The 69,932-nt window shown below is 49.5% G+C and overlaps 4 protein-coding genes across 11 annotated transcripts in view; 1 reads left to right on the forward strand and 3 right to left on the reverse strand.

Annotated features, from left to right (window-relative positions):
• Nucleotides 1-1,068, forward strand: part of CTSB (cathepsin B) — a 13,125-nt gene extending 12,057 nt beyond the window's left edge. For all 6 annotated transcript variants that reach the window (XM_086631443.1, XM_086631444.1, XM_086631442.1 and 3 more), the window contains exon 10: nucleotides 1-1,068. This exon is cut by the window's left edge and continues 323 nt beyond it. The gene's annotated coding sequence lies outside the window, so the exon portion shown is untranslated.
• Nucleotides 1,069-3,275: 2,207 nt separating this feature from the next.
• On the reverse strand, nucleotides 3,276-16,448 carry FDFT1 (farnesyl-diphosphate farnesyltransferase 1). The gene is made up of 8 exons (XM_086624102.1): nucleotides 16,338-16,448; nucleotides 15,349-15,446; nucleotides 9,620-9,803; nucleotides 7,370-7,498; nucleotides 6,648-6,839; nucleotides 5,427-5,603; nucleotides 5,005-5,157; nucleotides 3,276-3,516 (listed from the first exon to the last, which is right to left on the reverse strand). The coding sequence occupies exons 1-8, from the start codon at nucleotides 16,437-16,439 to the stop codon at nucleotides 3,295-3,297; spliced, it is 1,257 nt and encodes a 418-aa protein (XP_086480228.1). The 5' UTR covers nucleotides 16,440-16,448; the 3' UTR covers nucleotides 3,276-3,294.
• Nucleotides 16,449-18,550: 2,102 nt separating this feature from the next.
• Nucleotides 18,551-23,430, reverse strand: NEIL2 (nei like DNA glycosylase 2). The gene is made up of 4 exons (XM_009988521.2): nucleotides 23,213-23,430; nucleotides 21,014-21,345; nucleotides 19,302-19,498; nucleotides 18,551-18,867 (listed from the first exon to the last, which is right to left on the reverse strand). Exons 1-4 carry the CDS (start codon nucleotides 23,348-23,350, stop codon nucleotides 18,551-18,553), a joined length of 984 nt encoding a protein of 327 aa, XP_009986823.2. The 5' UTR covers nucleotides 23,351-23,430.
• Nucleotides 23,431-31,684: 8,254 nt separating this feature from the next.
• Nucleotides 31,685-58,249, reverse strand: GATA4 (GATA binding protein 4). Of its 3 annotated transcripts, XM_086624121.1 has the most exons (7): nucleotides 57,724-58,249; nucleotides 38,543-38,712; nucleotides 36,380-36,460; nucleotides 35,769-35,894; nucleotides 34,538-34,625; nucleotides 33,466-33,605; nucleotides 31,685-31,864 (listed from the first exon to the last, which is right to left on the reverse strand). In XM_086624121.1, exons 1-7 carry the CDS (start codon nucleotides 58,247-58,249, stop codon nucleotides 31,685-31,687), a joined length of 1,311 nt encoding a protein of 436 aa, XP_086480247.1. The 3 variants fall into 3 exon arrangements, with proteins under 3 accessions (XP_086480247.1, XP_086480259.1, XP_009979285.2); XM_086624133.1 differs by lacking the exon at nucleotides 36,380-36,460 and having other exon boundaries at nucleotides 38,543-38,709; XM_009980983.2 differs by lacking the exon at nucleotides 36,380-36,460.
• Nucleotides 58,250-69,932: the final 11,683 nt, after the last annotated feature.

Genomic DNA, 69,932 nt, shown 5'->3' on the forward strand with positions numbered 1-69,932 from the left:
GCTCGAAGGACTGCTGAGGACTCACCGGCCTCTTGCACCATGATATTTGGTTAGCCTGGACCCCTTCCAGCCCAGTCTGTTCCTGGGATGGTAGGAAGCAGTAGCTTTGTGCTGGGAATAGGGACTTGGTGGGGCAGTGGAGATGGATCCTGCTGGGAAGCCACAACCAGGGGTGATTTGCACACCCCTGGCTGGGTTGGTCTGACTGTTAGTACCTGAAACAAGTGGAGTTATGTTAGCATGTGCCTTGAATTGGCTAAACTTAGACCTAATTAATGACAAAATACTGATGAACTCCATGTGGGGCTGGCTCTGGCCTGAGCTGTGTTAAGACCTGTCCTGCCTGCAACGAGTCCTTTGCACATCACTTGCTCTGCTCCATCCTTTCGGCTGCTTTTGAAAAACCACTTGTTCCTCAGCTGTTTATCTGGTGTGTTTTGGGGTTTATTTCTGCTGTAGTCTGGGGTTATTGATCCTAGGGAAAGGCCTGGGCTGGAGCTCCACGAGCCTTCGATCAAATATCCTCCACAAGCATCTAGGAGCATGTTGGAAAGAGCAAACCACTTCCCACCCAGTGCAGCAGGTGGATGCCTCAGCAAGGGTGCCGCATCCCAAATCGGTGTGGTGCTTTGGGATTGCAGGTGCTGAAGGCTGAGCAGAGAGAAGGGATGGTCCCCAGGTCTGCTGCAGGGAGGTCATCCAGGTGCTTGGAGGTGTCTTGCTAACTTGCACACAACTGAAGCTTCTTTTTTTTTAAGCTACAGGCATTAAGGAAGAAGAAAAACCTTATTTTTGTTACTGGGGGGAAGTGTAGTAGCTGCGTAGGAGGAATCATGTGATTTGCCAACACTAATATAGTTAGCTGCTTTTTTGGGTTTTTTTTTTAAATATTTTAAAGCACGAAGTCTATTGCTGAGCTGAGGTTGCAGGTCTGAAACGTGTGAAGCAGGCTCTCCCTTGCACTGTAAAATAGCCCCTTACCTCTGCTTACTCGGACACCAGTGAGACAGAGCTGTGGTGTACACGATTGGAACAATGTGCCAATAAACGATTTCTCCAGTGTCTCATCTCCTGGGCCTTGGTTGCTTCTGCTCGACTTCAAACCACCTCAAACTATTTGAAAGGGTGTGTAGTGCCAGGACAAGGGGCAATGGCTTTAAACTGAAAGAGGGGAGATTTAGATTAGATATAAGGAAGAAATTTTTTACAATGAGGGCGGTGAGGCACTGGAACAGCTTACTCAAAGAATTTGTGGCTGCCCCATCCCTGGAAGTGTTCAAGGCCAGGTTGGATGAGGCTTTGAGCAACCTGATGTAGTGGAAGGTGTCCCTGCCTATGGCAGAGGGGTTGGAACGAGATTATCTTTAAGGTTCCTTCCAACCCAAACCATTCTATGAGTCTATTCTCCTGTGCATTGTGGAAGCCAGGTGAGACCCTTCTGTCTTCATGCAAGCATGGACAGTCCCAGCCCTGTCCTCTGGCCATGCTGGCGACAGCATGACTTATGCTGACTCCTGGGCAGCCCCTGGGTATTGCCTACTCCTGGTGATGGGGAAGGTGCTTCAACACAGACCAAAGGGGAGCCAGGACCAGCCCCAGCATCTCCACAGGCTGGCACAGAGGGTATGTGGGGAGGAGGATGCACCAAGACACTGGAGAGCATGGCTCCAGCCCAGGGCTGTGCCACCACTGCTTCTGCCTGCAGTGCAAGGTCCATTGAAAGTTAATTTCCTGACCTTTAGCTGTCTCTCAGCCTGGTTAAAATTCTTCCTCCAGGTTTGGTACACAAGGATTTATTGTGATGCCCTGAGCAGAAGCAGCTACGTTTCATCTGAGTTGAGAGCTTGTAACTTGTGGCATGATGGGGAATCACCAGTGTCAGCTCAAAGAAATAATCAAATACATTTTTTTTTCTTTTTCCCAAAGAAAACTTTAATTTCAACAAGACAGGAAGCTGCACAAAGGGAGCTACCACATGTTTCTTTTGAACAACGGCTTAAAACTACCTACATTGGTACTTGTGGAGTAGGGGTTCTCCTTCTGAGTAACAGTCTGGGCACAGGGGCTTGGCCTTGCCAAGGCCACCCAACAGCTCTGTCCTGCAGCAGGACAGGGGCTGTCTTTCCCTTCACAAAAGCAAACTTAACATTTGAGTGAGGGGGTGATAGGACCCCTGAAAACAAAAAGATCCACCCCAGGAAAACAGGATTTGCCTTTAAAGTGTTTCCTCTCCAAGTGTTTGAAAACAGCAGTGGAAGCCTCTTCCAGCTTGCATGTCAGTCTAACCCAAAGCAGCATCCCACGTGGGCCAGGAAAACCTGCCCTGGCTCCCCCTCAGCGTGGGGTGATCACTGCTGCCTTTCAAGGTCGTCAATGCACCCAAGGTCCCCCGAAAAAGCATCCCACGAGGGACAGCACAGTGCAAACCTTGCAGCTGCTGTGATGGTCCCGCTCTGCCACGGCCACCCATCCCTTGGGCTGAAGAAGGGGTTCAGAGCCCGGACCCCCACTGTGGACCCCCTCTTCCCTGTTTCACCACCTCTTCAGCTGCTAAAATAAGGGAGCTTTGCCATCTGCTAGAGGGCAGGGAGCTGCAACAGGTGACTTTCAGCTGGGGGACATTAAAGTGGATAGAGCATTCCACCTCCTACACCTCTTTAACTTCAAAGGGCTCATTTTAAGTCCTTCAGCACAACAACAGGAAATTTAAAGATTGCCTCTGCCTGTTTCCAGGCTGCAGGACATCAACCAGCAGAAGGTGGCCAGAGCTTTTTTTTTCCCCCTGGATACAGAAGCATATTCCTCTCCCGGCTGAAGCAGCGTCCTTCCAGCATGGAGCAGGCACCGAAGGCAAAGGGAAAGAGGCTGTCTAAGAAAACGGGCAAAACCCAGAAGGCTTTGCTCAGCTCTAAGCTGGGAAGATGTCTCAGATCTCAAGCAAGAAAAGAGGCAACTGGAGTTTCTATTTAAAACCATCCTAACCAAAAAACAAAAAATGCAAAAATTCAGGTAACCATCCAACAGGAAAGAAGGGGAAAAAAAATATTCAACCCCAAACAATAAGACTCTGATTAGTGTCTGCTTGGATGGTTAGAGATAGCAAGGGCAGTGAGGAGCAGAGCCCAGCCATGCCGCACAGTCACCCCAGGGATGCAGCTCACCGGCATCCCATCCTCATCACCATCCCAGACCCTGCGCACTGCCCGGACGTCCCCGCTGGCAGGGTACCAGCAGCCTCCTTCCTCTGCTGCCCATTCGCCGACCAGCTCTTCCCCCCCGCCCGCTCACTGCCCATCAGTTCTCGCCCGCCTGGACATACTCCTCAGTGGCCTTGGAGATGGTGCTCAGGTACTGCCAGCTCAGAGCAGCCAGGAGCATGGCGCATGACAGGTAGATGGGGGAGTAGTGGTGACGTGATGCCATGGGGCTGCCGGGCAAGCTCATGGCACGGATGGAGGCGATGATCTGCTGCGTCTTGTTGGATGATGGGTCCGTGCTTGGGATCTTCTGGTAGATCTGGGGAGGGAGGAAGGAGGAGTTATGGTTCCCAGACAAGGCTGAGGAGACAAATGGGACCACCAGGTGGAAGAGGAAGCCTGAAGAGCCACCGTGGCCTCAAGGGCAACCTCAGTGGTGGATTGCCATGGAGCAGGGACCAGCTGCAAGGGATGCCAGCTGATGGTTCAGCCTGGAGAAGAGAAGGCTCCAGGGAGACCTTCTAGCAGCCTTCTAATACTTAAAGGGGACCTACAAGAAAGCTGGAGAGGGACTTTTTACAAAGTATGTAGTGATAGGGCAAGGAGCAATGGATTTAAACTGAAAGAGGGAAGATTTCAATTAGATCTAAGGAAGAAATTTTTCCTTCTGAGGGTGGTGAGACACTGGAACAGGTTCCCCAAAGAAGCTGTAGCTGCCCCATCCCTGGAAGTGTTCAAGGCCAGGCTGGATGAGGCTTTGAGCAACCTGGTGTAGTGGAAGTTGTCCTTGCCCTTGGCAGGGGGTTGGAACTCCCTGCCTCCCTTGGCAGGGAGTTGGATCTCGAAGGTCCCTTCCAACCCCAACCATCCCATGATTCTGTGGGGCCAGGACCCATTTCCCTTGAGAGGTGCACTAAGCCAAGCAGCCTCTTGAGGGCACCCCATGACGGGAGATGGACCACATGGCCTCAGACACAGTCCCTCGACCACACGTGGAGCTGCTGGGGGTTCTTGCCCCGCAATTCTCACTCACTGCTGGTGTGCTGCAGCTCACCCCAAACCAGTGAGGACACCCCAGTGTGACCAGCAGCCGGTGAGACTGCCAGGAAACGGCCATCTCCATCAGATAACCCCATGGTCTTGAGGGTTTTCTCTTTGTGGTCTGCAAACCCCACGGCCTTTGAGATGCTCAGTCTGCATGAGTCCCGGGGAGCTGTGCACAAGCAGAGACCCTTCTGGGCTAAGGTGCTGAGGTGTCACTGTCCCTAGCCATAGGGTTGGCCAGCCCACAAAGGGAGCTCTAATAACCCATGGTTTGGGGTCTGCCTGGTAATGTCTTTGTATTTAACAGCCCTCACCAGATTCTGTTTTTTGAAACCATCCACGATCCTCATAATGCTGCTAGCTGCAACTACTGACATGGAGAAAACAAGACTGTTCACTGGAGCAGCCCATGGGGAGAGGATGCAATCTGTCCAGAAGCGTGTTGTAGGAAAGGTCCTCTGTGCCTGCTCAGCCCAGGTGAAGCCCTGCACTGTGACAGCTAACTCTTCTGGTTCTCCACCAGAAATATGGCAGGACTTCTGTTTGTACCTCTCAAGGCAGCCACAGACCAAGGATACATTCAAAGCAATACATCGAGGACCCAGTTTGGTCCAGGCCAACACCACATCAAGGTCACTATGCCCTGCCACTGCTGAACTGACTTACATCTCCTAAGGAAAGGATTCACATGTCTTCCCAGTTCCACACCAGGAATGAAGATGGGAACAGCCAAAAATTACTTGAAGCAAGTTGCTCAACCTACCTCTTCCACATACTGGTACATGATGGCTTTGACAGCTTGTATGTTTGTGGCATCCATCATAAGCGTGACGGCTTGTCCCTTCCGGATCTTCACTACACCCCTGAACACCTGCTTGTTGTTATAGCAGGCGGCCAACGTGGCAATAGCCATCACCTAAGGAGAAACATCAAGAGCCCTTACTGCATTGCGAGGAGCTTGCCCAGGGAGTAACCCTGGCCCTGGGGAAATCGATAGCAAGAGGCTCTGGAGTGGAGCCACAATCTCATCCACAGCAGAAACAGTGGGTATCAGGAAAGAAGGAAGAGATAGAAGAGATGGAGAATAAAACAGGCTAATACTGACATGAGACATAACCTCCTTCAGCTCCAAGTTATCAGCCAGGCTGCAGATGATGAAGAATCACTTGAAAATGAGTAACTCACCTGGGGGATAGCGCAGAAGTTGAAGACACTTTGGTTTTTCAGGCGGGATAAGTATGTAAGGACATCAGGGACATGGTGGAGGGCATTGGTGATGAGCTCATTCAGACACTGGACAGCCATTTCAATGTTCTCTGGTTTGGCAAGATCTGAGAGCTTCTTTGCGTATCTGCTCCAAACCTAAACATCAAGATAAGGACTCATGAGTTGGAGGGTACATTCATGCCGTAAAAGAGACGTCAATAACAGCCTGACATCTGGGAGAGCAACATGAACCACCAGAGACCTACGAAAGCCTTGAAGGATTGGGGCTTACTAGGCTAAAGAAAAGAAGGAAGAGCAGGCTGCAGAGACATGACAGTGGCCTTCATATACACAAAGGGATCGTAGAGAAGGAGGATGAAACTCATCTCCACATCTTCTCTAGGCAGGGCAAGCAAAAGACTTGTCACGCATCAGGCTGACATCAAGAAATGCTCTATAAGACAGCTGAGCCACATGGAAAAAGGCGGGAAAAATTCTTGGAGGGCCTCAAGAAGAGCAGATGAGCGTCTGTCAGGCAGAGCTGATCCTGCCTTTGGGAACAGGCTAGGTACCCTCTCCAGATCTCACCTAGTCTTATCCTCCCTCCTTCCTAGAACCAACGTAACAGAGGGGAAAAAGCTGCCCAACAAGTTCTCGGCAGTGTGGGAAGACATCACCTCGTCCCCACATCTGTACCCAGCCAGCTGTAGACAGGTGTGGAACTTGTCAGCCAGCTGCCCTTAGAACTGTTATTATCAAGAAGATGTACAACTGACAGTAGCAATCTAAAGCAGCACAGATTTACTGTGGGGTCTTAATAAAATTCAAGCAGACCATCCAAGTCTCTCCTGTTAACTTTGATTTAAAAGGACATGAGAGACAATATGATTTTAGTTGTGCCCCTTCCGCTATGCACCCTGTCATGCATTCCCGAGACAGGTGTCCTGGGGATAGCACGGACGGTTGGCTCCATCCATTACAGGTCTTGGGCAGAAGGATGAAAGACTGTCAAGGGACACCAACAAACGGTGGGAAAAACCTTAGCTTTGGGGATTTCAAAGGAAATTCCAGCAGGAAGCCATCTAACAAGAAGATGCAACCTCACTGTATCGGAGCAGCAACAACAGCACCTTCAGTCTTACAGGGTTTCCCAAAGAGGCACAGCAGAAACACTCACCCCAAGGCAGCGTTTTCCCTCACCTCTCTGGGCCAGAACTCCCTTCCCTCCAGCTGGTCCTCTAGGTAGTCACGGATGATGTTGGTTTTCTGCAGGAAGAGGCCCATGGAGTTCGCCAGCTCCGTGTCTTGCCCGACGATGGGATCTTCCAGCTCTGATGCAGAGAAGAGACGGGAAAGGCCAATCCCCACCAGCCCAGCAACGTAGTGACAATACTGTGAGGCACCAAGAGGGGAAGGGGCAGGAAAAAAACAAGATGAAGGAGCAGTTACAAAGAGCTGCCTGTTTGTCACAGCAAGTTTTACAAAAACGACGCTCAAAAATGACTGACAGTAGGTCTTCTGCAAGTTCTCATGGCCCAGCCTGGGACATCTCAGCTTTCCCATGCCCTGCAAACACCTCGGCGAGGATGTCCCACCAAGGTGTCACTCTGCCTCCAGCAATCGAATGAACCACTCACATGGGAGCAGCTGATGTGATGGTCACCAGCTGTGACGGCCTGACATGATGTGATCCCCAGCTGATGTGACAACTCCCAAACATGTACTGGTGGGTGACATCAACAATCCACGCCATCCTCCTGTCCCATATGGATCCAGCAGTCTCTCAAAAGCCTTCCCAAGCCCACACAACCTCCCTCAAACAGCTGAACTCTCTTCCCATGAGGATGCTCTGTCTCCTCTTTCCCAGACACAAGGTGGACCCTACTCAAGTTCAGTCCACTCCTCTGATTGTGCTGACTCACCTTATCCCATTCATGCTGAGAGTCCACCTTCTTCTCCAAGAACTCAGCCATGCCGACACCCATCTTGTGGCAGATATCCGAAATCACGTCCTGGTAGACCTTTGACAGGTTCCTGAACTCCATGGAGATCTGCAGCACAAACCACCATGAGGGGAGAGAAGAAAAAAAAAAAAGACAGCGTCAGGAAAAAATAGCAGAGCTCAACATTTATTAAGAAAACAGCAAAAGACTGTTTACCAGGCTCTTATCCTGCCCTGGCTGGAGATCTAGGACAACTCCCACAACCAGAATTATTTCAAGGCCCGTAAAGCACAGGCTCAGTCTGTCCTCGGACTAAACGGAACGGTCTCTGGCCATAGATCAGACACAGCAATATTTCTGGGAAGGCGCTGTGGCCTTGGACTGGTATCATCTGGGAGTTGCAGGACAAAACTAGCTACGCTTGGTGCACAGAGCTGGTTTTTGGTGGTTTTTTTTTTTTATAATTTGTGAGAGCATCCCATCGCACCAACCATGGGAAAAGACAAGGGAGGTTTCTGGTGCTCTGTTCTCCTGAGCCATCTCCAGCTCTGGCTCCTCAGGGCACATTTTGCACAACTGGAAAGGCACCAATCAACAGAGAAAGTGTCAAATTCTTCTTCTACATGTCAAATAACACAATTCAGTGACTCAATTGCTCTCACGCTGAAAAAAAAATAATTACAAAGTGCATCCTCCCCTTCCCAAAACTGTGGAGCATCATGTTTTATTGTGCTGCGCTTTATTCTCCATCAGCGGGTAACTACAGCCAGCCCAGGGTGTGTGTCGAGGGACCGCGGTCTGAATGACTCTAGCAGACCCCACCACAGACCCACGCTCTCCTCCTGCCTCTGTCCACGGCTGCTGGCACGTCCTTGCCCTCTGCCTCAGTCTGTCTGTAAAAATAAGTGTTATCAACTCTGCATCTGTCTCAGTAGCTCCAATCCACTACACAGAGAAGCACGACCTGCGAGAACACCTCTACCAAATATTATTAAAATCATACCCAAATATCAACTCGGATTGCCCGAGTAACATGTACACACCAAGACAGAAAAACAAAGTGCCACTAAAAACCTTCTCAAAAGCTTTCCTAAAGTACCAAGCCATTGGCATACCTCCTGTATCACTACACATCAAGAATCCCCCAGCATACCCATCTCCTATAGCACGTGTCTCTCCCAGGTAGGGCACAGGCACCGTTATCTCAAGGCTAAGCATCAAAATTTACAACATACTTCAGTTTTCCAAACAATTATCCCATTGCCACTGCTAGGGAAAGCCTGAAAAGGGTCAAATAAATTCAGAATGGTAAAAAAACCTGAACAAAACAGAACCTCCTCAGAAAATGAAACACTCCTCACTGTAACTGTTACACTTTTTTCTTAAACAGAGCTTCAGCAAAGCCTAAAGCTTAAGAAAAGCATGGACTCGATCACCTGCATAGCTACCCCATTAGTGTGGCCACCCCCACATGCTTCTGACTCCAAGCAATCCCCAAGCAGGGCTTGGGAAGTAGCATGGACCAGAAAACACTTCTTAAGGACAGTCTGGGTTGTAACCACGTTGTTCTAGGATGCTGAGAGAGTGTAACAGCTTGGACAGGGACAGACTTTCCCAACTGGCCTCCAGGCCAGGGAACAGGCTCCAATACTGCTTAGCTTGCTTGTGGAGATGCAGGTTCTCTGTAGCTTCCTTTCAGAAGGATCCTTAGAGCAGTAAGACTTAGGGCAATATTATTACTAACAGCAAGGGTGCTTTTTATCTTATATGTGTGTCAAAGACATGCAGACAGACTCCTGTAGCTCTAGAGGAGATCCTGCAGGACTGCTGCAAACGCTGGTCTGTCCACAAGCCAGATGCCAGACACGCTTTCCTCCTCTCCCTGTCTCTTAGGGGTCACGGCACCCCCAACCCATGCAACGCACAGCGTTGGGCAACAAATCCAAATCGCTCTCTCCAAGGAGACAGTCATTTACTCTTCCAATAAGGGAGGCAAAAAGCCACTTTTTAGAGCTGGCACCAGGTTATCTCTGGCTCGTGTAGACAAGCTGCACAACATTTGGGTTTCTCACTCCAGCTCTGCATCCAGCCCCACCAAGCAGGTGATGTTGTGCTTCTGAAGAGCTAGGGGCTCACCAGGGACCAAACGAGCTCAGGTGTCACAGAGAGAGGCAACCGTGCACCCAAAGGTGACACAAAGCAGCCGAAGCAAGGAGGTGGACAACTTACTGTCGGGAAGTCCTCGAGCACCTGCCGGTCCTTCTCCTTGCTCTCCATGTATTTCCACTCTGGTTGATAGAGATAGGAGTGAAACTCGTGCAGCATCGGGACCTTTACATCTAAGCTGATGGTCATGTCATCCTCTATAGTGTCCAGGGCACGGAGAACCAGGTAGAATATACAGACAGCATGCCTGGAGAGGGGAGGAAAAAACAATCATCCTTTACTTGGCATTGCCTGTTAGGCAGGACAAACAGCTTAGATTAACCACACAGATTTCGGCAGAGGTGCTTCCAGCTCAACACGACACGCACCAGCACCACCAGGTCATTGATGCCTTTGGAAGAGCGTAAGATGGTACAAGCACTTCCAGCATGATTTGCTTTCACATTTCAAGCAATACGGTACTTCCGCCACCAAGCAGAAGGGCAAGTGATGATGTGAAAACCTTCCTGGCCCCCACTGTTGTTTCCCAGTGTCTCCTACAGCTTAGAAGCTGGCTTTGGTCAAGGGATGCCCATGTCCAATCCCTCCTCCATCAAATCGTAGAATCGTTAAGAATGGTTTGAGTTGGAAGGGACCTTTAAAGGTCATCGAGTCCTACTGCCCCTGCAACTAGATCCAGGGTATCGGCTTCCTCAGCTCTCATCTGGGGACAGTGGCTGTCCCCTGAAGTACAAGAATGTAAAATATATGCATTAGAAACATGCTGCTCAAATCCCAGGGTCACGGGAGCCAGTCAGGGATGGAAAGCACCAACAGCAGTGCTTCCCACCTAACTTGCTCATCATCTCCTTGAACCTCCACTCTGAGGAAGACGTGACAACACATAAACTGCCCATGGGCTGACCCCTGTGAAAGCTGCAGCATGCCTGAGCTGGGTTAGGAAACCCACGTTTTTTCCTTCATGAAGAAAATTACAGCATGGCTTTCAGCCATCCAACCCTGCAAGCAAGACCAGTGCCCACTGTGACCCAGAGGGCAGAGCCTGAGGTCAATTTATTGGAAAAAGCAAATGGAAAATAAGGAAGGGGAAAAAAGCAGGTGTACTTTTCCTATCGCTTCCCCTTCTCTGCACCCAGCACCCTTTTATCCTGTTTGGGGGTGTGAAATAAGGAGGTCCTGTGCAACAGGAACATTACGACTGGCAGATAGAGCCAAAAACACCCTGTATTTTATATCTCCATACATGAGACACTGGAGCCAGCCCACGTGTTCCAGCACCCCAGTGGAAAGCTGCTGGAGAGCCGCTTCCCCTCGCCGTCCCACTGCCCCTGCCTTCCCCATTCAGGCTCCATGTTTCTGCAGCTGAAGACACAAAAAAAAGTCCCGATGGTGAGAAATACTGGCTCCGACTCCAGGATTTCTATAAAATAATCCCTTAGCTCTAAATGAGCACAGCGATACTTCAAGGAGATGATGCGTTTATTAATTGTTTGACAAATGGAAACTACCTTGGACCGCTTAAGCGCTAATTATTAGGTGAAAGCGTTGCTCTCCTGGGACAACAATGTGCAAGTGGTGATTAAGCAGCCAGGGAAAATTGACTGGTTCTTAGAGCCAATACTGTTGAATTTGGCATTTTTTTCCTTAATTTAAGGGTATTTAATACCTCCATCAAACCGCACATCTGAGCAGCTCAGAGCAGCTCCCTTGTGCCCTCCTGTTCCTTTGCACGACCAAGTTATTCCATTTCAACCAGGCTGCAAAGGTTCATCCGACACAATGCCAGTACCCAGGACTCCTACCCTCCTCTAGCAGCAACTTCCACTGGCAGCAACCAAGAAAGGCAGAGCAGAAGCCGAAACACCATCCCAGAAGCACCTCTCACATCTACATCACACCAAGGGAAGAGCTAGCAATAACTCCAGAGCCCAGCATAGTTAAAACACTTATTGAACCCCTCTTCTGCATCCAAACCTTCACTGCATCCCCAGCTTCCGTCACATATCGACTTTAGCTCAGTGGTGATTTGGGCAAATCAAATCTAAGATCATAAAAGCAACTATGCAGTAAGCATGGTCTGCCTGCTGCTCCTCGTTTCTCTGCAGGGTTTCCAGGCACCATGGTCCCAGCTAGGCTCCAGCCTGAGATCCCTGGGGACAACAGAGGCCAAGCAAAGCCAACCAAGCAGCACGGTCCTTCGCCAGCAAACATGCACAACGGTGCTGGGAAGAGCACACTGGACAACTGGAAGCACCCACTTCCAAAGAGCAAGGCTGGTTTCATCTCAGGGCTCAAGCTCCAGCCCTGTCCTAGGCGCAGCTCACCCCTTCTCAGGTGAGGAGGTCTCCTTTCTCCTTGCCACTACGTTCACCATCAGCCAGCACAACACTGGTCCTCTCCACAAAGCAGCTGAACCTGCAAGAATTGTTCCTGAAGGGTCCAAGAGACAGGCAGGACCATGAGGGAAGGCAGGAACATCCCATCCCTCTCCTCTCCACCACGAGGAGTTACGATGTTGGTTCAGCTGCCAATGAAGCTGCAGGTTTGAGCCTCCCACCTTCCAAGAAAACGTCCTAACCACGGAGCAATGGGCTGGACAGCAAAAACCACCGTTTATGGGGCCAAAAAACATAAGCAAGAAGAAAACAAACATTTTAGCTCAATTACTAATACCCTGGCCTGGGAAGTACTGCTCCAATCACTCATCCAGAAGTTCTCCATTTTCCAGCAGTTCTTGGGTGACACATGGAAACTCTCCTGGGAGCAGGGATGTGAACCAGGGCGCAAGAGCTTCATGCTTCCCCAGCCTTCAAACAAGAAGACTTCACTCCAAAGAAGTTGCAAACGAAGTTGAGGCAGGGGAGGGGACCGGACTGCGGCACAGGACATCACACTTGGGAGCAGACCCTGGGCAGCGCTGACTTTCTCAGCATGACATGCTTGTTTTAACGCTTGAATCCTACACCACCAGCTCCTTCAACCAGCAAGCACAGAGGCAAACATTAAGCGGTCTGTATCCACAGGGGTCCAGTTTAACCCCCCATGACAACAGCACTTCTGTGACACGATCCAGCCAAACCGATTCCCTCGGTAAGCTTGCTGCTCTACCTATTTCTGTATTCTGCCTATTTTGCATTTCCCTCTTTTATCATAGAACCATAGAATTATTTGGGTTGGAAAGGACCTTCACGATCATCTAGTTCCAACCCCCCTGCCATGGGCAGCGACACCTTCCACTACATCACATTGCTCAAAGCCTCATCCAACCTGGCCTTGAACACTTCCAGGGATGGGGCAGCCACAGCTTCTCTGGGCAACCTGTGCCAGTGCCTCATCACTCTCAGAAGGAAGAATTTCTTCCTTAGATCTCATTGAAATCTCCCCTCTTTCAGTTCAAAGCCATTGCCCCTTGTCCTTATCACTACACGCCCTTGTCAAAAGCCCCTCTCCAGCTTTCCTGTAGCCCCTTTAGGCACTGGAAGGCTGCTAGAAGGTCTCCCCAGAGCCTTCTCTTCTCGAGGCTGAACAACCCCAACTCTCTCAGCCTGTCTTCATAGCAGAGGTGCTTCGGCACTTGGATCATCTTCATGGCCTCCTCTGGTCCCACTCCAACAGCCCCATGTCCTTCTTATGTTGGGGGACCCAGAGCTGAACACAATACTGCAGTTACTTTTGTCCCTAAACTCTTCAGCGGAGCTACTGTGCTTTTAAAATGAGTTTCTCCTGATCCACCGCAGATCCGGCTGCAATTCAGCAGCAATCCCTGCGCAGCCGGAGGTTGCAAAGATCTGGCAAGAGCATTTTTTAGGATGCCAGGCAGAAGTTTCTGTGGCCTGAGGGTAGGGAGCCTTCCTGAACGTGGAGGAGGCTGCAATGCAAGGATTAAAGAACAGAAAAGACAGACAAGAAAGATAAATGCAGGAAGATCAAGGCAACCACACTGCATACTGACATCACTAACAGGTTTCAAGGTGTTCTATTAATTGCTTTTTTTTTTCTTAATTTCTACATTAGCTAATACACCAAGTATGGAAAAAAGAAAAAAACGTTTAATTCTTGGCCCCACTCGTACCTTTCCACGCAACCCCAGCCAAACTGCTGAGTTTCTTTGCATTTCCTGTAAAACAGGCTCCAGACGACCTGTTTCATAAACGCTGGATGACAGCTGTGGGGCACCATCCAAAACACCAAAATTGGGCTCAGAAACCCAACAGATAACTCAGTGTCCAGGCTGGCACCTGCAACCACTCAGCGCAGTCGCAACCGCAGTATTAGACGTGTCTAGTGCAACTTATAGTAAACCCTTAATTTTGATGATTAACCCATCCAGGGATTAACTGGAGAGAGATCTACACGCTGAAATTAGTTATTTCTGTATGAATATAATATATGAAGCATATACACACATGCACGAGGCTTGGGGCCAGCTGAGCTTTGCATACCCTGTTACTGTTACCATCTGTAGCTTTCCTGCACGGGTCAGCAAAATTTGTACAGAAAAAAAAAAAAAAAAAAGAGCGCACAGCAAGCCCCCTCCAATTATTTTTGAGGCAGCTGTTTCCAAATGCACCTTTCGAGCAAGATCCGGACCCTCAGTAGCCCCAGGGTTTTGCTCATCTCCTCCCTCCAGCCAGCCCAAAAGGGCCAGCGCCAGCCTTGGCACTGCCAGGACACATTCCCAGGGTGTCACAAACAGCACACGGCCAGGCGCCGTGTTTAACCATCTGCTGGCCGTGGTGCCAGTGTCCCCAGGCAGGCCTGCTCAGACGAGGAACCCAGCTGAGGAGTGGATGCATTACAGCCAGCCAGCTCGGACGTGAAAAAACCCACGTCCAGCTGCCTGGGGTGGAGCTGCATGGAGCGTCTCCCAGCCAGCTCAGCCCAGTACCCTGGTCATCTGCTGCAGGGAGGGAAAGAGGGAGCGTTTCCCAGCAGCTCAGCTAAAAAAACATGGCATGGGGGGGCATTGCATGGACCACCTCCTGGCCACCTCTGCCTGGGAGCCCTGGTGTCAGCGGGGCACACTGCACCCACCACCTCCCAGGAACTCCTAGTGTCATGGGGGATTGCACCCAGCACCTCCAGATAGGCCTTGATGTCGGAGGGGCATTGCACCCACCACCTCCCAAGGAGCCCTGATGTTGGGGGAGCATTGCATCCACCACCTCCTAAGGACCGCTGGTGTCATGGGGGCATTGCATGTACCACCACCCAGCCAGCTCAGTCCAGGAGCCCGTGCCAGGGGCTCACTGCACCCAACACCTCTCAAGAAGCCCTGGTGTCAGGGGACCATTGCACCCACCAACCTCCTGGGGACCCCTGGTGTCATGGGGCATTGTATGTACCGCCTTCCAGGCAGCTCAGCCCAGGAGCCCGTGCCGGGAACCCACTGCACCCACCACCTCCCAAGGAATCCTGGTCTTGGGATACCATTGCACCCACCACCTCCTGGGGACCTGCAGTGTCATGGGGTCATTGCACCCACCACCTCCTGGGGACCCACAGTGTCATGGAGGCATTGCACCCACCACCTCTTGGGGACCCCTAGTGTCATGGAGGCATTGCACCCACCACCTCTTGGGGACCCCTAGTGTCATGGGGGCATTGCACCCACCACCTTCTGGGGACCCCTAGTGTCATGGGGGCATTGCACCCACCACCTTCTGGGGACCCTTAGTGTCATGGGGGCATTGCACCCACCACCTCCTAGGGACCCGCAGTGTCATGGGGGCCATTGCAACCCCCACCTCCCGGCCACCCTATCCAGGGACCCCGGCCCCACCCCCGCTCACCGCAACTCTCCGTCCAGGGCCTGGATGACGGCGGCGAAGCTGCGGCTGGTCTGGTTGAGGTAGCGGTAGCAGGTGCGGAGGCCGCGTCCCAGCGAGTCCTGCGGGCAGAGCGGCGGGCAGGGGGGCGGCTGAAGGCGGGCGGCGGCCGGCGGCGGGGCCGGGGGGGGCGCGGCGGTACCGCGCGGCTGCACTCTCCGCCCGCCGCCCCGCAGCCGCCCCAGCGCCCGGGGGGGACCCCGCGGCGGGGAGAGGGCCAGCGTCCGCTTGAAGAGGGACACGGCTTTGGTGCTGGCCGCCATGGGGGCGCGGCGGCGGCGGGGGGGGGCGCTGAGGGCCACTCCGCCCCCCCGGCCCGCCCGCCGCCCGCCCCCTTAACCCGCTCTGCGCCCGCCCCGGCCGAGCAATGCACGGGAAGCATAAAGCCGGTGCAAAGCACGCGGGCCGTGCAATACTCTGCGTCGGTGTGATGCAGGCGAAGCGTCAGGACCGTGCGATGCTCGGAGCCGGCGCGGCGCACGGAAAGCATCCAGCCGGTGGCACCGGGTTCGAGCAGCGGCCGGAGCCGGCGCGATGCGCGCCAACAGGCGGAGAAAAGCGCCGGTCCTGTGCAACGCGTGGAAAACCTGAAGCCGGTGCAAAGCACCGGGCCCGTGCATCGCTCGGAGCCGGTGCAACGCGCGCGGGGTACCGGGCGCGAGCGACGCACGGCGAGGCCAGACCCGCCGCAACGCACGGAAAGCCGGCAGCCGGTGCGATGCCCGGAGCCGGTGCAACGCCGAGACCGTGCACATCACACCAAGTCGGTCCGGTGCTGCGCACGGCGGCCATGCAACGCTCACCCATGGCAACGCCGCAGCCGCGCAGGGAGACAACAGCCTCCTCCTCCTTCCCCTGCCCCCCCTCGAGTACCGCGCACCGCCCGATCCCGATCGACGGAGACAGCGAAGCGCATCCCCCCATCCCCCGTCATCGCATCCCGTCCCGCTCACCGGGTCAATCCTCGGCATGACGGTCCGGTAGCCGCCCATCTTGAACCGCAGCAGGTTGTAGATGTCCTCGGGGTGGCCCAGCCATTTCCTCAGCAGCTCCATAGGGGCCGCGCTCACTCCCCCCGCCGCTGTCGCGCGCTCCCGCCGCCCCCCCGCCCCCCTTCTTCACCGGAGTGCTTCACCGGACTCGGGCGGGGCCGCTACTGCCCCGCCCCTCCGCCAATCAGCTCGCTCGTCCCATCGCTCGGTGGGCCGGCGAGGCGCCTATTGGCCGAGGCGCGCTCGCACCAGGGTTACGCCAGCCAATGGGAAGGCGGCGTAGCTGGTGTGACGGCCGCCGGCCGGCGCTGACTGGACAGCGGCTTCCGTCGCCACACGCGGGGAGCGGGGAGGCGGCGGGAGGAACCAGGCGGCCCACGCGCGGCCCCGTCGCCACGGAGCCCCTCCCGCTCAAGCCCGTGGGGTCCTCGGGAAGAAACCAGCGTTCCGAGGCCACCAACCCCGCTCCACAGCCGCTTTCCCGCCCCGCCGTCCTCAGGCGGCCCCCGAGGTGCAGCCGGGCCTTCCCTGCAGCGGGCGTGAGGCGGGTTTTTATCTGTTCGGTGTATGTCACCTTCTGTCTGCAGTGGCACTGCTGCTCTGGAGTCCCCCTTCGCTCGGCAGGACCATCCCAGCCCGGGATGGTTGAGGACATGGGACCTCCTTCCCTGTGACCTCTGGTAGCTCAACCAAACTGCAATGCAGCTGCAATCTCATCCTCCAAGGTCTGAGGTTCAGGTTTTGGTGGGTCTGGAGTTCTTTTCAAACAGCACTGATAATACTGTGCCTCATTTCCAGACCTTTACTAACACTCTTCAGGACATGCTCTGACATGACATGAACCATCTCCTTCGGCACCATAACCCCATTAATTGGCTTATTCAGCAATCTCATAACCTGCAACTGCTCCAGGGTGTTGTAGTTTCCAGGGAAGAGGCTGTGCAAGTCTGATTTGGGAAGCAGCCTACCACTGAGGTGTTTTAAATCCAACATTCCCAGTTGACTTGCAACCCACCTTTAGATCCAGTTCTCATGGAAAGAGTTCTCCTGCTGAGCCACAGCTGAGGAAAGCTGCTGGTACCATCCTCTGTAGGGCAGCACCAAACACTAGAGTTTCCCTGTACACCTCAGTTTCCAAACAAGAAACTACCGGAAAAGACACACTGAATTTAAGCTGAACATCACTAATTTTAACTCCAGGTTTTATTTTTCACTCAAGTCAACAGTCTATTGTTAAAATAAACCCAGATCCAAAGAGAAAGGACAGCAGCAGCTTCTGCCTACTGCATAGAGACACACAGCTCAACAAAAGAAGGACAAGAAGGACCACATTATGCCTATTTCTAAATCTTTCTGCTTTCAAGTTACCTTGCAGATTATAAATTTTACGCAATCCCTGTCACAAACAGTGTTAGACACCCTCCAGATCTGTCAGGCTTGTGACCCCACTTGTAACCCCTATAACCTGTTAAAGTAGAATTTTTTTTTTTTCCTTTACACAGAGATCTAGAATTGGCATTTTGCCTCAAATCCAACTTGCAGGGGCAGACACTATGCCAGGCAGGCAGGCAGAGACTAGCTCCACCAAGTACTGCTGAGGTTTATTTTCACCCCTTGGAAGGAGGCAGCCCTTTCTGTAAGAGATGACAGAGGGAATGGCCACTCACTCTTAACCACACCTAATCACAGCCCAGCACACAAGTACTCAGCTACAAGCAGAGGCAGGATTATCCAATATTGAATTAACCAAGCTGTTTAGATATAGGGATACACTCCTTTCTGTTAACTCTACCATAAGCCATTGCACTCGCACCAGGGTCAAGGGACAGGGTCACTGCAGACCACAGCAGTCACCTGCTCAACAGCCCTATGCTTTGCATTCACTATAGCATGAACAGGGTGACCAAGATACCTCAGAACTGGTCAAACTATTTACACTGTGACAAAAAAAATGATAGATGTGTACAACCACTTTGATTTTTTGCATCCAGAGGCACACAGTACTGCAGTGATTCTTGTAACCTCCACTGAGCACTTAATTTGTCCAACTCACTGTCCTTAAGGAGCAAATTCAACAGGCTCAAAGGAACCATGAAGACCTTCTCAGGACAACTAAGATCATGGTTCAGAGACCACCTGGACACCCTCCAGAAGAGGAGGAACACAAAGCCAGGTCACTCAGTGACTGGGGAAGGATCCTCATCCCCTGACAGCACCACAGGCTGGCACTGAGGACACCACCACGTAAGTCTCTGAAAGCCACCTGAGGGTCCAAGAGTTCCCTTCATCACTGCGTGCCCAAGGGGACACTGCTCCTTCTGGTAGATCTGGGGGTGCAGCCCTTTGCCATGCAGCTTGCTGTGCAGCCAGTCAGAGCTGAACTGAATGGCACAGTCAAGCAGACGCTCCAGATCCGAGAGCGCCAAGACAGAGCCTTCTGTTAAAGGATGGATCTTGGCCAGGTACAAGATCTCATTCTTAATGATGTTCCCTGGAAAGAATCAGAAATAAAGAGACAATAAGGATATTTCTTGTCAAGATGATGCAGACCTATGGCTCCAATCACTGTGACTTCTGCATCTGATCACAACGAGCAATGCTGTAGGCTGGAAGATGTTCTCTTCCTGCTACCCTTGAAGGGCACCTTCCTTTCTTCCCCGAGAACAAGCCAATCCATAGTCACCCACACCAAGACAGTTCACTGGGCACTGCACCATTGGCCTCACATGATACACTTAAGTATCTGAAGCCTGTGGCTACAGGCTGCAAGCCTTGTCCTCAGCAAGATGACCACATACCCTCAGTTAGATCAACTGGAATCCTTAAGGCTATGGAATAAAAGGCTCAGACATGCAACTCTGGATCTGTAGACATCCCACCCACCTTCCTCCAATTCTTGCTCTGCCACTATGCCCTGGAACTCACCCAGTCCTGAAAAATATCTTTGGTCTAAGAGAGTGTAGCAGACAGGATCGGGTGTGCGGAGGGCGTCCAGTGCCCGGCCACGGTGGAACTCCACAGACAGGATGTCAGAAGCAGGATCAGCCCTCGGAGATGAGCACCAGTGCATTCGGCAGTTATAGAAAACAAGAAAGCCTCCACTCTCAAAGTGCAAAACCAGCCTGAGAGGAGCAAAGTTAAAAAGTCTCTCACCAGAAACATCCCTGAACCATTTGTTATAGTCTGCTCCAGCTGAAGAGACTTGCAAAGAAGGGGGAAAAAGCAGGAAGAGACAGCAGCATAGCAATGGAGTTGGGGGGGGGGGGGCGGGGGGGGAAGTGGAAATCACTGGAAGGTGAGAAACAGCCTGTACATGATGCAGGCTTAGAGAGAAGCACACAGCAAGGCATCAGCCCATCGAAAGCACATACCTACTCATTCTCATGAGAGCGGGGGGAGACATCTCAAAGTACCAGGCCCCCAACTCTGTACCCTAGTCCAGCTGTTCCTTCCCTGCAACTTATCACTGCACATGCTGGTGTGCACAGGGTCACAGCAGGCACTTCAACACACGAGGCCACCATCTGAATACAAGGTAGCCTCTTTAATGATTTCAGCCAAGAAATTTGGTTGTGGACCCACACAAGTTGTAGACAATTGTTCCTTCTGCTGCACTGTGGTGCCTAGCTGAGAGACATCAGGAGACAGGGAGATGCATCAGCATCTTAGCAGTAGGGCCCACAGTCAGGGAAACTGATGCTCAAAGTAGCACACAAAAGTCACTATGTCTGAAACGATTTATGTAGAAATAAAGCAATCCTTCAAAAGATCTCAGGATGAGGAGCAGGGAGTGTGTCCCTACCAAGTACACCACATATGCAAGGGCCAGGCACTCACCTTGTACATTATTACCGCTCAGGTTAAACAGCTCATGAGAGCAGTGTCCACACTATCTTTGGTACTTACCCCTTCCTTGTTCAGTATGCTTCCAGTGGGCCTTGGGATACAGACTGTTGCCTGCGTTTTCAACAAACTGCTGCCTTTAACAGCATCACTCCAGCCTGTGATTCCAACTGCCCTAGATGTATGCTATTAATCCAAGGCCTTTTTAAAAATATGTAATTGGGAGAAACTGGCATTTTCAGGGCATGATTCAGTCAGGTATCCTAAAAATTTTCTCTCTGAATAAAAATCTTAACTGAGCTGGTACTATGATCCCCAAGCTGGCAAGCAGCACGCATCCCACAAGCGGAATCACATAATTCTCTGATCATGTAAAATAAACGAGATGAAACACACAGAGAGCAGAAAAAGAAAAGCATTAGAGAGGATATGGCTGGGAGGAGGAAGGCAGCAACAGAGGGCAGAAAACCCAATTTCTTACTAAAGGTAGAAGAACATGCAGTACTACAATAAGGCATGTCCAAGGAAAAGCATGAGCAACTGATATTGTTGGGAGACCTGCAAGACACCTACAACATCAGAACACCCAGACAACAGCCTACTGTGGATTCCCAGGTTGAACACACCTCACACTCACTCATGCCATCCCTCATGCCTACTTATCTGAAGAATTATCAGAGGGAAAAAAAAAAATACAAGACTAAGAGTGTTCCCACACAAGTTTAGTAGGAGATAGAGGAATGCATCTCCACAACAAGAGGTGGGGAGAAAGAGTTTGTGAGGACTCCAGATACCTGGGTATAGGGTCCTTCCAGTCACCCCTTTTATTGGCTTTGTTTGCTCTTGAGAACTCATTTGCCCGAATGCTGCCAAACAAGCCGAAGTGGAAGCGCAACCAGCTGCCCGGACTCCCTGCTGTGTCTGGGACTTCAGATCTTGAGTGGTGGAGTTCCTGCAGCTCCTCTTCCAGGGGATGCATCTGTGGAGCATGAACCTGTTCTTGCCTGCTCTGGACAGGAGAACTTGCCCCACTAGCAGCCTCACTTTGCAGCACTGTCTTTTCTGCAGTTGGTCCTAAGGGACCTTCAGCTGCCACAAATGCCAGGTACAAGTTCTTCCCATGAACCTGAGGGGAAAAAAATGAAGGTGAGATGTACTGAGGATCCATATAACCTCTGACTGTTTCCATACAAGTGACTATTTTCTACAACCTCTTTTAGATAGAGGGCACATCACTCTACCCTGAACATAGGGTTCATTAGCATCTGAGCCATTCCCATCAGAGCTGCAGTCATCCTCTCAGCACCCATTCTTTGTCTACATGAAACACAAGGTGTTCAGATGCTGCTCCTGTGTGAAGCCGTCTCAGAGGCTCCTGTCAGGCCGAAGAGACTTAAGACAGACACTCAAGGTTTTGAAGTCTGTCTTCACTGCTTCTCATTCACCTCCCCATATTGTGCTGGCCTAAAGTATCTCAGGCTAGGGTGACCTAACTCAAGGTGGCTCTGAATCATAGAAGGGTTTGGGTTGGAAAGGATCTTCAAGATCATCTAGTTCCAACTCCACTGCCATGGGCAGGGACACCTTCCACTACATCACATTGCTCAGAGACTCATCCAACCTGGCCTTGAACACTTCCCTAGGGATGAGGCAGCCACAACTTCTCCAGGCAACCTGTTCCAGTGCCTCACCACCCTCAGAGGGAAGAATTTCTTCCTTAGAGCTCATAGAAATCTATCCTCTTTCAGTTTAAAGCCATTACCTCTTGTCCTATCACTACACACTCTTGCAAAAACTCCCTCTCCAGCTTTCTTGTAGGCATCCTTGAAGTACTGGAAGGCTGCTCAAAGGTGTCCCTGGAGCCTTCTCTTCTCCAGGCTGAACAGCCCCAATTCTCTCAGCCTGTCTTCATAGCAGAGGTGCTCCAGCCCTCAGATCATTTTTGTGGCCTCCTCTGGACCCACTCCAGCAGCTCCATGTCCTTCTTATGTTGGGGACCACAGAGCTGAATGCAGTATTCCAGGTGGGGTCTGTCGTGGTTTTAGGCTGATCTAGCAACTAAAACTCACACAGTCCAGTAAACTCGATGTGGAGGGGGGGGTGGTTCAGGTCGCAGGGAGCAAAATCCCTCTCCTGCCACCAGAACCACCCCCCCCCCACATCAAACCATGACAGGTCTCAGGAGAGCAGAGGGGCAGAATCAACCTGCTGCCCACACTGCTTTTGGTGCGGCCCAGGACACAGTTGGCTTTCTGGACTGCAAGCGCACACTGCCAGCTCATGTTGAGCTTCTCAACCAACACCTCAAGGCCAATGCTAGCTGCAAATGATTGTTGAGCAGCTCACATCTGTGTCCCCAGCTGAGGATATCATGTAAGCAGAGGTGAGGCTGCACTGGCATTTGGTCAGTCAAGTCCAAATCATCATCTGAAGGAGGTCAGGCAAGTGAAGCCCCAGCAGGACTGACCCAGGGTGACTCTCTCTCAAGTGCCCACAGCATAGACACTTCAACCCAGCCAGGTGAAACCCTGCCCTCTGGTATAAGGGAAGCAACTGTGCAAGTTGACAGCTGAGGGAAACAAGGCTGCTGCTCCTGACATCCACATACTGAGGAAATCAACTCTCGTCTTCTACAAACAGCCCTTGCCAACATCAACTCCTCATCCACTTGAGAGGCAGATAATCGGTGCATTAGCATGACCGACCCAAAACTGCAAATAATTCTGGGTAGCTCCGTGTCTAATCACATCACTGCAACAGCCTCTCTCTCAGTAGCCTTGATCCCAAAGTCTGCAGCACAGAGCAATACTCCAAAATGGGCATTCACATCTCTTTGGCCACGTGCACCTGTTTTGTGGCTATAATCAAAGCCAACAGTCCTCCTCAAACACAAGCTCGGTGTCCTTCTCACCTTGCGTGACTCAGATGCAGGACAATGGTGGTTTGCCTCAAATTTGCCATGGGCCAATAAGTTCATCTTTAGTACAGCTCACCTGAGAGTCCTGGAGCCTCAGGGCATTCAGGTCATTCACATTGATCTTCCGGCTGCTTCCCCCCACCTTGGCCACCACTTGTCCCACAAAAGGGGAGGTCAGCAGCTGGAACTTCCTCACTGATGGGCCCTCCGGCATCTCCAGCAGCTGTTGAGGGAGTAGCAGGTCCTTCTCACACTTGGTGCCCTAGACTTGAAGGGAAGTTGCAACTCAGACATACATAAAAACGTTCTGAGGCTGAGCTCCCCACAATCTCCTTATCCCCATTTTCCTCCTGAAGTCCCTGTGGCAAAGTTCATGGAGAGAAACAGCTTCCTTTCAGGCCCAGGGAGCTGGGTGAAATTCCATCCTTCAAGATAGTGATAATTCAATCAATCAAGGCCCTGAGCAACCTACTCTAGTGTTAGTTTTCACCCCAGAGGCAGGAATTTGGCCTGGGGAATCTCCAGAAGTCCTTTCCTACTGCAAGTTCTCCAGGAGTCACCAAGGACCTTAAATTAGACTGTTTAGCATCTCTCTCCTCACCAGTGACTAGAGCTCACCTAACTCCAACCATTCCCTCAGTCACGGCCTTGATGTCCCAGTACAAGAGGAACACAACCTTACATAGGCATTAATGAACTAGAATCAGCTCAGGCCATGGTGAGCCAACCTTTCCCTCAGAGGGAGATGAAGCAGCACCATCCTACAGCATCTTGCAGCTCCCTCTAGGAAGTCACACCAGTACATAAGGTGTTATTTATGGCATGAAATCCCATTCACATGTCACTTGCAGTTCTTCTGAAGACTTCTGCCAGAACTGGGTATACAAGAAAACAGGATCCAAGACAAGGAAAGTACAGTTTGGCTTTCATCTCACAGTACCAGTTCCCCTTGCAGACTAATCCCAGAGACCAGCACTGACCAGAAGCTCAGCTCCAAACTCCACAGCACTTGGTACAAGGTTCTGAGCTACCTGGTACAGCTCTGAGATTGCTGCTGATTTGCACATCGAACTATCTTGCTCATAGTCCCCCACCAGAAGAGGCATTCCCACTTCATGCTGGCATCTCAGCTTCTCCACCATCTGGGCTAGCTCAGCTACAGCAGCCCACGCTCACGTCAGCTCAAAGGGAAAGTGAAACCAAAGCCTTCAGTGCCACATGCTCTTGCCACAGCAAGGGGACATCCTTGTCCACTGAAGCTCTTAGCCCAGAAGAGGCATATAAGCCAGCAGCCACCTCCACTGGGCTGTGAACAGCAGTGAGGTGTGGACATACCCTCAACAGGAACAGGCTAGGCAGCATGGCTGTAAAATCCTTCATGTGCTGCAGCACAAACCAATGCCCTTTGGAAGGGGTCAAGAGGAAAACTTATCAGGGAACGTTACCTGGATCCCAGACATGAAATTAAAGATATTAATTGGTCATACAAACGAGCTTTACCAGGAGTAAAAGACTGAGCTTTATTCCTGTCTCTCTTCGGGCATGGAATAATTATTCACAGTCCTACTCCAGTTTCCCCCAAGAAACCTTCATATTGTGTTCAGACTTTAGTCTGAACTAACAGCAGATCAAGAGTCAACTAAACAGATGCTCCTGCTGCCAAAGGCACCAGCAGCAACCTGGATCCCTGGAAGCAGCCTTTGGCCACTGGACACAGGTCATCCAAGGGGTCTGCCCATGCCCCATGGGTCTTCCCTCCTGACTATCCAGGCTCTGGCTCCACAGCAGGCAGCACGGAATGAGCCCCAGGACAGCTCATGCAGCCCAGAGCTCAGACCCCAAGGAAGCTCATCACCTGCAGAGCTGCACAGCTCCAGTTGCTGCTGATTCAGTTCATAACAGGCTCGTTGTGGGAGACTACAAGTGCTGAGAACTTTGTAAGGTTTTAATGCACACACTCCTCCAGCTGGAATCACTGTGGACAGCAGAGTAATGCTCCTCTTCAAGAGGAGAGCCTGCCCTTTCCCCCAGGTCATCAGAAGAACCAGCATCTGCTGTTTCTGGTCTCCTCCTCTCCATGGACCTCCCTACATCACCTTTTTACTCCAGATCTAGTTCAGTTTCTTCCAAAACACTCCCTCCTCCAAGGAGGAAGAGAATGATAACAAGCCTCAGCTCTCTGCAGTGCATGACACCATCTCTCCAAGAACATGACCACTGCACCCCAGAGCCTGTCCCAGCAAGCTGCTTGAGCTGGTACCACTACAGGTCTGGGGCAAGGAGTCAAGCCTCCAAAAGAAACTCTTCCCATATATGAGCTCATTTCCAGTCCTTGTGCTCAGACAGAAGCCAAGCACCCACACCGGACATAATGAGGACAGGGATGCTAGGTTCATCCACCTCAACCCAGCTTTACCTGCACAGCCACACCATGTGGGGCCCCACACCGTGTTGCAGAGGAAGCACTGCCATAGCTTCACACCCCCACCCCAGGCTCCTGCAGGGATTTCAAGGCACAGCCCTGGCCCTCCATGTGCATTTACAGGGGATCAGAGCTCACCATCTTCTCATGCTCATCCAAGCATCAACTTGTAGCTCTCCAAAACAACTAAGCCCAAAGTTTCCACCACCCCACCATGTCTCCCCAGGACAGTGGAGGCAGTCTGCCTGCACCAGAGAGCTAGGGAAGGAGGAAACACCCCCAACACCTTCATGTGCTCAGTGCAAAGCCACAAAGCAGGCACCTATACCATACCCTCTGAGCCCCACATTCCTGCATCCAGCCCTCAAGCCACAGCCCCTCCCAGGCCCACCCTGTGCTTGCATCTGGAGAGCAGACTATACAGCCTTTTACCCCTTCTACTCCCCTGTGCTCCAGAGCCCTTCCCCTGCCCCCAGCCTCCCCTTCCAACACCCCCTGCCACCTCCCACAGCATCCTCACCCTCTCCATGACCAACCTACCCATCCTCAATACCACCTTCTGTACCCAAAACCCTTCCACTCACCTACTTTTATAGGGGAGGAGGACCCTCCCCACCCCCAATAGCAGAGGAGCTCTCCAAATGGCTGATGGGGGAGGAGTGGGTGGGGTTTCAAGTGCTGGTTCCACTCACCCCAGCAGTTACATGGGTGTCCAGGGACAGGTTGGGCCGGGAAGGAAGCAAGGCACCTCGGGAGGGAGGTAGGGTGCTTGTAGGAGGGCTGCGCTTCTGCAGAGGGTGAAGGTGGCTGAGCACCTCCACCCTCTGCAGAAGCGCAGCCGTTGCTGGCAACATAATTTTGCGTTAAGGGTGGTGCCCCTGCATTCAGCTGGGAGTATTTAGGCTGAATAACAGCCTAGTATACAAAGCCATGCTAGTGAGCAGATGGAAGAGGTATGTCTACATATTAAGGTACCCCGTGGAGCTTTTCCTCTCTCTGCTGTGCTAGGAGGGTTACCTGCTGTTTGAAAAATGTATTAGGTGCTTCCCCCCTCCCCCCCCCCTCCCTTTTGTATTAAAAATCACAGAATGGTTTGGGTTGGAAGGGACCTTAAAGATCATCTAGTTCCAACCTCCCTGCCATGGGCAGGAACACCAGGTTGCTCAAAGCCTGATCCAGCCTGGGCTTTGAATTGCTCCATTGCTGGGTTTGTCACTTCTGGTGTTTGTCATCCTGCGCTGGCCACCCCAGTTCCTACCTAGGAGGAGGGGCTCAGTGTGATCCTGGGCTTGGAGCCAGCATTCAGTCTCCTGCAATGACTCATCTTTTGGGAGTCCCCAAGTCTGAGCAATTAATTTACCAATGATTTTGCCTCTTGTCTCATTAGCATCTAATATTTGGAAAAACATGTCCACCATAAAGGTTGCCAAACACTGGAACAGGAAACCGGAGAGGCTGTAATATTTCTATCCCTGATGGTATTCAACACTTGATTGAACAGGGCCCTGAGAAACCTGATCTAGTCCCTTCTGATTTAAATTACTCTGTAATTTCATCATTATGAGCTCCCTAGGACAGGACCCATTGCTTCTCCAGGTGCACTTCATATGTAATCACTTACACCCAGCCCTGTCCAAGAAGCTCACGAAGGTAGTCAGAGTCAAGCAGCAGTCTTCTGGTTTTATTATCATTGTTTTATTTTCATTAGTTCTAAAGGTGTAGAAGTTACATGGATTGGTAGCCATACTACTTCATAATATATATATTTTTACGTCTTTAAATAATTACAGCTTGTTCAGTTGGTTGGTTTCTCTCTCCCCCTTACAAATAAGTGTCTGTTTCTATGAGACCTTCCCAGATGACCTGGAAAGCTTCAAGCCTTTTACATGGGGAGAAAAAAAAGCAGAACAAACCACCACCCCTGACATAGTCACAGCTTCATTGTTGTATTAAGAGTCGTTGGTCGGTTTTAAAGCTCCCTTACAATATTCCTAAGCTTCTCCTGATTGCACCCTCACCACCCAGCTCATAAGATTGCAAGTGAAATGTGAATCTTTTCTGATCAATTTACAAAAGGATAACTGAAGTGATTCAAGATATTGCACTTCCACAAAGAAGAAAGACATTTAGAAATGGTTAAATGACCTTTCTACCCCTCTGGCTCCCCATCCTGGTTCTCATTTGCCCATCTCACTCTGGTGACCGCTGAGCCATTGCAAAGATCTGGTTTGGCACAACCAGACATTGTGCTGCAAACTCTTCAACATCAAAATTTGTATGTGTAATTAGTGATGACCTCTAAGGGAACAAGTCTCACAAATGCATTTATATATGTGCTTAAGTTTTTTTCAGGACTCAGCCCTTCCCTCTTGCTCCTCAGGGCAAGGAGAGTTCTAAGTCCTGCGTTTGTATAGGACTTGGCCTGGTGTTGTCCTCACTAGATTCTCCAGCAATCATAGCAATAGTAATAGCAATAATTATCTTGCCTTAATGTGTCTTTAATAATTGTATCTAATTTCATTACCAAAGCAAGCTCTAAAAGCCTCCCTCATTGTGGGAAGGAAAGCAGAGCTCAGATGGAACCCAGAGTTTTTTAAGTTGTCCCTTCTGCTAGAATGAGCTCAGTATCCTGAAACTGGTAGCACTTTTATCCTCTTGTCCTGTGAGTATCCCTTCATCTGTCGCTTCTGGTGTTGGTCATCCTGCGTTGGCCATCCCAGTGCCTACCTACTAGAAGGGGTTCTATGTGATTCCTGGGCTTGGAGACAACCTTTGGTGTCTTGCAACGACTTACTGCTTGGGAGTCCCCAAGTCTGAGCAATTAATTTACCAATGATTTTGCCTCTCATTAGAATCTAATGTTTATTTGGAAAAACATGTCCACCATGAGGGTGGTGAAACACTGGAGCAGGATCCCAGAGAGGCTGTAGGATTTCTATCCCTGAGGATATTCAAAACTTGACTGAACAGGGCCCTGAGAAACCTGATCTAGTCCCTTCTACTTTAAATTAGTCTCTAGTTCTATTGTTACACATGCCATAGAACAGGACCCATCTATTATGGTGTGTTTGTACAGCACCTAGCTTGATGGTGCTCCACCTGAGGTCAGCATCTCACCATCTTGTTATCAGTGTTGGCCGGAATATGGCAAATGCTCCTGAACCAACAGTAGCTCTACAACAGTTTTGAGTGATTGAAAACAACAGAACCAGGCACATCTGGACTTCTACTGCTTGTGGTGCACAAGGGAGGACAAAAGAGCAAATTTCTACTGCTAAAGAGAGTCAAGTTGTCCTCACATCCCCCAGAGCTTCACCTTCTTAATACAGTCATCTTGTTCTGTTATCAGGGTCCTTGTAAATGCTCCTCACTGTGTTTCAAGAATTATTTTTAAGGCTTTGAGGAAGACATAGAACCAGTTAACAAATCTCTGCCATGGTCATTTACCTAACCTGAGGGAGCATAAGGCAGGGAACTACCAGGATTATGTCCTGCAGGGGTTTTCCTGCTTGTATTGTAAGCAGACTCCTTTCTGGCATCTTGGAGTGTGTTTTAAGGGCAGGAAAAATAATCAGCCAAGGAGTTTGGCTTTGAGGGCAGTAGGAGGAGCACAGTAATAAGGCAAGGTGGACAGAGCCTCTGGGAGCATCCATATGGAAAGAGAAATGCTGCTGGTGTGTGGTCTGGACTTTAGTTAATTTCCAGGAGGCCACTTGCTCCACTCCCTCTCAGGTTCTACAGGGTATCCCAAACATGTGCGTTAGCCAAGTGGCATCTTTGTGGTGCATGCTTCTCCCTAGCAGACAGGAATTCACAGGCAGATCCCAAGGGAGCTCAACTACGATTTACAAAAGAATATTGTTCAAGGAGGAGGTTGGGTAAAAACCTGCACATCTGGGGAGAAACGCCTTTTTGTTTTCACCCCAAATTTGTATTTTTAGGCGCTATTTTTGGCCTCTTCTCTGCAGCTTACCAAGCCTGAGCAGAATCACAGAATTTAATTTATTTTTATTCATGTTTCATGAATGTCTTTTTTCCTTGTCTGTAATTAACAGTAATGAGGCTAGACCCTGCATTAGCTCAGACAGACAAAGTGGAAACTCTGGTACAAACACCATCCAGCCATCCCCATGGCATCACTGCCATGGTGTTTTTCTCTGGGAGTGCAGAGGCTCTGGCACCCCTTTAAAACCCTGCAAATCTGAGTTACCCAGAGCACAGGGAATGTGGAAAGGTCCAGGTCTCTACTGTGACTCGAGTCCCAGTCTTTGTCACGACCAGTCCAGTTGAATCCTTCTCCTTAAAGAAGCTTTTCTCCCATCGGGAGGAAAATGGTGTGTTGAAACTAAGACAATACAATGCCATTCTTTTTCTTCAGAAATGTTATGTGGCTTTCCTCTTCGCCAAGCCATATATCTTGGTGTTTGGGTGGAAACACTCTTTGTGGGAATGTTAAACAGTGGGAGACAGAGGATTGCATATTTGAGGGGGATGCGCAATCCCTCTTGTAGATTTTTTCACTTGGTAGTTCCGTACTGGAGTTCTGGATGCAGGGAGGAAAGAGAGGAGCTGGGAAGGCAAGAAGAGTAACAGAGTTTGGGATTGGACAGAAACAAAGGTGGGGAATCTTGTAGGATGAGGTGTCCCAGAAATTCTCTGCCGGTCCCTCCTCGGAAATGTTGATGAAAACGTCATGGCAAGCATCTGGTGAAGCATTTGGACTGCACAGGGGAGCTGTGGCATCTGTGATGCTGGAGTTTGTTAAGCACATGCTAGAGAAAGAGCAATCAGGGTTAGGCTAGGTAGAATTGATCCCTTTGGGAAAAGGGAATGAGTCAGTGAGCTCTCGGCATTTCTTCCAACACCATTTGCTAGGATTCCCTGGTTACTGAGAGCTTTATGGGCAAGAAAAAACACAAATCCTGTTTAATACTTGTGCATGAATGGAGTTATGCTTCTCTTGCAGGCAAGCGAGTCTATGCACATGCTTGGTAAAGAAAACGGCCCCTGCCTACCCCCGTTAGAGGCTGAAGCCTTTACTTGTTGCAAAAGGTGGAATCCTAAAGGATTAGACGTGCGAAATGGTCATGAGCGAGCTGTTAGGGGGGAAAGTGGACACTCACAGTACAGCCAAAAATAAATGACAATCAGATTTCATCAATGACATCAAAACCAACAGCAAAATTATTAAATTAGTTGTCTCAAAAGTGATGGCACAGCAGTGTTAGAAGAGCATCTCTCGCTTGCTGTGCTCTTGAATAATTTCTAAGCCTGGCTTGTAGCTATCCATAGGAGAAGAGCCCAGCAATCTCCTCCAGGATTTGATGACCAATGTGGATCTCATCTACCTGCTTCCAGAAGGTTCCTCCTTCCAAAGTCCCCCTTTGACTTTGGACAGACCTTCTCCAGGCTCAGCCAACAACCTTTTGGAAACACGGTCCCATGATTTTGTAATGATAAATAGGAAAGGAGTTACTATTAAATACAGACATTCATTAGGTTTTCAGACCATCTAGGAAAATAAAGACAAGGCTCTAGATGTGTAAGCTGAGGATGCATGTGTGGGAGGGTCTCTTTTTTTCTCTGCCCTAGATCATATCAAATCCACTAAAGCCACCACAGCGTGTCTAGTGAAGTCTGTTCAACAAACTGTTCTGGAACCAGCTCCACTTGGTAGAAGATTGCTGAATTTGGGTAATGAGAAGATGGTGGCATTTTCTCCTGGTCAGGAAAAGAATGGATAGTGACAGAAGAAAAAGGTGTCTCTGCTCCATCATTGTCTGAGTTTTAAATGCCAGATGTTTTTAAATAAAGAGAACTCAAGAACTGTGTCCGTCTTCGTGTTTCTGGCTATTTCATAGAAGATGGTGACAATCAGAGAGGCTCATTTAAAGTGGGGAAAAAAGGGCTTCAAATCCATTAGTTACTTTGAGATTTGAGTCTTCTCTGTTAATTTCATAAGAGCTCTCCTACACCTCAGATAAGTCCTCTTTACCTCTTCGCTGAAACATCTCACAAGGGGAGAGAAGGCAGGGGAGGTGGGAAACAGCATTGACTTAATGATTACATGGCATCTTCTTCATCTCTCAAGCGGATCAACATGAAGTCCATGGGTGGAAGACCAGCTTACGCAGTTATGATGTCCCCATGGTTTTCAGCTAATACCAGGCTGTTCCAGGAGTCCTGTTTGGAGCTCGTTTGTGGAGACTGGCTGACAGCTGACTGGTAAGCCTGCGGGGAAAGCTTCAGAGCTGAAATCGCAGGGTGAATAGATCCATGTCCGGACATGGCAGAGACTGAGAACGCCTATGGAAAAAGGAAAATCCTGTGAACAAAGCTTCAAACCGTAGAGGATTGTACGGATCCCTTTATGGGGGGCTGGTGCTAATGCAAGAACATGTCTGTGGATTTGCTGTAGAGATCAAGATTGCAGCTCATGCATGATACTTTGGACAGGCTCTTTCCTTCTTGTTCCAGACCCTGTTCCTTCCTATTACTGCATATAGGGCATCTTGTTCTCTTCTAAATGTCAGAAAAAAAACATTTTACCTTCCAAAGCTTGAGATTTCATGGGCCTTGGGCTCTCCTAGCTTACAAATAGCCTCCTGTGGATTGCAGGGCACATAACAGTGCTGCAAAGTGCTGCAGGTGCAGGATCAGTCCAGCAAACACTCAACCACATATTTTTTCTCCAGAGAGAAAACTGGAGTTCCCTGTATGAACCCAAAAAGAGAGCAACTATCATATACCACTGTCTCTTAATTGCTGTGGAACGGAGATCATTAACTAAGGCACAGTTATTAAACCTGCACACAGATCAGCTTCTAGATCAGGTGTTGCTCAGCAGGATACGCGTCTTGTGTGAATGCAGTGCTGATCCCCAGACAAGTGGTGGATATGGCACAGAGCACACTGCTTTACCCTGCAGCTCTCTGCCTTCATGCTGGCTTGCTTTACCTTTGCATGGTCTCGACTCAGATTTGGGCTGTGTGACTTTGTTCTCCTCATGCTGCATTTCTCATATTGCTCAGCACACAGCCAGCCAGGGCAGAGAAAGTACGGTAATATTGCCAAGTTTTTCCTTGCTCAAGACAAATCAAATCAAATTATAAAAAGGGAACAGACATTTTCTTACTATGGGCACTATGTAGTTACTCAGCTAGAAGGAATTTCACATTTTCAGCAAAGCTGCTACTTCTTGTTTCCCTTTCAGAACCGCCACATATCATTAAAAAGTACCTCTTCTCTTCTCCAGGCTGAGAGATTTGGGGCTCTTCAGCCTGGAGAAGAGAAGGCTCCGGGGAGACCTTCTAGCAGCCTTCCAGTATTTAAAGGAACCTACAAGAAAATTGGAGAGGGACTTTTTGCAAGGGTATGTAGTGATAAGGCAACTGGCAATGGCTTTAAACTGAAAGATGGAAGATTTTGATGAGATCTAAGGGAGAAATTCTTCCCTCTGAGAGTGGTGAGGCACTGGAACAGGTTGTCCAGAGAAGTTGTGGATGCCCTATCCCTGGAAGTGTTCAAGGCCAGGTTGGATGAGGCTTTGAGCAACCTGATGAAGTGGAAGATGTCCCTGCCCTTGGCAGGGGGTTGGAACTAGATGATCTTTAAGGTCCCTTCCAACCCTAACCATTCTATGATTCTATGATTCTATGATTCTATGATCTTTGAGGTCCCTTCCAACCCAAACCATTCTATGATTCTATGATATTGTGCTGTAGACAAGATGACAAGAATGTGGGCTTTTGCCCCATCCCAGAGGATACATCTCTGTTGTGAACTCCTAGACCTTTGTGTTGAAAAGAGACAGCCTTTTTCCACAGAGAGTTTGAGGATTTTCTCCTCACTATGTCTACCATCCTAGTTCCCGTCTTTGTCCAACTGCCAGCATCTCCACTCTGTACCTGAGAAATTGGGCTGGGATGCCCATAATGAGATGAGAGCCCAGGTTCTGTTTTGATGGGGCGCATTTCCTCAGTGGTCGTGGTGCTGCTGCTGCTGGTGGAGCTGGTAGTCGGGGTAAGACTCTCGCTGCTGGATGGACCTGTGAGAAAGCAGATGGTCAACCAGGCTCTTCCCAAAGACCTTTCAGTACAGAGCTGTACGCACCCACCAAAAGGTTAGTGTGAGTAAAAATTAAAAAAAAAAAAATAGTGGGGAGAGCTTTGTTACTGCTCAAAGGCGTTCAGACATCCCCCATTTTTGAAGAATCGGTCCATTTTGTGGCTGGGTATCTGATGCCCAGGACATGATGATCAGAAACTGTTTACGCTTAGCCTGTATGCAGGGCTAAACACCAGCCAGCTGTTCTGTTACCCAATGACCCCTCCCCACTTCAGAAGGGGAATTGAGAAGAGGAAGGAAGACCTGTAGCTTGAGATAAGAACTATTTAATAATTGAAATAAAATAAAAAATAATAATGATAATAATATGTACAGACAAGTAATGTGTGGTGCAATTGCTCACCACCCCTTGACTAATGTTCATCCTGTTCCTGACTAGCAATCCTGGAGTAGGAAAATCCTGAAACTGCCATCCCGGAAGAGAGAGCAAGCTTTGGGAGCTGAATGATGGGCAAGACCCTCCAGGGACAGCGGCCATGGAGAAAGAGAGACCATCTCCAACAAACTTTCCAATTTATAGTGAGCATGATGTTCGTTACATGGTACGGAACACTCATTTGCCAATTTAGGTGTCAATCACCCTGTCCACGCTCCCCCCAGGTTCTTGGACATCTGGGTCGTTAGCAAAAACAAGTTGAAAAGTCCTTGATCACTATGGATACCTGCATACCATGGCTGGCTACAAACTAAAACAAAGTGCCTTATCAACTTCATTCTCACAGAGTCGGGTTCTGCAGTCTTCTTAAAAATGCAGCTTCCTTTAGAAATGTAGCTTTTCTGAACAGAAGATTGCTTCTATGATTCTATCCCACGCATATACACATACAATAAACTCCCCTACTCACCACCTACCTGCTGGTGTCTTTGTTTTGTTAAGGTTCTTCGGCTTGCGCTTCCTCGTCTGAATGCCCTCTTTTCTCATTGCTAAAGGTCTTGGAACCTATGGATCGAAACATAAAAGCACACTGGTTTCTATATGTCCATAAGGTCATCTAGGAAAACATGATTCCAGCTCCACCTTGTAGGCTTCATGAAAACCAGCTGATTTAACTGAAAGCAACAGCAAATTCACTGGTCAGCACTGCTGCGTGAAGAGATCTGTCAAAGCTACAAGATGTGCATCCAAATGGAAAGACTTTTCGCACCATGCGTATTGAGTGTTTTAAGGCCAGAAGGGAACAACAACTCATCTGATTTACTTTCCTGTTTAACTCAGAGCAGAAGATATCTTTCTGGCTAATATCTGCTTTCTGGAGAGGTACCAAGCTTGTGTGGGGAGACCTCCCTTAAGAACTGATCCCATTGAGGTAGTTACCCTCGCAGTCAGAAACACGCTGGGATTTCTAGGGAGAATTGTTGGGTTAGGTAAGGCTTCCCCTAATCCACCTTGTCTTCTAGTTTTGACCTGTCTCTCACGAATCCTCTCTGGAGCACTGGACATCATTGAGAGCATGGATGTGTATAAAACCCCTAGGAGTGGCGATGAGAAGCAGAACTGGGGTTTGTTACTAAGCAATTACCAGGGTGTTGAAGGCTTCTGTTTCTGCCATGGGGGTGGTCCTGTTGCTACTGACTAATGAGAGAAGGGCTGGAAATTTGCATCTTGAAGTCCTGCCATGCCTTGGACTGCAACAGGACTCTTTTAGATCTATCTGACATGACACAGATACATGAAGACTCTCCGACAGGAAGAGACTATCTGGACACCTGTGCAAGAAAAGTCATCTATCGCTCCCATGACAAGTCTACAACCAAGTCTTAGCTGGGATCTGACACCTCATGTGGAAGGGCCAAGCCCTTCTTTGTGCTTCTGATTCAGGTTTTTCACTAAAGTGCCTGAATTTAGGTGGGAAGAATCTGGGCCTAGTTTTAATGTTTTTTAAGATGTTGATGCAAAGGGTAGCTAATTATGCATCACCCCTTGCCAGTAAAAACATGATGTAACGTTGAGGGGGACTGAAGCCCAGAGGGACAGCAGGAAAAATGGCTCCAGAAAAGCACAGAGTTGTGCAACAAACCCAGTCCCCGGCTTGGTGCTGTTGATGCCCTCCCCACAGAGAGTAGAGATCAATGAAGATGTTACCCCATGGAGCTTCATGTAGAGTCCACAGGCATTACAAACAGGCTCTCCCTCGGCGTTTCTGCGCCAGAGCGTGGTTGTCGTTGTTTGGCAGTTGGCACAAGAGAGGCCGACGCGGCGGGAAGCCGACTGCAAGAAAACACAGAGGAAGAAAACACATCAGCCCTCCACTGCTACCACTGGCAGCATCTCAGATCCCAACAAGCTCTCTCCAGCAGGCCTTGGATTTTCCTCTCCTCTTGCCTCCCTTCTCATTTTTCTGTCTTTTTCTCTTTTTGCCTTGCTGCAGTGGATAACACAACTGCCTTTTTCTTCCCCTCTTTCCTTTTAGCTTCTGCTCCACTGCCTTTCCACTGTCTCCTGCCTGCCAGTCCTCCACAGACATCTTGGCTGTCCTGAGGCGTCTCAGATGGTACCAGAGACATCACATCTACAGAGCCCCAGATCTCTAGCGGGTCTAGTAGCAGTTTGGAGACCCACTGCGGGTGCACACACCTACACTAAGGTGTCTGGATCTCAGACCATCCTGCCCTTTCAGGCTCCCAAGCCCTTCACCTTCCAAGCATCATGGCATATCCCAATAAGATGTTATCAATGCCATGAACATTACATACTCCTTGCTGGCTTTGCGAGATGTTGCTCTTGTGGCTTGAGGGGGAGATAAGAAAAAGAGTGCTTCCAGCAGCATCGTCTTCCTAAAGACAAAGAAGGAAAATTAATAGGAATTCCCACTAATGAAGCAGTGCAGGGAACAGGCCTTTTGAAGTTCCCTTTCTGGGTGAACTGGTTTAGCCAGGCTCAAAAGGCCACAAGAGAAAGACAATGGGCTTGAAACCATATAAAATACAAGTTTTGAGCTTGAGAGCAGAGTGGGAGGTGGGGGAAGAAAAAGCCACGTCCTGCCTGACTCTTCCCAGCATCCTTCAAAGCTCAGGTCTTAAGAGGCTGAGGATAAAGTCTGAATGGGCAGGGGTCAAATTCCCTCTTTACTTGCTGATAAACTGGAGACAGAATAGCAGTGCTACAGCTGTGTGAAGATGTCTGTTCTCACGGTGCCTGAAGAGGAGCCTATAGGGAGGAAATCTGATGGTCTTGGACATCTATCCAGCTCTACAGACCTGAAGAGTATAGCTGACAGCTGTGTACTGGGGTGAAAGCCTGGGAGATGAGGACCTGGCAGCTACCAGGGCTTTCCTCTATGATCGTTGCCACAGCTTTCTATCTGTGTCTTCTCCCTCATTATAAAACAGGATCAGTTAATCTACAGAAGCAGGACAATAAAAAATGAAATCAAGTACTTAAGCCTTCAAAGGCTGGAAACCAAACACTCTTTTAATTGTAACCTCACCATGTATTAGCTTCAGTCATCAGCCTTTGTAAGTGGGCTGAGAGCTTGAAAGAGAGCTTGCAGCAAAGGCAAAGATCTCCCCTTGCAGGGCTCTCTGGCACATCTCAGTCTCAAAAAAAAAAAAGAGGTTGCACAGTAATAGATCAAACCCAATCAATGATCCTGAATATATTTATTCAGGTAAACCAATTGTCATTACTTTAATCACACTCCTACCTTGCATCCCTAGACATATCCTCCTTTTGTTTATGGGAGTTCTCTTCCAGAAGAAAGAGCAGGAATTTGGCCAGTTTTGCAAGATTTCCAGATTGCCAGCTGCCCAGCCAAGTGGCAAAAGTGCACGTACAAATCCGCGCAGCTCATGCGTTTTTATTTCTCATGGGATTTTCCAAGCCTTACCCCAAAACCGTGCAGTTAACACCAGGCGTTGCTGCTTGCTGTGAAGGACCAAGCCTGGTACCCAACGGGCCGTTCCTGACCACACAGATGTGCTCAAGGACAACAGTAAACAGAGGGCAAGGGTCTGGGTGCCAGGGTGCAGACACTGCATGGCTCAGTCAGCAGTGTCCAGGAAGGGCTTTTCACAAGAGGGCGCTGGGTGGCTGTGGCCACAATCAAGCTGCCAGTATCACTTTTCGACGCTTGCAGAGGACTGCTGGGTTTGAGCATAAACAGGTCTGGGTGATGCGAATGGTCGGGGATGAAGCCTCATGGAAGACAAGGAGTGGGGAAATACGGTCCTGAGGGAGGGCTTGCTGGCTCCTTCCTACCTGGGGTCATGACAGACCCGTGTCCCTGGGGCACAGGCTACAGAGACCTTCCCAAAACCCCTCACCAGAACAGGCAGGGACAGCCAAGAGATCAACACTGAGATGTTGCCATCCCCCAAGTTCTCCACGCATACCCCATCCTGACCCCACAGGCTTTGAGATGCCCTGACCTGCCCCACAAGCCCTGGTTTAGCTCTCTGAAAGGAGCAGGGTATCCAGGAATGGTGGCCAGTCACTGTGAAGTGAGAAGGTTCAACCAGCAGTGACTGAGTAATAAGGACTCTGAGAGTAAGAGAAGATAGACTGGTAGTGGGATGGAGCTGGAAAGGGTTTCCATTTGTCCTAATATGCCTACACAGATACTAAAGCATAGACTCTCTTTTGCTAAACAGACCCCACATTACTGCCCATGTCCTATAACCCTTTCCACCACTTGACCTGAGTGTCTTCAGAACCGGTCTTAACAGTAGAAGGCCTTGTAGTGTACCAAGCACAAGACTATCTGGCTTATTTTGGAAATCTGGACCAAAACCTTCTAGGTTGGGCAAACGAGGGCCCAAGGAGTTCAAACACCCCTGGTATCTCCACCTAGCTGAGGTCTTTTTGTCTCATCCTCACACATAGCCTTGCCCCACATGCGTTGCGTGATCTTGACTTACCAGCCTCCTCTGAGGTTTGAACAAGGGCCGGTTGATGCCATTCATCTTGTGGTAGAGCCCACAGGCATTGCAGAGGTAGTGCCCCGTGCCGTCTCTCCTCCAGAGCGGGGTGGACATGGCCCCACAGTTGACACATTCTCGCCCCTCTGAATAATCATCAAAAAATTCTGCTGCCATGATGGGAGAGAAGGGAAAAGATGTGGTTAATTAGGCAGCCATACATTTAATTCCTGGTCCGGTTCTCAACATTTGAGCCCAGGAGTGACATTTCAAGAAATCGCAAATGTTTGGGTTTTATAGGAGGCAGGAAACAGCTCTTCCTTTCTCAAGGAAGCCCCCAGGATTATTGGGAAGAGGAACTCCTTTCCCTTCCTTGCCATACAGTGTTGGCTGCAGGACTTCTGTGGCAGCAGGGATGTGCTGGGACACAGATACAAGGAGACAGAAATAGAAACCTTCCCTTCTGCTCTGACGTTATCCAATTTTCAGGATTGGACATAGCCAGGGCAAACAGATTGGGGCAGGCGAACAGCCGTGTTCACAATGAAGACAAATTGCCTATGACCACGGACAAACACAAGCCTGGACCCACACAACAGAACTGCCCAGAGACTAGACAGCTGCCTGAGCATCTCTCAATGGGGCTCAAGCAAGTGTGGGCAGGGAAAGCTGTGCTACCCCCCAGGACTGCTCCCACCCAGCCCCTCAGCAAAGGGGAATGGCTGCAGAGTGCCAAGGGGGAGAGATGTCCATGTGCCTTCACCCTTTTCTGTGCATGAGAAGCATCTCCAGATCATCAGCAACCCCAGCTCAGGCTGCCAGCTAACAGATGTCACCAGGTATTCGCAGGTGTCGGACACTCAGCTTTTGATGCAAATCTCCATCATGCATGATGTCACCCTACAGGGCCTGGCACATTCACCCACCACGTTCCCGGTTTGCCTGCCACCAGGGCCTGGCTGCAGCTGTGACGTGAGGGTGAGGACAACTGCCCTGGGCTGGGCTAGTCCAATCCCTCTGGCTACGGCAGGTCTGTATCGTCTGCAAGGCAGTGGAGAGGTCAACACAATGCACTTCGACTGCATCTTCATTTGTAAAGACACAGGTCAGCTCGCCCTTGGATACAATGCCCTTGAGAAGCCAAGAACCTCACCTCAAAAAATATAAGCATCAGCTATAGGCCTTGCTGAGATGTAAATATAACTGCATCCAGCTGGCATGGCCCTTGAAAATGCATGTTCCTGATGGTAATCCCACCTGGAGAGTATCAGCTATTGAGCATAGCTTGGGGATGTATGTCTTTTGTTATGAAACCATTTCTTCCTCCACGTTCTGTTGTGGGCACCAGCAAGGGAACACTAAATGGTAAAATAATCGGGGAGAAGAAGAAAGCGACATATGACAGCAAAGGGCTCCATTACTTAACGTAGGCTGGGAATAAACCACACTGCTGAAAAAATTCCCAACAAACTGCAGCACGCAGGACATGTTTGGAGGAGGGTAAGAGCTTTGCATCAGGACCTTCAGCCATTACAGACCAGCATAATATTAACTCTTAAAATGTTATTGTGCATCTTACTATGTTTTGTGCTTGTCCACCTGTTTGTTATGCTAGTATCTCAGCTTTACCCTGGAAGACAGTAGTTCCCCAAAGAGAAAACCAACAAAATTTGGCTTCTTGCCAATCTGTGTCTTGATCCCATGTGGATTCTCTGATATCTAATAAGGGTTATGTTCAAACATCGGCCTTATTTTCTCTATTCTCCAGGCTATTTTTGGTAATTCTGTAGGAAACTACATAACCATGAGACGGCCAAAGGATTAAAAAATTTACTAAAGTGGCGCCAGTAAACAGAGACACTGAGAAAAAGATTCCATACGCCTAATTCTCCCTAGAAAACCAGGCTAAAAATGGCAAGTGATTACATCATTTGGCCATGGGGAAATCCTAGAAAATAGTAAATGAATGTACCCAAGGGGCTCTGGAGCCGGATAAGAAGAAATCCAGTATCTTCTCAGCAACTTAGGAAAATCTCATTACCTTTGAGCAATTCTGGTGGTTTAGTAAAGACGGGAATCCCTCCAGGTGACTTTTGTACATGTGGATTCAGTGATACTGTAACTGTAATGCCTCACTTTCCCCTTTAAAATCACCATTGAGTCGCAGCCAAAATCTAGATCAAATAAACTTCCTTTGAAAAGAGAAGGGATTGGAACAGCTGGTCAGGAAAGAACTAATTTCCTTGAAAAATCTCAAGAAAAGAAAACATTTCACTGTTTTTTTCATCTTGGAAGTTGTTGGGGGTTTTGATTATCATTTTCCAAAGAAAAAGCCAAATTATTTTCACAGTAATTTTTGTCCTGTGAGAAAATCCCTTCTCCTTTTAAAATAATTGAGTACAAAGTTGTTGATGTAATCCAGGGAGTATTTATCAGAGCAGAGGTAGTCCAAAGGTAACAGTTAAAACTCTTGACTGATTTGAGTTGTGTCTGTGACTAATTACAAAATATAATCTTTCCTGGAGATTTTTCCACCAGAAAATCAAAATCTGAAAGTTTTTAATAAAAAAAAAAAAAGAGAAAATTCCTAATAGTCCATCAGAAATGTTAAGACTTGGACTAGCTCTTCAATAAGAAGATCCCTCGAAATGGGTATGATATGAAGAAATGTCAAGTATGGGAATACTTTGGATTTTAGAAAAAAAACAGAGGATTTGGAGTTGAAACCAGGCAAAGTGTAAGTCTCTTATTTTCTGTCAGTAATCAAATTTGCTATTGAATATTGAATGTTATTTCCTAAGAGTTTGGGTGACACCCAGTTCCACTATGCACATTATTTTCACTGTCGGTTTGTAATTGAACATCCAAAATCCCAGTGCAACAGTCTTGAGACTTTCTCCCTTTGCTCTCTTTTTTCATTTGTTTTTGTTTGAGCTATATTCTTCACTACTTGTTTGGGGTGGGTTTTTTTTTCAATTTCCCTTGGATTTGGACTGGACCTTCTCTCTTGAGAGACTTTCACTAGTTTAAGTTTCAAAAAAAAACCTCTTCTGCTTCCGCATTTATAGCATTTGTGTGATTTTCCCTTCTCAGCTGCAGACAAAGTTGATCCTTGTGAACGTTAATAAACAGGAGCTACTGACGCTCGAGACGGGGAAGGAACAGACTTTGTTCCCAGGGCACACTGAAGCTCCACGCAATGGATGGCTCTCCCTAATCACAGCCCTTGTGGGCCGATATCAGATGGGTGCGTCCCTTGCATGCAACACCCAGTGCTGAGTCAGAAGATGACATCTGCAGAGTGCAACTTCTTTAAAAGCATTCCTGGAGCCCGATCAGAGCGGAGGGAGCTCCTTGACCTCAAGAGATCACACCTGGAGGAGAAATATCCTCTCCTGCTTCAAAGTATGCTTGATGATGGCAAAGAATGTGTCTTGGACACTACTGGATGCTGGCTCAGAGAAGATGACGTAGGCTTAGTGTACGCTCTTTAGTGAACAAAGGGCGTTTCGGCACCAGTGGAGAAGTGGAAGGCTGGATTTCTTTCTAAAAGAGGTGCTAATTTCACAACATCTCTAAACTCAGGGATGAAGTTGCCAGGAGGAGCTTTCTGAGCTCACCTTCTGGCCACACAGCTGAGACATCCCAGCTGCTCTTGAAAACCTGAGAGTCTACAAAATAATGAGAAAGTATCACCTAAAGAGCTGCATGTAGTTTGACATGGGTCAGTGTCCAAGACCTAGGAAAAGCAGATTCTCAAAATAACTGCTTGTTTCAGAAGATCTGGGCCATGGTCTCTGCCTGCCTCCTTTCCCCAGGGGCAGAGATGGAGGCAAGTCCCCTTCCCCATGCCCAGGTCCTCATGAGAAGATAGCAATATCTCCAAGGTCCCTGCCAAAACAAGCCCAGTTCTCAGAGCCCACAGGAATCATAGAATGGTTTGAGTTGGAAGGGACCTTCAGGATTATCTAGTTCCAGCACCCCTGCCATGGGCAGGGACGCCTTCCACTAGATCAGGAACCATGACCCACAGGCAAGTTGAGTTATATTGGGCATGGAGGTCACTGGGCTTCAAATGCACTGATTGTTTAATTTGTCACTGTTTTTAATAACAGAGGTTAAGGTGCAGCAGACTGGAGACTTCTCGGGAAAAGCCGCAAAGTGTTTTCTTGGCTTCTATCTCGGGGCTGGAGCTCTAAATCCTGGCATTATGAGATCCCCTGACACTTGTTCCTTGTACTTAGCAGCTGAGAAAGGAAACGTTTATTCAGGCAGCAAATTGCCCAAGAGCTCCCAGAGGGCCGTGAACAATGTGGGGGGAAGGAAAGGCTCCCCCAGTCTCACTCAGGGCAATAATTTCCTTTTTGTGGCACAGGAGCCGCTGCCTGATAATGGAGATTTATGGGTCCGTCCGGTGACCTCTGTAATAGCCTTTCTGCTGGAAAGATTTACTCCCTCTCGCAAAGTCAAGTATGGCCAGCACTGGGACAGGGTTGAGGAAAGGATTACACTTAATGGTTAGGCTGAGAAGGAGACAAGCCCGTGGCTGGAGTAGCCTCATGTGTGCTGAATGGCCTTATCTTCCTCTTTGAACCTACAGCTCCCCTGAGTGCCTCTGCCCAGCCCTTATCTTGGATAATATCAATCTTGGGATCAGTCATGAAAGCAGATCATGAAATCTTGCTGAATGACCCAGTTGGTGGAGAGGATGGATTGGCTCCTGTCCCTATCCTGGTCATCAGCTCGCTGTATAAAAGGAGATCCTTTTCCCCTCACACCTACTGTTTATGAGGACTGCAAGGTCCCCAGGGCAAGGAAATGTCACTTGTGTGTCGCACAACAGCCTCCTAATCTTGGGTGAGGCTTTCAGCATGCTAATGTCAGAAATACTTTCCACAATGGGACATTCAGTCTCCAGGGAGCCAGGAGTAACTCCTAAGTGGGATGATGGGGTCTGGTAGGGAAAAAGCATTCTTGGATATGGCCTTTCATGGCTCTTAGTCATTGGGAGTGGTCCTTCACATCCACCGCCAGGTCCACAGAGATCAACTGGTAGGGACAATGGACAATGGAGGGCTCAACAAGAAAACAGATCTGAGCACCACCAGCCAGCCCATACCTACAGGCACTGTTTCGAGCATGGTTAGGACATGACAACATCTCTGACCAAGGGCATGGCCCACCCAAAGTCTGAGTACTTTTGCCTTCCCAACTGGGAAAATCGGATACTCCCTTGCAACCAAGTCAGCTGGGGATCAGGGAGGTTGCCCAGGGCTTGAGACTGAAGAATGGCTTGAACTGCCTTCTCTGGGTCTTTCCACCATCTCTGCAAACCCCAACTCTGCCAGCCTGACAGTACGTCCATTCCTAGGTCCAGACCTCCTGGGTTTGTTTGGTCTTTTCTTTAACAACCCTAAATCTGTTGACCTTGGAGAGATCATCCTGAACACGTAAACCTGACAAATGAGGACCCAAAAGACTGATAACAGTGAAAGCACCTCCGATAAAGACATTTTGAACCCTTCAGCGCACGGCCAGGAACCAGTTTATAAGTTTCTGTTCCCAAACCAGCCTCTAGAAGGGGACAAAGAGCCCTCCCTACACCGGTTTCAGTCAGACCCTGCTCCTTTAGAAGTAACAACTAGGTTGTCTACCTTCTGCCCTTCAGCCCCCTCCTGCCTTCACCTCCTCTGGATAAAGAGGAATGGAAAGAGACTTCCATTAATATAGCACTGGAGTTTTGTTTACAGCTGGAGGGATATTTAGTATCAACATTTCCCCCTGCAGAAGTGTCTTCTCAGCCCAGTGAAGCAACTCAGCAAAGAAGAAGCTGTCCTTCAAACACAGCCAGACACTTACAGGCTCTAAACACACACTGAGAGCAATTTTCTCTGCAGAGAAGCAGTTTCCTAAAACAATTTGTTATGATAAGAGGTGAGAGCCACGACCCTGTGTATACACGAATCCCAAATGGACTTTCAGAGATACTCGCAGCTGAGGCAAAGGACATTGGCCCCTCGGACACATGGACACCCTGGGATGCCACCCAAGACACCCTCACCTACTGCTTCAAGAGACAGCCACGACAGCATGGCAAGGGGAAACAGAATTTGCCATTCCCAGCTGACCAGGATGGTTTGTCCCAAATTCCAAGATTGTTTCCATCAAAAAGTGTGGAATTCCTTCCTACAGTTCAAGCCTTTAGGAGTCTTTTTAATAAGTGTTTTCCTGCAGCTAGTGGAGCTGAAAGTCACATCTTCTATTTCTATTGAATGGGTTGAGATGCTCCCATGAATTGCGTGACTCCAGAAGCTGAAGTTTCAAAGGGAAAAACCCACCAAAAGGTTTCTAGGCAGATCACAGCAGTTAAAAGTGCTGGTTGGTCCAGTACCGTGGCAGAGCAGGAAATGAAGACAGCAGCAAAAAACAAGGAGAGATAAAAGTAGAAGGGATAAGGAGCGACTGTAAATAAAAGAGCTCAAATTTATGCATGGGAGAGACCTGTAGCCAAAAGAAAGCTGTCAGTGTCAGTGAACCTTTTCTTTTTCGACGGGGACATCATCAGCTTGGCACGCAGACTGGGATCAGAAAGCCCATGTGCATTATCTTATCCTTCCACTAATGGAGCCAATGATGTTTCTGTAAAAACAGGTTCTGTCCGTTGGTTTTTTTCCCCCTTCCCTCTTCCTGGCCTGTTTCCCCTCTGACAGATTTGGGGGGGGGATTCATCCAGGGCCCCACTATTTTAGAAACTAATGGGATCTAGACATGGGGAGAGCAGGTCAGTGCCTGTTTGAGTAGTGTCCATTTGTGGGTTGGTTACTGGTGGGAATGTGACTCCCTACTCTCCTCTGATCTGGATTAACAGAGAATATCACCTGTGGGATTCTTGATCTGCAGGAAGCGGAGATGGGAGTAAACTCCTCCCTGTTAACCAGAAACACAGTTCCATGCAAAATTCATCATTGTGAAGCTACGCATAAATGGCTCAACACTGTCTCAGAATGTTTTGGGGTTTATCTAACATGTCTACAGTGGAGAAAATGGTGGGTTACTCAGTTGGCTGCCTAGACCAAACAGCTTTTCCCCTGCAAGCCTAAAGACTGTACTTACTGTTTAGGAAACACTGAACCTACAGTCTGGCTGAGCCACATGCCGCTTTCAAAAAGGCAAAGAAATCTGTTTTTTCCTTGCTTTGTGAAACACCACAGTGAGGCTGTTCCTGTGCAACCCTTCCCAGGCCAAATGTTTCACGTCAAGGCAAAGGGAACATTACGTCCCTCCCTTGCAGAGCTCCCTCCTCTGCCTGCGGCAAGCCAAGGTCTATGGCACACACCATTGCCAACAGCCAAGAATACTCCTTTCCTTCGTGGATATGTTTTCCCCTGTTTGAAGGACAGTGGAGGTAGAAGCAGCCAAGGGACCAGCTGAGATCATGTGCAAGAGGGACACAACGGGAAGGTTGGTCAAATCCTGGGCCTGGATTTGAGTTCAGTCTTGGCTCTGCAATAGGCTTCCCCTGAGCAAGGGTGTTTCATCTCCGTGTGACACTGAGATGTGAGAAGGACCAAAGGCTCATCCTCCTCCTCTGTATCTTCCCTGTGAGAAGGAGCAAAGCCTCTTCCTTGCCTCACAGGAGGAGGACAACAGGACAATTTTCAAAGGCCACGGTCATAGATGTAGAGACAAGCATTGGATGGAAGAAGGGTGGGTAGAAATGAGTTGGGTTCCTCTAAAGCAGATACAGACAAACTGACTGTTTCAGGAAGGGACAGGAGACTGCGGGACTGTCCAACCTGGTTGATTGGGAAAGCAGTGACAGCTCTCCAGCACACCAGAACCCCCAGGCCCCAAACCATCAAGACCAATGGTTGCACCAGAGCTGAGTGGAGAGACTGTCGACCTGCACACTGAAGTACCATGTCCCACATCCCAAAGGCACACGGTCTGCTGTACAGGAGGCAGGCATGCGAACACCTCCAAGGACATAGGGTGCTTTTGGTCGGAGCACTTGCAGACCACCCCTTTGATAGTAACCTGGTGTCCTACGGCAACTTCTGCTGACTGTCAAATTGTGCGTGACTGAACTCCAAGGTCTGCTTTCTTTTGCTGGGATGCACGCCTGATCCCACCCACCAAGGTGACCTCCCCTTTCTTACTCCTACTTGCAATTCTTACACTTGTAAATATCTGAGACTCTTCTGATAAACAGAAGATTCTTCTGCTTATCGACTGTCCAAATATTTTTTAACAAATCTCAGATTAGCATGGAGAGCCCAGAGAATGGCCAGGATGGGGCCATCCACAGCCTGGGGCCTGCTTGGCAGGAGGCACCTGGAAATAGTCTTTCTTTTGACAAAGGAAAAACAGCTACAGCTTTTTCCTTCTTGAAATATGTCCCATTTCCAAATGGATGTGCCCTAGCAAAGGCTCTCCTTTAATGACCGCGAGGGAAAGGACAGTGGGGAAAAAAACGTAGAGGATCAGGAAATCTTGGGATTTGAAATGCCACGATCCCACCTGGGCAGCTGTTTCTGAGTTGAGCACAGGCAATGGATCATCTCCAACATGTGCAGCCGTGTCTGGTGTACCCACAGGGACCACATGCAGGTGTGCTGTGGAGGCATGCCAAGCTGCTGCACCACGGTTAAGCCATGGGAACTGGCCTTATGGCTCCTGGGTAACTGCTGAACCCTGATCCTAAGGCCAGCTAGCAGAGTCTGGCCATGTTCAGACAGTCTCGGATCCCAATCTACAGTGGTCACATCTAAACTGCTTCCCAGGACCTGCACCTGCTTGAGTAAGGCTGAGATGATGGTCCATGCTTAGATACTGCCAGGGCCATGCCTGTTGGCTGAGCGTGGTCTGTTTTGTTCCCATGGCTGGCATCTGGCACTAGTTCATCATCAAGCATGACACAGCCTTCACGTGCTCTTGGCCTGCTCAAGCTCCTACGGAGAAGCTGATGATGTGGCACTTAGGGACATGGTTTAGCAGTGGACTTGGCAGTGTTAGGTTTACAGTTGGACTTGATGATTTTAAAGGTCTTTTCCAGCCTGAATGATTCTATGATTCTATGATTCTATGAGCTGAAGCTCCTTAAACCACAGAACTCAACGGTTCGTGGCCATATATCCTAGTACATCGTGTGTCTGTCTGATGGTGACTGTCTGTCTGTCTGTAGAGGTGACTAACGGCACCCAAGTGGACCAAAGCCAGGGCCAGCTCTGGGCCCAGGGAAGCTGGTGCTGTTTAGGATCATTATGAAGACCTCAGGGAGAAGGTAGACTGACGTATTCAGACAACAGAGCCAAACTCTTCTCAATAAGTGGGAGAAGGCACAAGGGGCAGCGGCACAAAGCACAAGCTGGGCATTAGGAAAAGCATTTTCATTAGGAGGTGGATTGAGTACCCAGAGAGGTGGGGGAATTTCCATCCCTGGACATTTCCAAGCCTCATCCAGGCAAATCCACAGCTGACCTCCCCTAGTGCTTGTGGTTGTCCTGCTTCAAGCAGGAGGCTGGACTAGAGATCTTCCAACCTGTGTTTCTGCCGTCCTGCAACTCCAGAAAATCAAAGTTTGTTTCATTTGGATTTGATTGTTTGGGTTTTTTACTGGTGCAGAGCAGGGGGAAAGACATTTATCCAAGTCAAATGGGCAAACCCCTGCTTGTAGGAATATGATCAATTGTAGTATTACTATTATATGTGTGCATGTTATAGATATGTGTTTGTATGTATATATACACATATATATAAATGTATATATGCATATATTATATCCTTAAGAATGCCATTTTAGCAAGCTAGGAGTCATCTCTAATAAATTCTCTCTGCTTTTGCTATTAGAATTATTAGTCTACAGCTATATAGAGCATGGCTGTATAGAACAGTGTGTATACATATTTTTGTATGTATACTGCTCTGAACATGGCGGCACTAACAAATAATGATTATCATGTGCATATTAAACCCTCCGCCCCAGTTTTTTTTAGCTCACGAGTTTAGACATGGGCTCTGACTCCAATTCGGAGGTGTTACACTGATAAATACCTCTCAGAGGAGTTACACCAAAATAAGTCAGGCCAGATCCCGGCCTCCCTACGGGACGCCAGCCAGGGACAAACAAAAAGGTGTTTACTGCAGTTCATCGCATTATAGGGGACAGTCAGTTTGTCTAACCCCTGGCCCTTCTCTTTCCCTCTTTTATTAGTTATTCTGATCGTTAAGTCAACTCAGCTCCCAAGCGGAACGGGAGGATGGAGCGATTCTCCCGGCTGCCGATAAAGCACCTACAAAGGTCAGTTCGCACAGAAACTGCAGCCCAGGCCAATAAAACGGCAGGTACCGAACTTATCAGGGCAACATATAACTTGCAGTTTTTCTAACTCAATTGATTGGACTTTTTATCTAAAATAACAGGCATTATAAGATAGGCGAAAGTCGAGATAAGAAAGAAAATTGAGTAGGTCTTGAATCAAGATCAGCTTGGGGACAGGTTCAAACTCCCACACCTGCCCCGGAGGAATCAATGAAAGTTTCTTGGCGTCGTTCACTCGTTTTGAAACACGGCTGAAGTTAAGTGAACTTTGAGACCGTGGCGTTTATTCTGTGATTATAATTAACCTGCTCACCCGTTGTTATTGATTTCGCGTGAAGGGAGGTGACAGAGTCTGACTGGGATATTGGCTTAGGAATAGAAATGGTTGGGGAGGGGACGCAGTGGGGCAGGCAGCGTGGAGTGAGACCCTTCCCCAACTGGGGGTAAAGGAAAGGGGGTACAAGGAGGATTTCACCCTTCTGCTTGTGGTCCTGCTTGTGCTGGGATCCAGGAAAACCCTTGAGGCCAGATTTTCACATCCAGAGGGTCAGGGCAAATCACAGCACCAACAATCTGCCTCGTTGAAGCAATGAAGGACCGAATGTGGGAAGTCCCTGGAGAAAAGGCTCGGTCATACCCAGGATCCAGGGCATCCTCCCAGCCCAGGGGAGTGTGAGGAGGAGACATCCCTCAAGCCAGCTGCCTCTCTCATGCTCCACATCACCAAGGCATGTCCCAACTCAAGGTCCTTCCCATCAGCCATTCCCCCGAGCAGCCAGCCCCTGAGCCAGCACTATCTTCCCAAAATAATCTCAGACATCTGGGGCCAAATATGTCATTTGGAGGAGTTCTGATGTCTGGGGCTCACCACCTCACTCATTTTCTACAGCTCCAGCTCTACAGGCCCTGAATATTAAGTAACGATGGCTCCCTGGCTTGCAAACCCAAGAGCCTGGCTTGGAAACTCATAGGAGTTTAAATAATAAATGTTAGGTTATTTTTTTTTGTCTCTTTCCTACGAGTTTCATCACATAGGAATCAGGGTTTCCTAGCTTTTCCCTTGTCCAGAAAAGCTGCTTCTTCCCTTCCTGCAAAACCAGAGTCTGACGTACGATAACATGACTCCGGAAACTGGAGCTTGAAGGAAAACTGAGGTGCACCGAGGCACAACGACTGGCAACAGCCGGAGGCAGGCAGCTGAGAAGCAGGGAAGAGGGAGATGCCTCCCGAACTGTTTGGAGATGTTTGCAGAGTCAAAGGAGACAGCCCATTCCCCCGGCCCTCAAGGCCAGAGGACAACTTGGAACTCGCTTAAATATTATAGTCACAGCCAGAGAGCACCGTGCAAGAAGGAGCTGTGAAAAAAAAAAGTGCAAGAATTAGCAAAATCTTGCTCCAAGGGAGTAGCGTGGTCTCCTTATTCCCTTCCTACTCCATTTCTGCCCCCAACCTCTTCTGCTGGGCTTGGGTTTTAACCTTTTAGGAGAGTCTGATGGCTGGGGGCTCGTTCAGCAACAGGCACCCAGCCCTGTCCCGGCACCCCGTAAATACTCCGCACTGTGGCTGGAAGCATCGACCGGAGGAAAATGGCTGAACTTTTGGAAGAAGAGCAAGAGCAGGCAGGGGCGTCCCATCGCGGGACCTCTCCTGAAATGCTCCCCCAGCAGACACCAACCTAATTCCAAGGGATTAGGAGGAAACATTTCCAGGCAGTGATTTTGTTATTCCAGATTCAGAAATGTCCGGTACCAGTCCCTGGTAGAAACGGGAGATCAGCCCCCCTCCATTGCTCATCCGGCTGCCCTCACCCCACCTCTGCTGCTAGTGTAAAACTTGCTTTTCTTTGACTTTCCATGAATTATTTTTTTCCCTTTCACAAATAAAAGGAGTTTCTGAGTCCCTTCCCAAGGCTGGTGTGAGCTGTTCAAGCCCAGACAGCTCTGATAAGGGGCTCACCAGTTTTACGGGTCTCTAAAAATATTTTTTTTTTTTAGAAAAGCATAAATCCCTTCATGCTGCAACATATAAACCAAGTGACCATGTTCAATAGAGGAAAAGGAAAGGTCCCACTGACTTTTGGGCTTCATTTCCCCGACAAAACCTGTAGGTCTCCAAATATTTTGCGGGGGGCTGAGTTTTTTCCCTGTGGAAGCTGCTTGCATGGTCCTGATCATTCACCGGCCCCAGGCAAACCTCCCTTTGCCTTAAAACAGGGATGGCTTCAGCTCTGAGCAAGGTCGGGTTTTTGGAGGGTTGTTTTTTATTTTTCACAGTCTGTACTGAATCTGTTTATTTGGGGGGCCTGATCCTGCAAGTCTCACCTGGGCGAAACAGCAGGATTGGTCTTAGAAAGACAAATAAAACAGCAGAAAGACATGGGAAGGACTCAACTTTGCTCTTCCACAAGCAAAAGGTTCATCCTACATTTAGGTGTCCACCTAATTAAGCAAAAAAACCCAATCCTCTATGCCAGCAAATAACTGAGAAAAAAAATAATCGCTGAGCGCTTCTTGGAAAAGAAATGAATATTTTCCCTTCCAGTTGACACTGCCTCAAACTCGGTTTTAAAATCCCGATCTTGCCAAAACCTGAAAGCTGAAACATTTCAGTGGTGATGGTGGGGTCAGGTCTACGTCCAGCTTTGAAAATCTCTGCCCAGATCTTCTTTCCACGCAGACCCAGCACTCGGCTGCCTGCGCTTTTTTGGGGATGAGAATATCCGGTTTATGAAATGGAAAAAGAAATCAGCACCAAGTGTTTAAAAGGGTGCAAGAGCACAGGGAATGCTGCAAACTCAAGCATACCCTGCAGCAAATGACCTTCTGAAAAACTGCAAGGAGAGGAAAAAAAAAACATTTTTGCATGACCAGACCTTGCAACGGCATCGCTTGGCGCAGCAGAAATATGGGGTTTTTGCGAGAGCTTTCCATACCGCTTGTACCAGCCACCGCGAAGCCGATGGTGATCGAATTATTTTCAAGCGCTGTCACGCACGCGTAAGCACCCGTGTATAAAGACCTCACTGCTCAGGCATGGCAGATAATTGGGTTTAATTTGTCATTACAGATGTATTTACAGCTTGGACCGGTCACCGTGACCGACGATGTGGGGAAGACTTGTAAAGGCCAGAGATATTTTAATATTTTGCCGTAACGCTGGATGTTATCATAGACAGATGCAGGGTTTGTGCACCACAAAGGAGACCCACAAGGTTTTTTTCTTTCCCCCCAAAAATTAAATAAAACCTCAATTTAACCTTATGATGAAATTTGCTTTTATAATTCGGGTTAACTTTGGAGGTAAGAGCACATTCTCACATATTCCCCTGGTTATTTAAGCAGCATTTCACACTCGCCCACCAAAGGCATATTTACACCTTCCTGCCAGACAGCAGAGTGAATTCGGGATCCACCGACAAGGTGAATATTTGACATTTCCAAACCCCCTTTCTGCCATCCTCCAGCCATAATTACACACATCCCTCCCACCCAAGCAAGCGTACCTGTAAAAAACTAACCTTGTCATTCCGGCTGAGGGGTTTTGGCAACGTAATCACATTATTCGGGGATCACACATCGCTGTAACACGGGACCGGGTGGAGCCATCCCAGAAAAAAATCAGCATTTCTGCCTCTGCCCTCCCAGCACGACCAAAACCGGCCACTTTAAGCCCACAAGCTGAGCTCTTGATGCAGATCCCCGCCTGGTTTTGCAGGCAGCGGTGAGCCCCAAATGGGAGGCAGACGCTTCGTTAAATCTTTTTATAATAGAGTTGCAAAAATCTTGAAGAGCCCAAGATGTTCAGCTGCATCCCCCCATGTTCCTCTGCCTCATGTCTCCCGGGAGCATCACCGAGTAGGGGGAGATCGCCAAATATCCCATTTCTGCACCTCCTTTTCAGTAAGGAAATTGTAAGGAGAGAAGAACACACCAGGCTGGCATGCAGGGCAGAGAATTTGGGAACAAAACCTCCTGAAAGAGATATATTATATTTGCACTCCCTTTTTCCTACACACGCAAAGCTCTGCGGGGCCCAAGGAGCAAAAATTTCAGCCCAGAGCCCTTACGCGATGAGAAACATAGTCTCTGTGGGTTTTGGGGCTACACTATCAAGGGTTTTTTCTAATTGCATTTTCCTTAAAATTCCATTTTTCCATCTTTATTTTACCAGCCCCTGTACACGCACCGTCCGCAGCAGCAACAGGCTGCTGACCTTCGGGCACAAAAACTTGCTCATCTCACTGTGCTGCTGCTTTTTCCCCCAGTTTGGGATTTTATTTACTGATTGGGGCTTTGTGGGTGTTTGGTTTTTTTTTCAAGGCATCTTTAATTTTTCAGAGTAAGATGGTTTACCCATTCAAAATATCTGACTGCCTTTGGGATAACCAATTTTGGGGACTCCCTCTCTGCCTGCCAAGCCAAGGTTTCTCCATCGTCAGAGGAGCACAGAGGCAGAGGGATCGGGTTCAATTTCCTTTCAGAAACACCGGATAAACCAGATTTTGCCTCTTTCCCTCAAAATGATGGAAATAAATACAGAAAGAGCAAAATACAGGCTGTCTCTTCAAAAAAAAATCACTGTTATTGTTACAGGGACAAAGACACACACATGAATGCATGTGTAGAGCAGAAAAAATAATTAATCCTGGCTTAATAAAGTCTTAGATTCAGGGCCACTATCCACTGCCTTAAGTTTTACTGCTTTATAATAATTTACAAGCATTTATAATGTGTTATATACCATACCATAGCTGTTCTATGCAACATCTGCATTTGTGTTCGGTAATAAATTGCAATTTTCAACGAAGGAATTGTTTTATTAATAAGGGTGATATAGTGCCCGTGATGGTGATATTTTTATTATTATTGTTGCTTTATTTATGATTTAAAATATACTGTCTGGGGACTTGGGGGCTAAAAACCAGTTGTTTGCTTGAGCTCGATCTTGTATCCCCTAATTCTGTGGGTTTCATCCCAAATCCCAGACTGACCGGTGACAATTAAATTAGACGGAAGAGCAGAAGGCGGCTTAAAACCCGTGGTGGGGGGGCAAGGAGGGGTGGAACAAAGCCCTGGGCTAACCTTCGCCACCGGCAGAGCTGAGGTGAGAAATGCAACCACTCGCAAAATGGGGGACGTAGGGTCCCGTCCGAAATGCAGACGCGTCCTACAGTCCCATCCCTCCACCCTACAGTCCCATCCCTCTGAGGACAGGGACAGCAGAGATGCTGGGCTCCCCCGCATCGCCTGCTGCCCCATAGAGAGCAGCTCCTTCTCCTTCAGTGCATGGGGAAGGTTGTGGGGCTGCTTGTAGGGTAGAAAATTGTAACAAATGCCAATGAGTCACTGGAAGTGCAGGCCCTGGGGATGCTACAGGGCAAATCTCTTCGCATCCCTATGGGAAAGCTTAAGATCTGGTTCACAATCTCTCCCCCCTCATCACTAGAGAAGACATTTTCCAACTTGAGCGTCTGCTCCAGGCTTTGATCTTCCCAGATGCTGCTGCTGTGTTCAAACGGGTGCCTGTTTGGGGAACCCTGACTTCGACTTAAGTCGAAACAAAACGCAAAGGACCCATCAGAAATGCCCCCAGCCCCTCACCCCGATTTATTCCCGACCGCATCAACCTCCTCCATGCCACAGCAAAAGCAAAAAATCCCACTGCTTTTTTTTTAAAAAGCAAAATTACAGGGAGTGAGGATGGTAAATAAGGATCTAGATCCTCCATCCCCAGCCTGGAAATATCCAGGAGGCAGCAAGCGGCAGTGGGCTGGATGTGCTCCGGCTCCCATGCAGCCCTCCATCCCCGCTCCCCTCTGCCTGGGGAAGGGGGAAAGGGCAAGCTGCTAATTTTGGGACAGATTCCAAGAGGTTTTTGGCACTGGCAGGGAAGTCTCCTGAAAGGGGACTCTGCAGTGTGTCCTTTTCATGCTTCATTAAGTCAGGAATTCACTCTTAAGGGCCATCCCAGGCGATGCCTGGAGCAAGTTCACGGCTTCCACTGCAGGGTCTGATCCTGCCCTTCAGGGTAATAGAATCATTTGCCAAACTTACCCTGAAAAGCCCAAATTTGGCATGTTGAACTCACACCGGGGAAGATTTTTCAAATAGGCTCGTGTGATTTACACACCCATCCTTCCCTCTTTGAACCGCAGAGATGCATTGGCACATCTTAATCCAGGCCAAAATGCCTCTTATTAGAAAAAAAAAGCAGTAAGATTATTTTAATTTTTTTTTTAGTAAAAATAAAAATCTCATTGCTTTTCCCATTTTCTATCACCTTTGTATACAGTTTCACTAAACTTCTTTCCCCAGTACATTGCTTTACAGCAGGGAAAAAATGCCATGCTCAATTGCATAGACCGCATACTTGCGCCTGCCTGTCCAGCTACACCTGCATGGACTTGATCTTCATGATTAAAAAAATGATAATAATTAATATTCTAATGACTCCAAGGATGCTCTGAAGTTAGCACTGTCTCATTATAATTCATAGAGTGCTTTATTTAGTACAGCCTTGTGTGAAAGATGGTGTTTCCACCTTGAGATTTCACATTGTGCAGAGAATAAAAATATCTCTAGTCCTAAGGAAAGGCAAAGGATGGAGTGTGGACTCCACCATGCCAGGGACCACTCAGATGCTGAGCCAGGCTCCGATGCATTATTAAAGCGGGTCTCCGATGGGTACAGTCCACGGTGGTGTTCCCTCCCGCTGAATCTTTCAGTGCCTTCATTTTTTCTGCCCATCAGGACTTTTAATCCTTGCTCTTAAAAAAAATATAACCCCTTCTTCTCGCTCAGAAACCAGCCTTTACATGCTTCACACAAACCCCCTGGATACCCGCAGCCCGTGCAAAGCATGGTCCCGGTGTCCGGCAGGGACCCGGCTGGGAGCAGCCCGGCAGTGGCCGCATCTCGACTTGGGGAGAAGAGGGAAAGGAGCAGGTCTGGACCTCAAACTACCATTTTAATTCTGAATTTAAAACTCACTATTTTTCTTCAGGCAGTTTTTGTTTGAGGCAACTTTTTTTTTTTTACCATAAACCGAGCACTTTTTATTTAAAACCAGGTGCTGTTTCCACATTCAAGGCAGACGCATAATTAGACCCACGCTAACAAATTCCCACCATAAATCCAACACCCGAATCAGGACCTGGCGATGGAAGGGAGTCTTGCGGGCTCCTTCCTCCTTCATTAGTGACTGCTAACATTTTCTGGACTGGCTCAATGCATCCCAGCTTCCCGGTGCTATTTAAGAGCCCAGATAAAAAGCACTTTTTGCCACCAAAAGGCTGGCTCCGACTGCAAGTCCTGCAATGCAAACTGCTGCTTCACGCAGAGCTTGAGACGCAGAATCACTACGCTCAATCTCTGACACCACAGAAGCTGCCGGGTATTTCTGCAACTGTAATTCTATATTTGCTTTATTTTGCTTTTAAGTTATTTTTATTACTAAGAGCCCTTTTGAGAGCATTTAAAAAAAACGATAATTTTTTCCCAAGGAAGAGATGGGATGGTAGTCAAAAACAAATGCGCATATGTCCTCGTTGATAATATTCAATTATTACCTGATTATTCAATTCATCCTGTTTTTTTTCCTCTACTTTCTACCTTCTCAGGGTTTCCCAAAAACATTACTTGGTTGGCCAAAACTTTATCCTTAATCTATTCCCCATTTTAAGCAATTTCCTAATACCCAAAAAAGCGCAACAGGCTTTGGCAAGGCCCAACTTTTGCCGACGCCCAACTTTCCTTTCTTTAACATTTTAAAATAACGCTAAAGATAAAGCAAATCTTGCAAGACATGATGGGTAAATTACCCTCTGAAATTCAGGTTAAAGAACGCAATCTTAAAATGTCTCTGCAGACAAATTTGAGTAATTTTCTGTGTTAATCCCGATCCCAAAGCTGACAGAAATACCTTCATGGAGAGAAGGCGGGAAAGAAAAAAGGGTTTATGAAACCACGATGCAAAGATGTGCCCTGCATATCTCTCCCCTTTTGTCCCTCTTCTACCATATAAAATTAAAAAAAATCTATATTAAGCCATTCTGTGCGATTTCTGGTTGTAGGACTCACGGGCACTTAATGAAATGAAAGGCTCTGAGATCGGCACAAGAGATTGCGGCTGAGATTTTTTTGGGCAGTGAGACGCTGAAATACAGGGCTGGGTCATTCAGATGTGCCTGTGAGTCCCCTAAAAAACGTGATAATAAATGCAGATGCATTTTTTTTTTCTCCATCTCCATCATCTCTCCCCCATCGATGCCAAAATCCCCTTCGCTTTCCTTTTTTTTAGCATAACCGACCTTTCCAAAAATTAAAAAAAGAGACATAATGTGAAACAGCCCAACGGGATTCACAGGCTCGACTTGGATTTCCCCATTTTCCCAAAATTTTCCCCATTTTACACTTCAAACAAGTCATGGAAGGGGCTGCCTGCGCACCCACAGAGCTTCGTGGTCCCACACTCCGTGGTCATCCCCATCGCAGCCCCTAAATCCTCGCAGAGCAGTTTGGGGAGCCAGCAGGCCCTTGCACGGCGTCTCGGAGCATTATTTCTTGCCCTTCAGGCCTACCCTAAATTATATTTATTTTTTGGAATTTATGGTCCTCGAGGATATTTTGAGAGGGGGGTTTTGCAAGTGTGGAGGGGAGCAACCGCGGCACCGTGAGGACCCCCACGTTTTGCAGCCAGAGAGGTGGCTCCCGCAACCATATCCCAAATACACCAAATTTCTCCCTCCCACCCTTCGCACTTCCTCGCCCGACCCAAAGAGAGGTGCGTGCATAAAAATTTAGGGGGGGCAGCAGTGGGGTGAAACCCTCCCTTCCCCTGCCCCAACCCTGACTGCACTCACCTATGTTGGCGTGCCGGGCGGCCGCGGGTGTCCCTCGGCTCTGCAGGTTGTGCAGCATGGGGCTGTCGAAGGGTGAAGAAGTCCAAGTCGTGGCCATTTCGGGGCTCATATAAGCCGGGTAGGGGCTGGAATAGGAACTGCCGAAACCCCTGCTGTACTGCTCCCTCCCGTTAGCAGAAAGGTTCAAGGAGCTGCTGTAAGCCGCCGCGGCCTCCCGGGAAGAGGTGGCAGGGATGGGGGTGCTGGTGGAGAAGGAGAACCGAGGTGACACAGAAGGGTGAGAAGATCCAGGGTTGTAAGCGGCGCTTTCGGCTCCGGGTTGAGTCCAGATGGAGTGGCTGGAGACGGGGCTGCCTTGCTGGGAAGAGCCGCTGCTCTGGAGGTAAGGCAGGCTGGGGAGCATGGAGGTGACCCTCGTGGTGGGCACGTAGACAGGGGATGCTGCGGCCGCGCTGTGCATGAAGCCACCTGCCCCCTCGTACGCCGGAGGGCCGGGGTTAGCTGCCATGGCTAAACTCTGGTACATCTCGCGATGGGCCCCCCCAAACCCCAGCTGGGTCCCCGGCCTCAATCCAGAGCGATGGGGAGCAGGTGAAAAACCCCAGGCTCCACTTTCCCCTGCGGCGAGCGGTGGCCGAAGTGGTCTCGTGTGGGTACAACCTTCCAGCCAAAACCAAAACACCACCAGCGATGCGATTTTCCTCCACCACCCCCCTCCCCACCACCCACCTTCCCCACCTTCAGCAGGTCCAGCCGCCTCTTCTGACACCCCAAGCAAAGAAGTCCAGGTCCCTCCGGAGGAGAGATTTAGCTCCCGCCTGGATTTAGCTTCTCCCACCGGCCTCCATCCATCACCTCCCGCCCCCCCCCCTCCCCAAAACACACCTCCCCTCCACTATGGGGCTGGGCTGCTTAAAACCCTCGGTCAGTCTCCTCCCCGTCTTTCTCCCCCCCACCTCTCCTCTCCCCTCTCCCCTCGCCCGCCCCGTCCAACAACAGCTCCGGGTAAGGCGGGGGGAGATGCGGCCGGGGATGCGGGAGGAGGAGGCGGCCGGGCCGGGAGCCCACCTCGGGGCGGAGGAGATAAGGAGGTTAGAGCAGTCCCGGGGGGTGGACTGGGGGTGGACTGGGGGGGGAAGGTGAAAGGAGAAGGAGATGGGGGTGGTGTACACAGCCTGGAAGGTGAGAGACAGCGATGCTCTTTCCTAGAGCCTGGAGCAAAAACCTTTGTCCCGCAGGTACGATCGGTGCTTTAAGTTGTTAATGGCCGCCCCCCGCCCCGGCCCCAGGCCGGCGTTTGATGTGGGCTGGCACCTGGAGGCTGAAGCTGCAGGAGGGTGAGGGGGGGGGGAGAAAGAGGGGGGTCAATTAAATTAAGCAGGCGGTGGGGAAAAGGGGGGAGGAGGAGGAGGAAGAAGGCTGGCTCTCCCACCCCGCGCACAGCCCACGCGTGTGCACACCCCCCCCTTAAGCACCCCCTTGGGTGCTTAGAAGGGGAAGGGGGGGGCATTAGCTACTGCACCCCCACCAATGCTGCCCACTTGTAATTGATGACATGTGAGGCGCAGACCCCCTAGGAACACCCCCAAAAGTCCCCCTCCAGCGTGTTTTTAAACCTCCTCTCCCTTGCTTTTCCAGCATGGAGAGTTGGGAGAAGCTGGAATCACCGTGGGCTGACCCACTGGGGATGCCGTGGATCCGGACGGAGAGGAATTCCCTGGATCCATAGGGCAGGGGGGCACCGGGGATGCATTTTCCCATGCCGGGTTTGGTTTTTGATTTCGAGTGGGGGAATTTGGGGTGGAGAGGCTGGATTTCGGGGCCTTGCATGTGACTTGCGATGGTGAGACCCCCAAAAAAAACCACTTGTGAAGGGGAGTGAGGGCGAAATACCCTTCCCAAGGAGGGTCTGGGGGCTGTGTGAAAGGATCCGAGCCCGTTTTCACTATAAAACCATCTCACACCCGGGAAAGGGCTGGATGGTGGGTGGAAGGGGAGGGAATTATGGCCAGAGAAATAACTCTTGGGCCTGATTTAGATGTCACTAGCAGATTCCCCAGGCAGAACCCCTCTGCCGGGCTGAATTTAGCAGCAGAAGAGATAACCGGGAGATAAGGGCTGATACCCGGCAGGACAGCAGGAGACAGACGGACAGGCAGCTGAGGGAAGGGGAAGAAGCTGGAGGCAGCTTTGGGAAGGGGTAAGGATGAAAGTGAAGCAGGAAGAAGGAGGTTTAAGGGATCTCTGCTTCTCCCTCCACCTCAAAACCCAGGGAAGGGAGAAGTGGCTGGTTTGTGTCCAAGCGATCGGCCTAGCATGGAGCGTTTCCATGGGACTCTCCAACAAGGAGCAGGACCCACAGGCAGGGGGGAGAAAGGAGTCAATCCCCCTCCTGCCTTAAAAATACTAATGATGAGAATAAAAAAAAATCAACCCCTCCCAAAAAAAAAAGGAAAATCTAGTCTGTTTTCAAGCCCCAGAAGACAATAGAAGGAAGTTTTCTGGGGAAGCTCATGGGAAAGGGGTCACCGGGGTTCCCGTGTGACAGCGAGGGAGAGGGATGAGAGGATAGAGAAGCACTACCCACCTTCGGTGCTGAGGGGGCAAGGGATGAAGGGGGGCAGGACACCCCCTCGCTGTGGGTATGGCAGAGGGTTATGAGATGTCCGCTCCTGCTTCATGGAGGGGGTGAAATTTAGGGGCAGCGGGGCTCTGTCTGTGCCCCCCCCACACTTCTTGACTCCCCAGTGTGTCCAGACTCCCCAGTCCCACTCGCTGACTGGTTTGCCCATGTCACGTGGAAGTAGGTGGTGATGGGAGGAAAGGGGGGGGTGTAAAAGTGCGGGGAGGGGGGGCGCTGGTATCTGTTGCACCATCAGCCAGGCGCCAGGTTTCATTGCTGGAAAAAAAAAAAAAAAAGAATAAAATAATAAAATCAAGCCACCCCCCCACACCCCCACCTCGGGCACGGCCACAGGCCCGGCCCCACACTGCAGGCAAAGTCCAAGCGGGCAGCGCTGCTCCGCACCTCCCCATGCACCCACAGCTCGCAGAAATAAAAATAAAAGGCTTTTGCTGGGGGTGGGAGCACATCTACACCCCCCCTCCCCCAGGTCCCCAATCCCTTTGGAGGCAACCCCCTTCTGTGGGGATATTGCACGGAGGGGGTGAGGGATTCTTCTCCAAGCTCCTACCGCAAATCCTTCACGGTCAGAGCAAAGAGGTTTGCAGCCGCTCTCCTCTCTGCCCCAGCCTGTTTGAGGATGTCCCCCTCCTCTCCAAACTGGACACCCATCCCTTGCCCCCCACTGCTTCCCTGTGCGCTGCAGAAGCCGCCGGATCTGAAGGTTAATGGTGCAGCACAGGGGGGGTGCAGCCCCGCCACAACGCAGGGTCCTATTGGGCACGGAGCCCATGGAGGGCTCTCCCTCTCCCGGGGGGTTCATTTCGCCCTGGGGTGGCTCCAGCCTGTGAGAGGCACCGCGGAGTGGAGGGGGGGGGTGTCCCACGGCCCCAGGAATAACGCTCACATCCTTAGTATTTCCTACACTCCGGCTCCGGGGTTCCCCGTGGAAATTCGGGGGTCCGACCAGGCCGGGTGGAGGGAGGGGGCTGGCAGCAGCTTTTTGGGACTCTGAAAGAAAAAAAAATATCTGAATATATTCAAAATCTCCATATGAAAGAGGCGGAGGGAGCGGGGCGGGGGGGGGGGGTGTGGGTGTGTGGGGGGAGATAATGGGAGGAAAAAGCGATTTATTGAAGGGGGGGGCGGGGGGTGGAAGGCGAAGGGAGTGCTTGGGGGGTGCCCCGGAGCCGGGAGCGGGTCCCGGGGGGACGCGGGGTCCCCCCATCCTCCACCCCGAACCACCCGCATCGTCCATCGGTTAATCCGTTACTCCGGGATAGGGGCGTACGGGAACTCTGTGGCCGGGAAACCCCCAAAAGTAGGGAGGGATGTGTGCGTGTATATCCAGCCCGGCGGGGATGTGCGTGTGCACCGACAGAGACGAAAAACGCGGGTAAAGCTAAATCCGGGCGAATACACAAATATAGGCACGAAGATGGTTATAGGCACGTACAGAAATAAAATTATAGGCGCAGAAATACGGCACAGAGAAATATTGGCAACGGTACCACTGTGTGCGTTGCAGATATTTATACTTTAAGCAGACGGGGGAAATATGTATATAATAATAAGTATATAGTTCTATACCTACCAATAGAAACAGTGCGTATAGACGGGACTTGATGCATATTAGACGCTCGTAGGAACGTGTGTTATGTATAAACATGTGTATACTTCCTTACCAAAATATACAGTGTGATTTACACCACTCTGTGTGCGTGTGTATATATAAAACATGCTTATGCAGAGAAAGAACGGAGAATTAAATATATCGATGTCTTTTTTTTTTTTTTTTTTTCCCCTCCCTTCCCCAAAGCAGCTGCGTATCCAGATGTGCTGGGGTTCGGACACGCATCTGCCTCTCCACGCCTTGCAAAATCTCTGGCGATTTTCTCTGCTTAAGCAGCGCTTTGCTGAAGCTTCGTTGAATTCTTACTGAACATCAGCGCTTTAATTAAAACAAAACAAAACAAAACCCCAAAAGCGACAAGGGAAAATCTAGCTAAAACCGATTAAAACCACCCAAGCAGCTCTACCAGGAGCAGAGACGATTTCAAGGACATGCGTTGGTTTTGCCTTTTCCAGAAAAAAGAAAAAAAACACACACGCACACAAAAAAAGAAAAATCGCGCCGTCGATTTTGCGTGTGTGTGGCCAGATCCAGCGGGGAAATACCGAGCGTCGCGTTGAGGTGCGGTACGCATCCCGAAAAATGTGAATGAGCCGAACTGTGCCCCAGCCTAGTGTAAACTAACAGCCGAGAGAGAGAGGATGGATTTTGGACACTTTTTCTGTCTCGAAAAAAGCAGAGGATGGGACACTAGTAGGCAAGGGAAAAAAAATCTCTGCTCAGCACTCAGAGCTTTTTTTTTTTTTTCCTGCGATTAACAGAATGCGATCGCCCGCGAACGAAATCTGGCTGAAAAAAACCCTCAGGAACAAACCTCGGCCTTTCCACTCTCCTTTCGAACCACTTCTTTCCCTCAAGGGAAGAAATAAATCAATACGATGCCGATTTTGGGTGGTGTTTTTTTTTTTTTTTAATTTCTGTCTTTTTTTTTTTTCCCGCGTCGAAGTTAATTCCGCGGCGGTTTTAGAGTTAAAAGCTCCGGGTGTTGACAGACGCATCCGCGAGTGGCAGTGAATAAAAAAACCAAAACCAACCCACAACCAAAAACCACATTAGGAATTGGGGCTGAGATGAGAGCAGACAGAGGGAGAAAAGTTGATTTAAAATTTTCTCCGCCGGCCTGCGCTGAAAATTGAATTTTTAAAAAATCACAGGAAAAATTGTTAGAGGAAAAAAAAAAAAACCCAAACAAAAAACCAGTGGGCAAGTGTGGTTTTAGGAATAAATGCAGCCGGTAACTGCTGTGCCAAGCGTGTACGGGGGTTTTTGAACGTTTCTCTTTAATTATTTTAATTGTTCCGTGCCTTGGCTGCCAGCCGGGAAGGGGTCGGTGTGTGGAGGTGCCGGGGGGGGCGGAGATCCGGGCGCTACGGACCATCCCGGAGCCATCAACCGGGCTCCAAAATACCTGTGCCCTCGGCTGGGTGTCATCTGCGGGCGGTATATATCTATAGATATATCTATAGGCACATCTATAGGTATATATCTATAGGTATAGGGGATGCGGAGATGCAGCCGGCGGGGTCTGCACGGCTCTGTCTTGCATTAGAGCAGCCGATGGAATTTGGGAAGTGGAAGAGGGGGGGTGTTCCCAAACTAGGGGAGGCTGAACACGGCTGCACCCCTGCTTTTTGGGGGCAGCGCGGCAGGATCGGGCCGGGCGCGGGTGGGGGGGATGTTGGCCGAGGAGCGGGGGGGGATCGAGGCTTCTTGCGAGCCCGGAGACATCCCGGGGCGGCACCGCGGCGGAGCGCACCCACCTCCCTCTCCTTCCCGCCCGCCTTTTTGGAGGGGTTTGGGGATGGAGGGGAGGGGGGATGCCGCTGACCCCTCCCTGCCGGCTCTCGATCTGGCCGACAGGGAACAAGGGTGGGACCCCCGAGCATCAAACCCCCGTGGACTGCTGCTGGGGGAAGGGATGGATCCATCTTCCTTCCCGGGGGACTGATCCTGGCTCCCTCCACCCCGGGTAGCCTTACGCTCCTTCCTCCAGGGCCACCTTACACCTTCTTACACCCCTGCCCACAGACACGTGTGGGAATGTCGCAACCCACGGAAACCCCACAGGAGATTGCAGGCAGCTGACCCCACAGATGGGGGGGGAACCAGCAGTCGAACAGGAGTGTAGGCAGGAAGGTGTCAGAGCTGGAGGGGGCCCTGCTTTGACCACCTCCCCCCCTACCCTGATAAAGTCTCTTGTCACATCTTCAGAGACACTTTCCTAAACAAACATTGCATCTGTTTACAGCACGACAGTGTCCTAAAATGCCACCACCCCTTACCTACACACCACCCCCCCACCCCCAAAAGGCCAGGTACTACCTCTTGGGAGAAGGGTGTCCAAAGAACATCATGGTTCAGCAATGCTCTTGGGGCATTTTCGACCAACCGCTCTGCCCCCAATCATTGTGTTATTGCTTTTTATTTCTTTATTCCTTTTTTTTTTCCCTCCAATGGAATTAAATACAAACGATTTCCTCAAGGATAAAACTCTGAGTGCTGAGGTGCGTGGAGCAGCACTTTGTGTTTGGAGGCAGCAGAAGAAGAGAGAAGCTGGGCAGTGAGAATCAGCGTTGGGATGATTTAGGAAGAGTCAGGATCCAAAACCCATCCCTGTTCAGCTTTACTGCCAAAATCAGGTGAATTGAGCCTAAAATACCAGGGCTCTGCATTTGCTGATCTGGGACCTTCTCAATTGGTGGGAAGCTGTGAAAGTCCAGTGCAGAGGGGGTTTTTCCGCAGGGAAGAGGGGCTGAGTCTCTGCCACCCACAACGTGATGAACAGCCGCATGGAAACCTGTGGATGCATGTCGCTAATGGGTGGGTGGGATCCCCCGGGGCTGCCGACCGGGGATGAATAGGTGAGCATCGCCCCCGGGGACCCGGGGAGCTCACCAGGGACGAACAGGGGCATGTCACTGCTCGGGTTCCCATCACCCACTCACACTGCTGTCCATACGTGTGGTTTTAGTGTCATTCCGTGGTGCTTTGACGTAATGACAATAAACCCGCGTGCGTGGAGCACACCCGCAGTACGCAGTACGCTGTCACCATGCTGCTGTGAAATCGCCTTCTTGGCTGTTGGGTATCAACTGGTGACTCAGGCCTGAGCACAGCCACTGGTGTCCAGCAGTAATCTCAGTAGTGATGGAAAACCCTTTCCCTTGCTGGAGAGGCTGGGAAAGCCTCCTGCATGAGGCAGGAGGCTGAGCTGCCTGGAAATGTGTGGGCTGGAGCCCTGGCAGTGCAGAACCTCAGTCAGTATTACTCCCCATCTACCCATTTATCCACCTATCCATTTATCCATCTCTCTGTATATTCATATATCCATGTGTCCATCTACCCATCTATCCATTTATCCATCTATCCATCCGTCCATCTATCCGTATATCCATCTACTCATTTGTCCCTCTGTCTATATATCCATATAACCGCATATCCCTCTATTTATTTATCCATTTATCCATATATCCATCTACTCATTTATCAATTTATCCACATATACATATGTCTATATATCCTTAGATCCATTCCATATATCCATATATCCATCTATTCATCTATTCATCTAGGCATATATCTGTATATCTATGTAACTTTCTAGTTATTCCTAGGTCCATCTGCCTCTTTGTGCCTATCTGCTTGCTGAAACACCTATTTATTTATCCATACATATCTATCCATGTGTCTGTGTATCTCTCAGTTACATGTCTATCTGCCTATAACTGATCCTTATACGTCTATCTTATATCTGTCTCATGTCTATCTATATATCTATCTATATGCCTATCTTTGTGTGTGACCACAGCACTCCATCCCTCCCTGTGGGTGTCTACTTTGGGTCTGTCCATTGGGTCTGACCCATACTGCTGTCAGTACCACCTCAACTATGGGGCTGTCTGTGCCTGCAGACCTCTGGGGCTCCCTACACCCCCTAACAAATGGTGCTGCCTGTAATTCCCACCCCTCCCAAATCCATGGCTGCCTGGACCCTTGGGTGTCCCAGACCCACAGGGCAGTTCGTACCCCTCAACAAGTGATGCTGCTGCTACCCCAGACCCATGGGGCTGCCTGTGTCCTGACCCATGGGGCTGTCTATACCCCCTGACCCACAGTGCTGCCTGCTCCCAGACCCACAGCCGTGCCTGCACTCCACTCCATGGAGCTGCCTGTATTCCAAAACCATTGGTCTCCCTACATCCTGGATTAATGGGGCTGCCTGCACCTTGGACCCCTGAGTCTGTCTGCAACCCCGACCTGGGGCGCTGCCAGCTTGCAGCCCCAACTCCTGGTCATCCTGAGCCGTGCTGTGCCGTCAGCGGTACCGTCGGGGTGGCGAGGCCGCCGCTGTCAGCCCCTATTGATGAGGTGTGGGCTGATGGCGGAGAACGGCGGCCGTCGGCTCCGCTCCAGACTCCCCGGCGCTGGGGTCAGTGCCCCGGCCAGCCCCGCTGCCGCCGGGAAGGGAAGGGCTGGACTCGGAGGAGATACCCCCGCTCCCCCTCCGAGCAACCCGCATCGGGCACTGGGCTGTGGGAACTGCATCTATGGAGTTGGATATGATGAAAAAAGGCCAGTCCTCCTGACCCAAATCCTCTGCCCCTGGGTGGCAGATGCAGTGTCAGGGTGGAAGCTTCATCACTGGTTTCCTTCTGGGGTGAGTAAAAACCCGTTTCTCTCTCTGCACTGAGACATCAAGGGGTTGCACGGGTTTGAATTAATCCACCTATTCTGGAGAGGAAAAAATAAAGAGAAACAAAAGTGAATCCACGAAGCCAAATGGTCGTGTTTCATAGTGATGCTCAGTGCTCCAAGTGCTGAACCCCCAAGTGCCAAACCCATGTGACATGCTCTCACGCCAGCAAAGGACAAGCAGGGTTTGATGTGCAGGCAAGTGCTGGCAGGACAGAGTGGTTGCTTTGACCTTGGACTAGATCACCAGTCAAAAACCACAGAATTTTGACAATTTTTAAAATTGAAAACTTGAAAAAAATAGGCATAAAAATGTCTAATCTTTCTCAAAAAGGAAAAAAACCACCTCTGGTGCAGGGTGAGTCTGTGATCTGAGGTTGGTGTCCTCTAGCAAAGGATAATGGAGGCAGCTGGAACATTCTGGGAATCTTCCGCTCTTCACCTGGATTTGTCACAGACGAATTCCCTGAGCTCAGGACACTGGGCTGAGACCCAGCAGATGCTCACACAGCCTCCCCCAAATCCCCTGGCCTCAGCTTTGCAAAGGAAAGGAGGACCTAAACTCCCGTGGGAATCTGGGACCTAAAAGCCTCAGATACGGTGGGAGGTGTTGGGGTGACGGCACGTGGGAAGGGCTCAGCCCCTTGGGAGCTGGGGATGTTTAGGATCAGAGGATGGATAAGCAGAGCCGGTGCTGTTAAATGGTTGTTAATCTCCAAGTACTGCCAGGGCTTTTTTGGATTATATCTAATTTCCATGTGATCTATACAACAATTTCTGGAGCTGAGGTGACATCATGGCCATTTTCTTCTTTCCTCATCATGGATCCATCCAACTTTACAGAAATATCCCACCACAAAAACACCCCTTGCGCTGCTGTTCTCCAGCCAAGCGAGCATTGCAACTTTCCCCAGCAGGAATTCCGACTATGCTGCTGAGATTCCTACGGCTGCACAAATAAAGCTTCCAACTCCCCTTTACCGTCAGGAAGAGTCCGCTCGTTCTGCTTCTCCTCTTTTGGGTTTGTTCTGTAAAGAACAGTATTCCTGGTGTTCATATTGCTGATGCATTGGCTTTACTGGAGAGCAGCAGAGCTGATGATCCCTTAAATCTGCTGAAACCCAGCCTGGCTTTGGCTTTCAGTATCCCTGCCCATGTCAGAGGGATCGGAATGAGACAATCTTTAAGGTCCCTTCCAACCCAAATCATTCTATGATTCTATTCTTCTATGTTTCTGTGATTCTATATTATTAATAAGCAGTAGTATTTGTTAGGCAATGTGCTTGGAGGCAGACGCATCTCAGATTTTTCATGCATCATACAAATCAGGAGGAATGCTGTGAGCCCCAGGGCTGGCAGTGTAGGAGGAAGGAGAGGAAGACTCTTGGGCATCTCTTGAGTTTTGGAAATTTTCACTGGAAATAAAAAAAAAAAGACAGGGGCAGGAGGAACCTGGACGTGAATGTCTCTGTAGTTCTAGCTATCATCTGTCAATCAATCCATCAATCCATTAATCAACTTATCTATTGTTTCAGGTGGAAAAAATACAGATATAGATTTAGATGTGTTTGTACATGCAGCAATATGAGTTTGTAATGTACCTAGCTGAACAGACAGTGCTTCAAATAGGTGTATTTAGCTCGTGGCTTGCAGGAGAGAGCAGCTCGGGCTCAGCCCCATGTTCATAGAATCATAGAATGGTTTGGGTTGGAAGGGACCTTAAACATCATCTAGTTCCAATCCCCCTGCCATGGGCAAGGACACCTTCCACTACACCAGGTTTCTCAAACTCCCATCCAACCTGGCCTTGAACACTTCCAGGGATGGGGCAGGCACAACTCCTCTGGGCAACCTGTTCCAGTGCCTCACCACCCTCAGAGGGAAGAATTTCTTCCTTAGATCTAGTTGAAATCTCCCCTCTTTCAGTTTAAAGCCATTGCCCCTTTTCCTATCACTACACACACTTGTAAAAAGCCCCTCTCCCTCTTTCTTGTAGCCCCTTTAGGTACTGGAAGGCTGCTGGAAGGTGTCTCTGGAGCCTTCTCTTCTCCAGGCTGAACAGCCCCAACTCTCTCAGCCTGTCTCCATAGCAGAGGTGCTCCAGCCCTCGGATTATCTTTGTGGCCCTCCTCTGGACTTGCTCCAACAGCTCCAGGTACCAGGGACTGGATGGATGCAGGGTGGTGAGAGGTCCTCATCTATTGCTGTTAAGGAAAGTGAAACCTCTGCTCGAGCTGGACAGTGTGAACTGCAGCTTGGGGTCTTGCCCCATAATCAGTCTGAGATTTCTTTGGCTTAACATTCTCGCTACTAACATAAAAACAGTGATAAAGGAGGAGCAAGAGTTCAGGGAGAGAGCGTAGCTTTTATTAGACCAAAAAAATTAGGGGAAAAAAATTATGCTTTGGCCTGGAAGCCACCACCAGGGTGGTGAGCAAAGTTCCCTGATCTTTCAGAGGTCCTGGGTGGAGGTGGAGATCTTCCTTTGCTCTCCCATCTATGTGGCCACCATCTTCGTGGTTGACTCTAAGGGGAATATCGCGCTGGTGAGAAGATGCACTGACAGCATTTCAAGCAAGGGGGGACAAAGCAGACTTTGATTTAGTACATAACAGCAAAGACATTGCAAAAGCACAAGTCTCCACGTGGGCTGGAAAAACGTGTGTCACTGCAGTGTGATACCCAAGAGATGGAATGAAGGATGGCTCCTGTGCTCTGCAATGGTACCTCCAAGAGAGACAGCTGATCTTGGGCTTGCTTGTGTCCATCAACCATAGCTCCCCGGGAGCCGCTCCTTGGCCATATGAGAGTAAAATCAGGCTGTATGATATATTTTTCTTTTTCTTTCCTTCTTCTTTTCTCTTTTACAAAAGATCCCTGGGCACTTTATAAAGATTACCAAGTTAAGCCTCACAACAACACTGCGGGGTAGGTAGATCTTATTATCTGGGAAGACAAGGGAAAGGATGATTAAAAAGCTTGTGAGCGATAGCAGATCCAGGACAGGACCCGTCTCTCACAGAGCACTTAGTCCTGTACTTTAACACAGGATTATGTATTTTTGGCAGAACAGCTGTGAAATCTCACCATAATGCCAGTGGGACATCAGAGACATCGGAGCATATTCCAGTTTTTAACACCCAAGGATAGGCAAACCACCACGGAGAAATGGCTGCATGCACCCACAGAGGGTTCCTTTTCAAAATATATACTTTTGATTTACTGACTTCTTCTGACACGAAAAAAAGACATATTTTAGCA

This window comes from Tauraco erythrolophus, chromosome 2 (genome assembly GCF_009769465.1).
Source record: "Tauraco erythrolophus isolate bTauEry1 chromosome 2, bTauEry1.pri, whole genome shotgun sequence".
In the NCBI taxonomy this organism is placed as follows: domain Eukaryota; kingdom Metazoa; phylum Chordata; class Aves; order Musophagiformes; family Musophagidae; genus Tauraco; species Tauraco erythrolophus.

Coding starts and splice junctions, on each gene's coding strand:
- FDFT1 (XM_086624102.1), bottom strand. CDS start 16,439: ATGGAGCTGCTGAGGAAATGGCTGGGCCACCCCGAGGACATCTACAAC. Junction 7,499..9,619: donor TGCTCGAGGACTTCCCGACA/GTAAGTTGTCCA, acceptor TTTGTGCTGCAG/ATCTCCATGGAGTTCAGGAA. Junction 5,158..5,426: donor ACTTCTGCGCTATCCCCCAG/GTGAGTTACTCA, acceptor GTTTCTCCTTAG/GTGATGGCTATTGCCACGTT.
- NEIL2 (XM_009988521.2), bottom strand. CDS start 23,350: ATGCCGGAGGGCCCATCAGTGAGGAAGTTCCAGCTGCTGACCTCCCCT. Junction 19,499..21,013: donor TGGAAGGACCCTATACCCAG/GTATCTGGAGTC, acceptor TGCTCCTCTCAG/GCTGGTTTTGCACTTTGAGA. Junction 18,868..19,301: donor AAGATATTTTTCAGGACTGG/GTGAGTTCCAGG, acceptor GATTCTTTCCAG/GGAACATCATTAAGAATGAG.
- GATA4 (XM_086624121.1), bottom strand. CDS start 58,249: ATGTACCAGAGTTTAGCCATGGCAGCTAACCCCGGCCCTCCGGCGTAC. Junction 38,713..57,723: donor CGCCCGGCACGCCAACATAG/GTGAGTGCAGTC, acceptor CCATCATGGCAG/CAGAATTTTTTGATGATTAT. Junction 36,461..38,542: donor TCAAACCTCAGAGGAGGCTG/GTAAGTCAAGAT, acceptor CTTTGTCTTTAG/GAAGACGATGCTGCTGGAAG.